This window comes from Nicotiana tomentosiformis, chromosome 10, assembly GCF_000390325.3.
Source record: "Nicotiana tomentosiformis chromosome 10, ASM39032v3, whole genome shotgun sequence".
Taxonomy (NCBI): Eukaryota; Viridiplantae; Streptophyta; class Magnoliopsida; order Solanales; family Solanaceae; genus Nicotiana; species Nicotiana tomentosiformis.
The window spans coordinates 4,929,464-5,001,552 of NC_090821.1; the positions used below are offsets into that span (position 1 = coordinate 4,929,464).

Below are 72,089 nucleotides of genomic sequence, written 5' to 3' on the forward strand. Positions count from 1 at the left end.
AGACTAAGTGTCTCAATTCATTTAAAAACTCACTGGACCCGAACCAATTACCCCAGCAAGTCATACAACAACTGTAAAGCATAAATTGAGCATCAAATAGGGGAACGAGGCTGTAATACTCAAAACGACCGGTCGGGTCGTTACATTCTCCCCCACTTAAACATACGTTTGCCCTTGAATATGCTAAGAGTTGTTTCCAAGCCATCAAATCACTATTCCATATTACCACGCACGTACCTGGGGGTGATCCCATGCCACCCTATTCCATATAGGCCTGACAATACCACATAATTGAAGATCATTACTTTAACTTTAGTCCGTAAAACTTAGAACCCAAATTTCCAACATCCAGAATTCTTTTCAAGACACGAATCTCACATCTACACACTGTATGAGTATGAACAAGTTGTATCAAGCCATAACCATGACCCCAGATATAATCACATAACATACTACACAACTCGCATGCTCGCAGCACCATTCCCGATCACAGTAACTACTCCAAACTAACCCGGTACTAGTATAAAACCCCATATCAAGCCAAACCTCGCTCCAAAACCTTTGTACACTGCTGATAATAAAAGAACCACGCGGAATCTCATAACCCCTTATCAGATCAACAAGTCATGGAGCTCTCTCACCCCAACCAGAACCATAATCACTTTCTAAGCCGACTTTCAATGTCATCCTCCCAAATATACCGTAATCAAACCTGATAGTACCCATTCTAGGTCCAATGACCATATATTATTAAACTCAACTATACCACAGACATGCCATACCAATATAACTCAAGCCATAACTGTGCAATCCATGTACCCAAAAATGGAAAATGTCTCAAAGAAGAGAACTGTATTGCAAGTTCAACAAGCACCACCACAACTGCAATGCTATAAGCTCATCACATATAGTAGAACCAAGACACACTAATCTAATAACGGTAACCATCTCTCATAGAGCTCACATTAACATCAACCGCACGGACAATTGCGCAGGTCCCGTACATGGGCTCAAACCTCACATATATGCACACTCATAGTGCGTAGCTATCACAAATAATTAACGCAACTAGTGCCTCAACTGGGTTTAAATAAAATACTCATCTCAAACAGGCCGCAACCCTGAAACAATATGCTTCTGAGAACTCCTAGTCTCCAAATTCACAAGACACATGAATCGCTGTAACGGGTCCCAACTCCAGCACTCGAATGACTAATACATCTTTCATGCGAAATCAACCCACGAGGAATTCTTCCAAAAATTTTCCGTGCCACATAGCAAAAATTCGAATACCAGCAGACTATCAACCAGGTGAGTACCGCAATACTAATGAAACATCGGTAAGTCAAAACACAATGCGCCTTCTGAAATACGCACCCTTCTCATGCAATACCAAGTAGTAATAGTATCCATCTAGTCATTTGGAACCGCCCATGTTGTCTAAGAATTCATGACCATCCCTTCAAAACTGAACCGTATACTTGCACATGCAAATCCCAGTCTCACTCCACGTGCCGCCTCTATTAGGTCATTCCATGAAAACACAAGAACCTCATTAACACTCTGAGTCACCAGCAAATTACATACTCGGTCAGTTAGCATCCTTCCACTTGATTCCTTCCAAGAGAAAATCACAATACATAACACGTTCCCCACACAGGTAGAAAATATCCGGTTCAAACTATGGTAGAAACCATCAAGAACACTTTGAAATACATTTGCACATAACTAAGCTATCAGAACTGAATTCCTCTAACTCGACCAAGCCACGCAGGTCACCAAACCCAAGAATATTGCCACCAAAACATCTGTAGAGCCTCACCACATCATAATCACCCAAAAGAACCGAGCATACCATTACCATACTGGTCTAGCCTACTACCCAGTTGTCCTATTTTCTTCGAGTTTCTTCTAAATTACCCTCAAGTTGACACTTCTCCTTGTCAGAACACTACGATCCTTACCCAAAGCTCCCTATAAGACACCCTAACATAAAACCACACCGCCCTAAGGCCCATAAGCCGTTGTATTCTTCTTAAGCACCCCATAAATACCACAACCGAGATATCCACTCTGAAAGACCTTATGTGAATTTAAAATTGTTCTTTTACCTTTCTTATACTGAAATATATAATCCATAGTCATACAGAATTACCGCAAGTCCGGCACCATTAAATATAAATCTCAGATTCTATCCATACACAAATCCGAAAAAATTCTTGATTGCTACATATAAATATCGAACCCATTAGAACCTTCTCGGGAGTCACCCACTTTGCTCAAATCTAAATTGCACTGCCTAAATGAGCTGAAAGACACGTGCCCCATTAGCACAGCAACACTCAAAGAGGTAACCATGCCTTAACACCACCGATCATACTCCGTGCACACTACATCATTCACAAATAACAACTCACTCATCCCATGATTTTCATATACTCATAAAATGCAATATAACCCGTATTTAAGAATTTCAGTACTCGTGTCATCCTCGATCTCAACCTCTACAAGTCATAACTAATCCACAAGTATGCCTCAGACCAAAACTAAAATTTAACATATAACCACGAATTGAATTGTCAATAGCAGGCTCCCCCACTTGGCTCAAAGCCATAGATTAAAATACTCGATAACTCACAATACCCACACTTTATTACTACCATAATACCGCAGTCAGTCCAACAAAAATTATTCTTAAGCTCATGCAACACCAACCATAAGATACCTTAGTCATCCGCTAAACTCGCATTTATTTTCTTGACAGTCAAGTCAACTTTCTCAACCAGATTCAAATTCAAATCTCAACACATAACCCGAAGGTAGATAAGAAACTCTCCACTAACATTATAAGGAATACACTGTCACGACCCAAAACTAACCCCTGTCGTGATGGCGTCTATCGTTGAACTAGGAAAGCCGACTCATTTCCAAAACAAACCGCTATTTTCATTTTAAAGATAATTCCAAGGTTATTTAACATAAAACCTCCATTTAAAGAGTTCAAATCAAAGAAAAACATAAAGTGCGGAAAAGAAAAAAAAAGCCCGACATCGGGGTGTCACTAGTCATGAGCATATACTACAATCTGTCTAACAATATCAAGGCTAACTCAGCCCGGAAAATAGCTAAATACAACTACAGGAAGATAAGAGGGAGAAGAGCAGGGGCTGCGATCGCCAAACAGCTACCTTGCTATCTCCAAGAAAATCTGCAACCAGAACACTCAATAACCGCTACCGTGTCCAGCTACACCTGGATCTGCACACAAGGTGCAGGGAGTAAGTAACAACAATAAATAAAGATTGAGCAGTAGTGACGAGCAATAAAGCATATAACATTCATATCAGGAAATCTCAGTGAAATACCACATGCTTTTAAAAAAAATCAGGATTTGAAAAAAACATCTCGTTTAAACCCAGTTCCCGTAAAAAAATCATTTAAAGACATTTTTCTAACAGTTTTTCAAACAAAGGCTCAATGCAAAGGTGAGCAAAAATGATGAAATCATAAACAGCCCCTCGGGCAAAACATCACTCATATACATCCCCTCGGGCAAACCTCACAGTCACTCGTGCCACTCGGGTATACCTCACAATTACTCTTGCCACTCGGGCATACCTCACAATCACTCTTGCCACTCGGGCATACCTCACAATCACTCTTGCCTCCCAGTCACTCAACACTCGGAACTCGGCACTCGCACTCAGTAGGTACCTGCGCTCACTGGGGGTGTGTATAGACTTTGGAGGGGTTCCTTCAGCCCAAGCACTATAATCTGCACGGACAACTCACGTGCGATAATAATAAAGCATGCTGCAGGCGGGCAGCCCCGATCCACACTCATCCTCACAAATCAAGCCCTCAGCCTCACTCAGTCATAAAGTATGTTGCAGGCGGGCAGCCCCGATCCACACTCATCCTCACAAATCAGGCCACTCGGCATTTCAGTAAAATAGGGCATTCGGCCCAAAACATTTATATGCATCAAAATAGAGTCATAAAACTGAGTTATGCCGTAAACAAGTATAAACATGATTGAGTATAGATTTTCAATTGAAAACAGTGAGAGGATGGTAAGAAATAGCCCCTAAGGGTCCAAACAGCATTGGCGCAAGGCGCAAACATGGCATTCAGCCCAATTTACAAAAACATCTTTCTAAAACATATAAGTATCAATGGTTTCAACAAAGTATGCAACTTTACAGTTGCTACGGGGCGGACCAAGTCACAAATCCCCAACAGTGCACGCCCACACTCCCGTCACCTAGCATGTGCGTCACTAAAAATAGTAGAATGATACAAAATTCGGGGTTTCATACCCTCAGGACTAGATTTACAATCGTTACTTACCTCAAATGTGAAACTTTTTACTCTGCTATGCCTTTGCCTCACAAATCGGCCTTCGAATGCCTCGAATCTAGTCACAAATAATTTGTTTGAGTCAATAAAATTCATTGGAATTAATTCCACAAGATAATAATGATTTTTCCATAAAAATCCGAAAATTAGCTCAAAAATTGCCAGTGGGACCCACGTCTCGGAACCCGACAAAAGTTACAAAATCCGAAAGCCCATTCAACCACGAGTCTACCCATTCCAATTTTACCAAAATCCGACCTCAACTCGACCATCAAATCTACAAATCTTATTTCCAAATTTCTAAGTTCCAATCTCCAATTTACACCTCAAAATCATGTAATCTAGTCAGATTATTCGATGATAATTCAATATTATGGAGTAGAAATGATCACAAGGGACTTACCTCAAGTTTTCCTTGAAAATATATCAAAAATTGCCTCTCCTCAAGCTCCAATTTGTCAAAAATGGCAAATGGGACGAAGTCCCTGTTTTTATAATTCTGCCCAGACATCCTCGGTTCTGCCTCGATCTTGGCCTTCGATCGAGGTCCTCGATCTTGGACCTCGGTCCTTTCCCTTGATCCTGGTTCTCGATCCTGGCCCTCGATTATGCCTTCGATCATGGCCCTCGACTCTAGGCTCGATCATGGCTTCGACCGTGGCCCTCGACTCTGGGCTCGATCATGACTTCGATCGTGGCCCTCGACCCTAAGCTCGATCTGGGCTTCGATCGTGGCCCTCGACCCTGAGCTCGATCTGGGCTTCGATCGTGGCCCTCGACCCTGAGCTCGATCTGGGCTCACATCTGGGCTCGATTTCTGGGCAGAAGCAATTTCCAACAGAAGGAAATTGCAGCAGCTGTTCTAGTTCAATATTTGATCCGTTAACCATCCGAAACTCACCCGAGGCCCTCGGGACCTCAACCAAATATATCAACAATTCCTAAAACATCATACGAACTTAGTCGAATCCTCAAATCAACTCAAACAACGCTAAAACCATGAATTACACCCCAATTCAAGCCTAATGAACTTTGAAATTTCTAATTTCTACAAATAACTCCGGAACCTATCAAATCACGTCCGATTGATCTCAAATTTTGCACACAAGTCCTAAATGACGTAACATAGGTATTCCAATTCCAATAACACCAAAAAGAAGTAGGAATGGGTAAAACGGGGTTATAACTCTCGAAACGACCGGCCGGATCGTTACATCTTCCCCCTCTTAAACATCCGTTCGTCCTCGAACGGGTCTAGAAACATACCTGGAGTCTCGAATAGGAGTGGATATCTGCTCCGCATCTCCCGCTCAGTCTCCTAGGTGGCCTCCTCTACAGGCTGACCTCTCCATTGCACCTTCACTGAAGCTATATCCTTTGACCTCAACCTTCGAACCTGCCGATCCAAAATAGCCACCGGCTCCACATCATAACTCATATCACCCTACAACTGAACCGTGCTGAAATCCAAAACATGGGACGGATCTCCAATATACTTTCGGAGCATAGAAACATGAAACACTGGATGCACACTCGACAAGCTGGGTGGCAAGGCAAGCTTATAAGCCACCTCTCCTATCCTCTGAAGCACCTCAAAAGGCCCAATGAACCGGGGGCTCAACTTGCCCCTCTTCCCAAACCTCATAACACCCTTCACAGGTGATACCTTCAGCAAAACCTTCTCCCCAACCATAAAAGACACATCACGGACCTTCCTATCCTCATAGCTCTTCTGCCTAGACTGCGTCGTGCAAAGCCGCTCCTGAATCAATTTCACCTTATCTAATGCATCCTGGACCAAATCTGTACCTAAGAGCCTAGCCTCACCCGGCTCAAACCATCCAACCGGAGATCTACACCTCCTCCTATACAAAGCCTCGTATGGATCCATCTGAATACTTGACTGATAACTGTTGTTATATGCAAACTCCGCGAGTGGCAAAAACTGGTCCCATGAACCCCCAAAGTCAATGACACAAGCACGCAACATGTCCTCCAATATCTGAATAGTGCGCTCGGACTGCCCGTCCGTCTGAGGGTGAAAAGCTGTGCTTAACTCAACCTGAGTACCCAACTCTCACTGCACGACCCTCCAAAACTGCGATGTGAACTGAGTACCCCTATCTGAAATGATGGAAACTGGGACACCATGCAGGCGAACGATCTCTTGGATGTAAATTTCAGCCAATCGCTCTGAAGAGTAAGTAGAACCAAATGGAATGAAGTGCGTGGACTTGGTCAGCCGATCTACAATAACCCAAATAGCATCGAACTTCCTCGAAGTCCGTGGGAGCCCAACTACAAAGTCCACAGTGATTCGCTCCCACTTCCACTCTGGGATCTCTAACCTCTGAAGCAAGCCACCCGGTCTCTGATGCTCATACTTAACCTACTGACAGTTTAGACACCAAGCCACAAACCCAACTATATCCTTCTTCATCTGCCTCCACCAATAGTGCTGCCTCAAATCCTGTTACATCTTCACGGCACCCGGATGGATGGAATACCGCAAGCTATGGGCCTCCTCAAGAATCAGCTCTCGAAGCCCATCTACATTAGGCACACATATTCGGCCCTGCATTCTCAGCACCCCTCATCACCAATAGTCACATCCCTAGCATCACCTCTCTGAACCCTGTCCTGAAGAACGAGCAAGTGAGGGTCATCATACTGACGCTCCCTGATACGGTCATAAAGAGAAGACCTGGAGACCACACAAGCCAATACCCGACTAGGATCCGAAATATCCAATCTGACAAGCTGGCCTGCCAAGACCTCAACATCTAATGCCAAAGGTCTCTCTGCTGCTGAAAGATATGCTAAACTCCCCAAACTCTCTGCCCGGCGACTCAAAGCATCGGCCACCACATTGGCCTTCCCCGGATGGTACAAAATAGTGATATCATAGTCCTTAAAAAGCTCCAACCATCTCCGCTGACGCAAATTAAGATCCTTCTGCTTTAACAGATACTGCAGATTCCGGTAATCAGTATAGATCTCACAATGAACCCCATACAAATAATGACGCCAAATCTTCAAGGCATGAACAATGGTTGCTAACTCAAGATCATGGATAGGATAGTTCTTCTCATGGGTCTTCAATTGGAGCGAGGCATAGGCAATCACCATACTCCTGCATCAAAACACAACCAATGCCTATCCTCGAGGCATCACAATACACGGTGTAAGAACTTGAAGCTGATGGCAAAACTAACACTGGAGCTGTGGTCAAAGCAGTCTTGAGCTTCTGAAAGCTCTCCTCACATTCATCCGACCACCTGAATGGAGAACCCTTTTGGGTCAATTTGGTCAAGGGCGATGCAATAGATGAAAATCCCTCCACAAAACGATGGTAGTAACCCGCCAAACCAAGAAAGCTCCTAATCTCCATGGCTGAGGACGGTCTGGGCCAACTCTGCACCGCCTCTATCTTCTTCGGATCCACCTGAATACCCTCACTGGACACCACGTGCCCCAAGAATGCTACTAAACTCAGCCAAAACTCACATTTAGAGAACTTTGCATAAAGCTTCTCCTCCCTCAATCTCTGCAATACAACCCTCAAATGCTGAGCGTGCTCTTCCTGGCTACGAGAGTACACCAGGATGTCGTCAATGAATACAATGACGAATGAGTCCAAATAGAGCTGGAATACATTGTTTATCAGATGCATGAACGCTGCTGGGGCATTGGTCAGCCCAAAATACATCACCAAGAACTCATAATGGCCATATCGGTTTCTGAAAGTTGTCTTGAGAATATCTTAATCCCGAATCTTCAATTGGTGATAACCGGACCTCAAATCAATCTTGGAGAACACCCTCGCTCCCTGAAGTTGGTTGAATAAATCATCAATACGAGGCAAAGGATACTTGTTCTTGACTGTGACCTTGTTCAACTGCCTGTAATCAATACACATTCTCATGGAACCATCCTTCTATTTCACAAATAAAACCGGTGCACCCCAAGGTGACACACTAGGCCGAATAAACCCCTTATCAAGGAGTTCCTGAAGTTGTTCTTTCAATTCCTTCAACTCCGCTGGTGCCATACGATACGGTGGAATAGAAATGGGCTGAGTGCCCGGCACCAAATCAATACCAAAGTCATTATCCCTGTCAGGCGGCATGCCCGGTAGGTCTGCAGGAAACACATCTGGAAAATCGCGTACCACCGGAACAGAATAAATGATAGGAGTCTCTGCACTAACATCCCTCACAAAAGCCAAATAAGATAGGCAACCCTTCTCAACCATGCACTGAGCCTTCAAATATGAAATCACCCTACTTGGTACATAATCTACAGAATCGCTCCACTCAACCCTCGGAATTCCCGGCATAGCCAACGTCACCGTCTTAGCATGACAATCTAGAACAGCATGACATGGAGATAACCAATCCATACCCAATATCACATCAAAGTCAACCATACGGAGCAACAATAGATCTACTCAGGTCTCCAGACCCCCAATAGTCACCACACATGATCTATATACGCAGTCCACAATAATAGTATCGCCCACAGGAGTAGATACATGTGCATATGAAACTAAGGACTCACGGGGCATATCTAGAAAATAGGCAAAATACGAGGAAACATATGAATACGTGGAACCAGGGTCAAATAATACTAAGGCACCTATGTGGCAAACTGAGACAATACCTGTAATCACAGCATCTGAAGCAATAGCATCTGGTCTGGCAGGGAGAGCATAGAAACGGGCCTGACCACCCCCTGATTTGCCTCCCCCTCTAGGGCGACCCCTAGCTGACTGACCTCCACCCCGAGTTGACTGGGTGAGTGGTGAGGTAGCTGGTGCTGTAGTCGGAGGCTGACTGCTCTGCTGATATAGACCTCCATGACGACGAGGACACTGCCTCTACATATGCCCAAGCTCCCCACACTCAAAACAACTCCCTGGTGCTGGCGGCGGAAACTGAAGGGAACCCCTAGCACCGGGATGACTGGTAGAAGAACCTGGCATGAAAGAGCCCTGAACAGGTGGAGCACGGGACGAACTCTGAACTGGAAGGGCACTAAGTGATGAGTGGCCCTGATGAGAACTGTGAGAACCATGGCCAGATGATGCACCCCGATGAAATGGCCGAGCTGACCGAGCCTGTCTGAAATGACAACCTCTACCTTGCTGGAACTGACCCCTAAAAGGAGCACCGCTAAATCCACCCTGACCACGAGTCCTCTTGGCCTCCCATTCAACCCTCTCCTAACCGTGAACCATCTCAATCTGCCGAGCAATGTCGACAACCTCATCAAAGGTAGCACCCGAAACCCGCTCCCTGGTCATGAACAATTGTAGCTGATAAATGAGGACATCAATAAACCTCATGATCCTCTCTCTGTCCGTGGGAACCAACCAGATAGCATGACGGGCCAAATCGGAGAACCGCATCTCATACTGCATCACAGACATATCACCCTGGCGGAGCCGCTCAAACTATCTATGCAACTCCTCTCTGCGGGATCGAGGCACAAACTTCTCCAAAAAGACCACGGAGAACTGCTGCCAAGTAAGGGGTGCTGCGCCAACAAGCCTACGCCTCTCGTAAGTCTCCCACCATCTGAGTGCAGCCCCAGAAAACTAAAAGGTAGTGAATGATACCCCATAAGTTTCCAAAATACCAGCAGTACGGAGTATCCTCTGACACCTATCCAAAAAGTCATGAGCATCCTCTCTATCTGTGCCACTGAAAGGTGGTGGCTAAAGTATCCCAAACCTCTCCAACCTATGCTGATCATCCTCAAGCATAGTAGGAACCACATAATCCTGAGCAACAGTAATCGGCTGGGCTAGTGGTGCCTCTGGTGTCTGAAGTCCCTGAATAACCTGCTCGGGTGTGCGAGCGACGGGAGTCTGAGTGTCTCCCCAGGCCTGAAAAGTGGTTGCAGCCATCGAAATAGAGACCGCCTGAGCAAGGCCAATACACGCTATCAGAATCTGAGCTAGGGCCTCCTGAAGGCCTGGAATCATAATAGGCACAGGTGGTACCTGAGCTGGTGCATCAACAACTGGAACTTGGTCATGATCTGGGACAACCGGTAGATCTGTAGGTACTGCCCCAACTGTTGTACGGGTTGCACCTCTACCCCTACCACGGCCTCTACCGCGGCCTCGGCCTCTCATGGCCCTGGCTGGTGGTACTGGTAGCTGGCCCTCCTGACCGGTAGCACGAGTCCTCACCATCTGTAAGAGAATGAAACAACATATGTTTAGTTACTAGAATCAACAGATTCGCACGACAAGAATTCAAGAATGTGGAGTTTCCTAAAGGTTCTGCAGCCTCCTGAAGATAAGTACAGACGTCTCCGTACCGATCTGCAAGACTCTACTAAACCCGCTCATAACTCGTGAGACCTATGTAACCTAGGCTCTGATACCAATCTGTCACAACCCAAAACTAACCCCTGTCGTGATGGCGCCTATCGTGGAACTAGGCAAGCTGACTCATTTCCAAAACAAACCGATATTTTCATTTTAAAGATAATTCCAAGGTTATTTAACATAAAACCTCCATTTAAAGAGTTCAAATCAAAGAAAAATATAAGTGCGGAAAAGAAAAAAAAAAGCCCGACATTGGGGTGTCACTAGTCATGAGCATATACTATAATCTGTCTAACAATATCAAGGCTAACTCAGCCCGGAAAATAGCTAAATACAACTAGAGGAAGATAAGAGGGAGAAGAGCAGGGGCTGCGATCGCCAAATAGCTACCTTGCTATCTCCAAGAAAATCTGCAACCAGAACACTCAATAACCGCTACCGTGTCCAGCTACACCTGGATCTGTACACAAGGTGCAGGGAGTAACGTGAGTACGCCAACTCAGTACGTAACAAAAATAAATAAAGACTGAGCAGTAGTGACGAGCAATAAAGCATATAACGTTCATATCAGGAAATCTCAGTAAAATACCACATGCTCTTAAAAAAATCAGGATTTGAATCAAACATCTCGTTTAAACCCAGTTCCAGTAAAAAAATCATTTAAAGACATTTTTCCAACAGTTTTTCAAATAAAGGCTCAATGCAAAGGTGAGCAAAAATGATGAAATCATAAACAGCCCCTCGGGCAAAACATCACTCATATACAGCCCCTCGGGCAAACCTCACAGTCACTCGTGCCACTCGGGCATACCTCACCATCACTCTTGCCACTCGGGCATACCTCACAATTACTCATGCCACTCGGGCATACCTCACAATCACTCTTGCCTCCCAGTCACTCAGCACTTGGTACTCGGCACTCGGCACTCGCACTCAGTAGGTACCTGCGCTCACTGGGGTTGTGTACAGACTCCAGAGGGGCTCCTTCAGCCCAAGCGCTATAATCTGCACGGACAACTCACATGCGATAATAATAAAGTATACTACAGGTGATCAGCCCCGATCCACACTCATCCTCACAAATCAGGCCCTCGGCCTCACTCAGTCATAAAGTATGTTGCAGGCGGGCAGCCCCGATCCACACTCATCCTCACAAATCAGGCCACTCGGGCATTTCAGTAAAATAGGGCATTCGGCCCAAAACATTTATATGCATCAAAATAGAGTCATAAAACTGAGTTATGCGGTAAACAAGTATAAACATGACTGAGTATAGATTTTCAATTGAAAACAGTGAGAGGATGGTAAGAAACAGCCCCTAAGGGTCCAAACAGCATTGGCGCAAGGCGCAAACATGGCATTCAGCCCAATTTACAAAAACATCTTTCTAAAACATATAAGTATCAATGGTTTCAACAAAGTATGCAACTTTACAGTTGCTACGGGGCGAACCAAGTCACAAATCCCCAACAGTGCACGCCCACACTCCCGTCACCTAGCATGTGCGTCACTAAAAATAGTAGAATAATACAAAATTTGGGGTTTCATACCCTCGGGACTAGATTTACAATCGTTACTTACCTCAAAATGTGAAACTTTTTACTCGGCTATGCCTTTGCCTCGCAAATCGGCCTCTGAATGCCTCGAATCTATTCACAAATAATTCGTTTCAGTCAATAAAATTTATTGGAATTAATTCCACAAGATAATAATTATTTTGCCATAAAAATTTGAAAATTAGCTCAAAAATTGCCCGTGGGGCCCATGTCTCAGAACCCGACAAAAGTTATAAAATCCAAAAGCTCATTCAACTACGAGTCTACCCATACCAATTTTACCAAAATCCGACCTCAACTCGACCCTCAAATCTACAAATCTTATTTCCAAATTTCTAAGTTCTAATCTCCGATTTACACCTCAAAATCATGTAATCTAGTCAGATTATTATATGATAATTCAATATTATGGAGTAGAAATGATCACAAGGGACTTACCTCAAGTTTTCCTTGAAAATCAAAAATCGCCTCTCCTCAAGCTCCAATTTGTCAAAAATGGCAAATGGGACAAAGTCCTTATTTTTATAATTCTGCCCAGACATCCTCGGTTCTGCCTCCATCTTGGCCTTCGATCTTGGCCTTCGATCGAGGTCCTCGGTCCTGGTCCTTGGTCCTGCCCCTCGATCCTGGTTCTCGATCCTGGCCCTCGATTATGCCTTCGATCGTGGCCCTCGACTCTGGGCTCAATCATGGCTTCAATCATGGAACTCGACTCTGGGATCGATCATGACTTCGATCGTGGCCCTCGACCCTGAGCTCGATATGGGCTTCGATCATGGCCCTCGACCCTGAGCTCGATCTGGGCTCAAATCTGGGCTCGATTTCTAGGTAGAAAGAATTTCCAATAGAAGGAAATTGCAGCAGCTGTTCTAGTTCAATTTTTGATCTGTTAACCATCCGAAACTCACCCGAGGCCCTCGGGACCTCAACCAAATATACCAACAAGCCCTAAAATATTATACGAACTTAGTCGAATCTTCAAATCACCTCAAACAACGTTAAAACCATGAATTACACCCCAATTCAAGCCTAATGAACTTTGAAATTTCTAATTTCTACAAACAACTCCGGAACCTATTAAATCACGTCCAATTGACCTCAAATTTTGCACACAAGTCCTAAATGACGTAACAGAGGTATTCCAATTTTCAGAATCAGATTCCGACCCCGATATCAAAAAGTCAACCCCTCCCAAGTCAACCTCCCGGTCAAACTTCTCAAAAATAAAACTTTCGGCATTTCAAGCCTAATTCCTCTACGGACTTCCAAATAATATTCTAGACACGCTCCTAAGCCCAAAATCACCATACGGAGCTATTGGAATCATCAAAATTCAAATCTGAGGTCGTTTACACATAGGTCCATATCCGGTCCACTTTTCTAACTCAATTTGTTTTTTCAATTATGAGACTAAGTGTCTCATTTCACTCTGAGTTCCTTCCGGACTCGAACCCACTAACCCAATATAATATAATATAGCTGAATAACACCAAAAAGAAGTAGGAATGGGGAAAATGGGGTTATAACTCTCGAAATGACTGGCCGGGTCGTTACACACACCTACGTAGATTACTCCGCAAGGGAAAACCCACCTACTTAGCCTCAAATTGATATCTTGTTATACCCTTTCGCAGTCACAATTACTATGCAATCACTTAGTCTATCTAAGTCCAAACTCATTAACAAGACATGAGAATTTAATTTGTCCCAAAATTTAACAATGTGAAAGATCCTTCAAAACATTCATACTCGCGATTGTACGTCACATCAAAACGAAAATCAAGAACTCAATGGCCCCTCCTTTACATTTCAAGAAAACACTTCCCGTCACATTCAAATCATCTTAACACATCCTGTAATCACATTATACTCATCACAACGCCATTCCAACACCCATCGAGCCACAAATTCCACTTGTAGGGACATTATAGAACTTATATGTCCAAAAGCACGTGCTCACACAATCAAAATCCCTGTGCTCAAGCCACAGTCATAACCCGGCCTCAAGTCCTCCAGACTAGCCCATCATCAGCACACAGAAATCACATATCGCACTTCATCCATGGAATCACAAGCCGTTGATGCACAACTGATATCGAGCGCTCATGTGCGCATACAAATGCGTGGAAGGAATTCAAAGAGTTATTTTTCAAGCTGAATCAATTTCGCACGATAAGGAAAGAAAGATGAAAAATTATCCTAAATTCCTTGTAGCCTCTCGAAGATAAGTATAGATGTCATCATACCGATCCGAAAGTCTCTACTAGGCACTTACTAATGACTTATAGAACCTATGATTCTAGAGCTCTGATACCACCTAGTCACACCCCAAAATCCAACTAGTCGTGATGGCACCTAACCCAACTCGCTAGGTAAACCAACTAAACTATCCAATTCCAATAATATTTAATAAGACAATTAAGTAAAAGAAATTATCTGAATCTTATACATTTTTCAAGGACTGGTAGTACAAATCATGAGCTTCTAAGATTATAATTTACAAAGATGGTATGAAATAAATACATCATCTATTCGAAATGTATATAAACATATTTTTATGAATCTAAGGCAGCTACAACCGGAACGCATGTACATCTTCAATTCCAACTCTCGTCGATCACAGCAACATCAGCAACCAACATCTACACGCAAGGTGCAGAAGTATAGTATTAGTACAACTGACCCCATGTACTCAATAAGTAACAAACCTAACCTTAGGTTCAAAGTAGTGACGAGTTGGAACAAAGGTCGGGTCCAACACCAATAGCCGACAACAGTCCATAACAACGTAAAGCAAGTAATAAAAGAAGTAACTCAGAGATAGAATGCTCAACTAAATCATGATTTCTAAAAATAGTTCTACCTTTCAAGTATATTAGTGAAAACCCAATTCGTTTACCGAAGTTGCCAAAAATATGAGTAAGTTTGAAAACAGTATTTTTTCCCAAAAATCCTTTCAACAATAGATAAGATATTCCATTTTTCTTTCCAGATAGCAAGTGTAAAATATATATCTAAGCCCATATGTCAACATGTGTGAGAAGTCATGAATGATGTGATATCGTACAGCATGAGTAAAATACATCTCTATGCATGTATGTCATATGTGCATATCAATGCAATGTATCTCAGAGATGAACTCATGTACTCACACTCTTAGAGTACTCAATCTCACTGTCTCACACTTTCCACTCATCATGCCCAATCACTCGATACTGTATATGGCCAATCCGGCCCAGGGAAGATCCATCCCAGAATATATACAACAACTGACCATCAGTCACTCAGTACCGAGTAGGGACAATCGAGCCCGTGGGGAAGATCCATCCCCAGTTATAAATGCTTCGGACAAGATCCATATCCAGTGAAGATCCATCCCTCAATATAAATCAACCGCGCTCACTTGGGGTGTGTGCAGACTCCGAAGGGGCTCCTTCAGCCCAAGCGCTGAAATCTGCACGAACAACTAACGTGATGCACGGACAACTCACGTGCCATAGTATTAGTATCTTAAAATTAGGACTTCGGCCTCACTCAGTCTTTAACCTCTCCAGTCTCTCGGGCTCACAATGACATGAACTAGCCCATAATGATGATATGATGTATCAATAAATAATAACAGAGACTAAGATATGATATGCAATGATGAATATGACTGAGTATGACATTGCAATGTAAGCAAATCACTCAACAAAAGTAATGACCTCAGTGGGTCCCAACAGAATAAGCATGTAGCCTAGACATGGTTTCTAACATGAATCACAGCTCGATAACTCTAGTACGTAGAGATTTCATGATTACAGATAAGTTCAGGTAACTATACAGTACCACAGAAATAACAGAGTCACAGTTCACACGGTGCACGCCCACACGCCTGTCACCTAGCATGTTCGTCACCTCAACACCAAACACATAATATGTATAGTCAGGGTTCATACCCTCAGCTCCAAGATTAGAAGAGTTACTTACCTCGAACAAGACGAGTCCAATATCGAGCAAGCTAAACAGTACTTTAGAAGAAATTCCATTATGCGCATAACAACTTCTAAATGGTTTGAATCTAGTCACAATTAATTTGATTCAATCTACATAAATTATAGGAATTAATTCCATATCAAAATACTAATTTTTTCCCACAAAAATTCGAAATTACACTCAAAAATCGCCAGCGAGGTCCACGTCTCGAACCCGACAAAAGTTACAAAATATGAACTTTCCTTCAACCACGAGTCCAACCATACCAAATTTACCAAATTCCGACAACAACTCGACCTTAAATGATAATCCAATATTATTGACTAACAATGATCACAAGTGACTTACCTCAAGTTTTCCCGTGAATTCTCTCTGAAAATCGCCCCAAAATCGTGTTGGAAATGTTAGAAATGAAGCTAAAATTGCGAACCTTGTTTTTAACATTCTGTCCAGGCTTTTCGCACCTGCGACCCCCTATCTGCACCTGTGGAACTGCTTCTGCAGTGCAATTTCCGCTTTTGCGGAAGCCACTTGGTTTCTCAAATTCCTCACCTGCGCTCCATCTCTCGCACCTGCGGAGCCGCTTCTGCGCTCCATCCCCCGTACCTGCGGAACATGCCTCTCCCTCAAGTCCGCATCTGCGGAGCCTCACTCGTACCTGCAGGCTCGTAGATGCGGTTAATCCCCTCGCACTTGCGCCCTGCCCAGGCCAGCCCAGCACCAGAAAATAGAAATTTGCCAGATTTCTTCTAAGTCCAAATTGGTTCCGTTAACCATCCGAAACTCACCCGAGACCCTCGGGACCTTAACCAAATACACCAAACAATCCTAAAATATCATATGAACTTAGTCAAAACTTCAAATCACATCAAACAACGCTAAAACCATGAATCATACCCCATTTCAAGCTTAATGAAACTAAGAATTTTCAACTTCTACATTCGATGTCGAACCTATCAAATCAAGTTTGATTGACCTGAAATTTTTCACACAAATCATAAACGACATAACGGACCTATTCAAATTTCCATAATCGGATTCCGATCCCGATATCAAAAAGTCAACCCCTCGGTCAAATTTCCAAACTTAAATTTCTATTTTTAGCCATTTCAAGCCTAATTAAATTACGGAATTCCAAATAATTTTTCGGATATGCTCCTAAGTGCAAAATCACCATACGGAGCTATTGGAATCATCAAAAATCTATTTCGGGGTCATTTACACATAAGTTAACATCCGGTCAATCTTTTCAACTTAAGTTTTCATCTTGGAAACTAAGTATCTCAATTCATTTCAAAACCTCACCGAACCCGAACCAATTATCTCGGTAAGTCATACAACAACTGTAAAGCATAAATTGAGCAGTAAATAGGGGAACGGGGCTGTAATACTCAAAATGACCGGTCGGGGCATTACAATTATATTCTTTGAGGTGGTAGAAACTAACCAGTTTCGATGGTGCATTTATCTCGTAGAAATGACACCAGATGACACTCTAAGGCGTTGCTATTTAAGAATTACCCAGTGCATCCTGAAATTTAGCTTTGCATTTTAATTTTTCAGGACAAAAATATTTTAAATTGTCCTGAAGTTACGATTTTTATTTTTAAAGTTCAAAATTAAATAAGTTATGGCTAATATCTAAATAGCATCCCTGAAAATGGCTATCTATGCACTTGCCCCTTTTATCTTTGCTATAAAGATCCAGACACTAACACTAGTATTTCCCAAAGCAGATAGTGTAGATCGACTAGCACATGCAGGGAATGATTGGTCACATACAACACTATTGCACATGTTATTTCAATTTCCAATGATAGAAAAAAAATGCTATAAAGCCGTGTTCGAAAATAATTTCTGCAAAAAATAAAACAAACAGAAGCAGAAACAAAATAAAAACAAAGATAAATAAAAGTTTCGAATCCAACAAAAAATTGTGTTTTCTTAAGGAATTTAATCCCCTCACTGTTGCCCAAGGTTATTGGATTAATCCCTCCCAGGATAGAACGGAATAACTATTCTGTAACACCGGCAATGAAAATTACATAACTTTATCGAACTCAACAAATGGCAGTAAACCACACTTGTGCTTATGTTTTTGCTTTGGAAAAACACTGTAGAAATGCAGAAGAGAGAGGGGAGAGTATGCAAATTTTTGGTGCTCAAAATTGAGGCAAAACCTCTGAATTTATAGTCAAACGGGCTGGGTTGAATAGGTGCGAAGGTACCTGTTCATATGAGGTACCATTTCGACATAAATCTGGTTTCGAATTTTAAACTCAAAATGACCGTTGGGAACCGCAAATTTTAAATTAAAATTCCGCGAAAAATATTAGAAAAGAAATTGTATAACGGAAAACGGGAAATAAATGTGGTCCACAAAACTCTTTAAGAGCTAGAAGATGTGCTTCTATATATAAGCAAAAAGATTTTCTTTCCTTTTTTCGATGAGGGACAAAGTGCATTAGTAAAGGAAACAACTTCAAACTTTTCGTTTTCCTCCAAATCTTTTCCCTCCATTTACCATTCACACCTCTTATCTAATTAGACAAAACCCAATAATCCCCCACATGAATGGGGAACAACTATATAAAAATATACATGCATCAAAAATTGTATGATTTATAAGCAATGATTAATCGCATCTGGATAAGTAGGTTTACCTTTGAACTTTCCATAGTGAACTTAAGTCGGATATACTCGGTCAATCGGTAGATTTAATATCTTTGAACCGTCGAACTTTGGTGTATACCTAGATAGACATAAGTCACACAATCAACCCTTTAACCGCCTTTGGTTCTCATTGTTGTGTTTGTTTCAGCCATGAACACTGCCTGGTTCATAAGTGCGTAGAGAACTGGCCTTACAGAATTCTCCTTGAAGCAGCTTATACTTCACACTTATATAGGTGATTCCTAAACGTGTTATCCCATAGATACACTATTTGATATACTCTGTATCAAACTTAGAAACCATTAAAAAGCCTTAATGCTTTATCCTTGGTACTGAACATTGTCTCATCACGAGAATAGACCAAAATTTTATTTGACAATGTTAAACTAACACTAATGACTTTGTTTGATCTCCTTGAACCTAGATCTTGGGATCTTTATTCTTCTAGGTAGAGTTACTGCCACAGTGACTTGTCCTCGGCCATAGTCCCATTCCCTTCGATGATTTATCAACCGCCTCTCTATTTAGGCCTTTTATAAGTGGATCTGACATATTATCTTTTGACTTTACGTAGTCAATTGTGATAATTCCACTAGAGAGTAGTTGTATAACGATATTATATCTTCGTCGTATGTGACAAGATTTTCCGTTATACATAACGCTTCCAGCCCTTCCTATTGTCGCTTGACTATCGTAATGTATGCATATAGGAGCCACTGGTTTGGGCCAAAATGGAATATCTTCCAAGAAATTCCGGAGTCATTCATCTTCTTCTCCAGCCTTATCTAAAGCTATAAACTCAGACTCCATTGTAGAGCGAGCGATGCATGTGTGTTTGGTTGATTTCCAAGACACTGCTCCTCCACCAATAGTAAACATGTATCTACTTGTGGACTTTGTTTCTGATGACCCTGTGATCCAATTTGCATCACTATATCCTTCAATTACCGCATGATATTTATTGTAGTGCAAAACATAATCTTGGGTATGTTTTAGATACCCCAAAACTCGTTTCATTGTCATCCAATGAGTTTGGTCGGGATTACTTGTGTAACGACTCAGTTTACTTACTGCACAAGCTATATCAGGTCGTGTACAATTCATGATATACATTAAACTTTTCAACACTCGAGCATAATCCAGTTGAGATTTGCTCTGACCTAGATTCTTTGTAAGAGCAACATTTACATCAATCGGGGTCTTTGCGACTTTGAAATCTAAGTACTTGAATTTTTCAAGTACCATTTTAGCGTAATGAGAATGAGACAATGCCAGTCCTTGAGGAGTCCTATGGATTTTAATTCCTAGAATTAAATCAGCAACTCCTAAGTCTTTCATATTAAACTTGCTAGCAAGCATACGCTTAGTAGCATTTATATCTGCAATGTCTTTGCTCATTATTAACATATCATCAACATATAAACATACAATGGCTATATGATTTGGAGTGTTTTTAATGTAAACACATTTATCTCACTCATTAATCTTAAATCCATTTGCCAACATTATTTTGTCAAACTTTGCATGCCATTGTTTGAGTGCTTGTTTCAATCTGTAAAGAGACTTAACAAGTTGGCACACCTTCTTTTCTTTTTCTGGAACTACGAACCCTTTAGGTTGTTCCATATAAATTTCTTCCTCCAAATATCCATTTAAGAAGGTTGTCTTCATATTATCTGATGGATTTCAAGACCATACATGGCGGCTAACGCTATTAACACCCTAATAGATGTAATCCTGGTTACCGGTGAGTATGTATCAAAGTAATCAAGACCTTCTCATTATCTAAACCCTTTGACAACTAATCTTGCCTTATATTTGTCAATAGTACCAACAGCTTTCATTTTCCTTTTGAAAATCCACTTAGAACCCAAAGGTTTATTTCCTGGAGAAAGATCAACCAATTTCCAAGTATGATTACTTAATATGGATTCTATCTCACTATTGACTGCCTCTTTCCAAAACTGTACTTCCGAATAAGACATTGCTTCTTTAAACGTTTGAGGCTCATTTTCTAACAAAAATGTCAGAAAGTCTGGTCCAAAGGAAGTAGTTGTCCTTTGACGTTTACTATGTCTTGGATTTTCCTCATTAAACGTACTTTCCTTTGCTTCTTCTCGAGGTCGCTTAGAGTTTTCACTAGATGACTCGTATTCATTTTTATACGGATAAATATTCTCAAAGAATTCAGCATTATCGGATTAGATTACCGTATTAATATGAATGTCAGGATTTTTTGATTTATGGACCAGAAAATGATATGCCTTACTATTTTTTGCATATCCTATGAAAACACAATCAGCCATTTTCGGTCCAATCTTTACCCTTTTAGGTTTAGGAACTTATACTTTAACCAAATACCCCCACACTTTAAGATATTTTAAGTTGGGTTTCCTACTTTTTCATTTTTCATATGGAATGGATTGCGTTTTACTATAGGGAACTCGATTGAGTATTTGATTAGGTGTAAGAATAGCTCCCCTCCCCCCCCCCTACACACACACACACAAGTTCTGGGGTAAACACGAACTTATCAACAAGGCATTCATCATCTCTTTTAACGTTCTATTCTTTCTTTCCGCAATTCCATTAGATTGCAGCGAGTAAGGGACAGTTGTTTGGTGAATAATGCCGTATTCCAAACATATTTCTTCAAAAGGAGATTCATAATCTCCACCCCTATCACTTCTTATCATTTTGATCTTTTTATTTAGTTGCGTTTCAACTTCATTTTTGTATTGCTTGAATGCTTCAATTGCTTCATCTTTACTATTAAGTAAGTAAGTATAGCAATATCTAGTATTGTCGTCAATAAAAGTTATGAAATACTTTTTTCCACCGCGAGATGGTATTGACTTCATCTCGCAAATATCTGTGTGAATTAAGTCTAAAGGATTAGAATTCCTTTACCGACTTATAAGGATGTTTGACATACTTAGATTTCACACATATTTGACATTTCAAATTATCGCATTCAAATTTAGGCAATATTCCAAGTTAACCATTTTTCGTATAGTTTTGAAATTGAGGTGACCTAAACGTGAATGCCATAAATTATTTGACTCAAGTAAGTAAGAAGAAGCTTGAACTCTATTGATATCAATAGCTATTACATTCAACTTAAAAAGGCCCTCGGTTAGGTAACCTTTTCCTACATACACATCATTCTTACTTATTATAACTTTTTCAGAAATAAACACATACTTAAATCCATTCTTGATAAGAAGTCCAGTAGAGACCAAATTCTTGCAAATTTCAGGAACATGGAGAACATTGTTTAGAGTCACAACTTTACCCGAAGTCATCTTCAAAGATATATTTCCAACTCCTTCAATTTTTGTTGTTGCGGGGTTTCCCATAAAGATAGTCTCATCGGGCTCTGCGGGAACATAAGAGACAAATAATTCTTTATTAGCACAAACATGGCGAGTGGCTCCAAAATCAATCCACCACTCCTTGGGATTTCCTACCAATCTGTATTCAGATAGCATGGCACATAAGTCCTCAATTTCATCATTCTTTTTAACTATGTTTGCTTGACTCTTCTTCTTGTCCTTCTTCGGTGCACGACAATCCACAACCTTATGTCTAATATTTCCACAGTTGTGGCAATTACCTTTGAACTTCTTCTTGCTGGGGTAATTCTTTGGACCAGACAACTTCTTTCTCTTTCTGTTGCTTGTAGATGTTTCCTCAACAATATTTGCTCCCATTATTGTTGAGTTACCACGGGACTTCTTCTCAGCAACCTTGTTGTCCTCTTCAATCCGTAGACGAACAATAAGGTCTTCAAGCGTCATTGCCTTGTGCTTATGTTTCAAGTAATTCTTAAAGTCCTTCCACAGTGGAGGCAGCTTTTCAATAAATGTCGCAACTTGAAACGCTTTATTTATGACCATACTTTCAACCATAAATTTATAATTAGTAAAAAAATTAATATCTTGAATAAAAATATTGACTCGATTTATACCTTCAGCAAGAAGGTCATGAACAATCACTTGTAGTTCTTGGACTTGCGTTATGTCAGATTTACCGTCAACCATTTTGAAATCCAGAAATTTGGCGACCACAAACTTCTTAAGTCCAACATCTTCAGTCTTGTACTTCTTTTCAAGAGCATTCCACAACTCTCGTGATATTTTCATGACGTTATAAACATTGTACAAGTTGTCTTCCAAGCAACTTAAAATATAATTTTTGCATAAGAAGTCAGAATGCTTTCATATCTCCGTGACCACAAATCGCTCATTTTCAGGAGTTTCTTCTCCCAGAACTGGAACATCTTCGCTGATAAAGCGCTGTAAAATAAGTGAGGTCAGGTAGAAGAATATTTTCTGCTGCCAACGCTGAAAGTCCACGCCGAAAAACTTTCCGGGCTTTTCTGCCGGTGCCATCGCCGGTGCAGGAGTTGTGCGACTTGAAGACGCAGTAGCCATTGCAGCAGTAGTCCCAATAGAACCATTCTGTTGTTCTGTACTTGTTGTCATTTTTCTGTAAAAAATATTGACATAACCAGAATTAGTAAGTCATTTGTAAAAGAATTGTTTATGAATTCATAACCTTTTTATGATATTCTTAATTATATTGAAACAAATGTTTACGAATGAAAAAGATGCAGAAAAAAAAAGGGATGTGAAGGCTAGTATGCAGAAGCTGGTCTTATATTATCATTACAAAATAAATTGGCCAAATACATATACAACCCCTTAAACTTGGTACCAATTTTTACCTAAATACTCTAACTAAGATTTATTCCATTTAGACACTTAAACTCCAACACGTATGTGTCTATTAAACACATAGCGATGATGTGGCATATTATGTGATTTATACTTCTCTTGGGCGCGTGAAATGCTAAAAGAATCATATTTTTTGCTCCACCCGCTTCAGGCATCATCAACCGAAAATTTCACAACCCAAAAAAATCACCATCCACTATCATCTCCATAAAGACAGCACCAAAATAACACCTTCATCTATTTCATTCCTTCATGTCTTTGGTTAGAGAGGTCCTGCTAAACTCATTAAAGACTTGTCAAATCCAATCATGAACGATTTGAAGGTAGTAGGGTGGTTGTTCGATTGTGATTACAGTGGAGTTGGGTGCCAAAAGTGGTGGTCGATGGCGACACACACACACACACACATTATATATATATATATATATATATATATATATATATATATATATATATATATCAACAAAAAACAAGGAAAATAAAAGTACAGCTGAAAACGTCCACCTCTTCTTTCTTTCATTTGGGAAGAACAAAGAACACATCAACTTCGGATAAATTCAAACAAAATTTAACTCACAAATAAAATTGACCTTTACAAATTTTAAAGCTTTCTTCTTCTTTATGGGTATCTAAAAATTGTGAGTAGGGACTACAGTGGGGAGACAACAACAGTGTAAGGGGGGAGGGGGAGGCTTTATAGAATTAGACGAAGTGGGGATTTGCAAACGCTATCTAAATTACTATTTGAGGTGGGGGTGAGTTTTATGGAAGAAGAAAGTTAAAAGTTAGGCTTGCTGAAAAACTTTATTTTTGGGATTAGCCAAAGTTAAAAGCCACATGGCGCTTTTTTAGTTGTTCTTTTTGACATGCCAGGCCTGTGAAGTTCACGTTGATAGTTTTTGTAGTGGTTAGTCATGAGGGGTCTGATTATAAAATTGGCCTTTACAAATTTTAAAGCTTTCTTCTTCTTTATGGGTATTTGAAAATTGTGAGTAGGGGCTACGGTGGGGAGACAACAACAGTGTAAGGGAGGAGGGGGGAGACGTTATAGAATAAGACAGAGTGGGGATTCGCAAAAGCTATCTAAACTACTATTTGAGGTGGGGTGAGTTGTATGGAAGAAGAAAGTTAAAAGTTAGGCTTGCAAATTAAAAGCCACATGGCGCTTTTTTAGTCGTTCTTTTTGACATGTCAGGCATGTGAAGTTCACGAGTGATAGTTTTTGTAGTGGTTTGTAGCATGGAACAAACCTTAGTTAGAGTGTTTAGGTGGAAATTGGTGGTTTGTAGCATGGAACAAACCTTAGTTAGAGTGTTTAGGTGGAAATTGGTGCCCAGTGTAAGGGGCTATGTATGTATTTATAAGAGGAATAAAGGGCGCAGAAAAATGCAAAGGCAAAACAATTGTCAGAAGTGGGATTTGAACCCACGCCCTCTCACGAGGACCAGAACTTGAGTCTGGCGCCTTAGACCACTCGGCCATCCTGACTTGGTGTTCCTTTGACGCAAATACATATAATCATAGTTACTTATTTATGAACATTTATTTACACCACTTCAGAGAAGCCTAGAACATTGTTTTAGACAATACTCATCTCACAAAAACTTCATTTTCTTTACATGATATCCAAGTCAAACTTGTCCGTTTTGGATTTTGAGTTTAATCTAAATTTAGTTTTCTTTACATAGTATTAGAGTCGAACTCATATCTATCATTGTGTTTCACGATGTTCAGCCCTTGTGTTATGTTATTATTCACGCTCTTGTTGTCCGGATCTGAATGTGTTAAAGGGTGTTAGAGACTAGTTGAATGAATGAATGCCCTGCTGCCTTATATGATTTTGGACCTCACTTCACTAGTAAGCTATTAGAATTGAATCAAACCGAATATGCTAAGTGTACAAAGTATCTTGCATTCGTGTAGGTTTCGGAAGGACGACACTCCAAAGAATTCAGGTTTGGGGAAGGACCACACTCCAAGAAATTCAACGTAGCCAGCATACTTTGACGCAAGCATCAATGGTTGATTCCAAGACTGATTCTCACATTATAGTTGTAAAACAAACATTCGCTCTAGGTTTGGCATAAACTACGAGGGTCAACATCACCCAACTTTGACATGATGACTTAAGTTCGGGGCAATATCCCCATTGACACACACATTTAGGAGCACTAATAGAGGCCGATTAAGAAATAACTGGTCGTAAACTGAAAAGAACAGAGGGAACGTTGAATTTAACTCAACTTTACAAATATCATGACAAAAAATTCTAATGTTATCTTTGAACCAAATGACAGTCACAAAAATGAACATGCACGCTTTGAATGAATGGAGAAATTACTGACATCTTAGGGTGTTTTGTTGTGAATGGAGAACTAATGAATGAATGCATTGAATGAACTTACTAGTTATGAAACTATCATAGAGGCTAATATAAATATAATGAGAACCAGACATTTCCAACTACTTCGACTCGTGCTTCGCAGGTGCACTGCTGTTAAGCTGCTGTGGCTTTGTCTGCGCATGCTGTTGATGTTGCGATGATGCTTTTTCTTGTTGTTGTTGCTGCTGATGTTGCAACTGATGCATGCTTAGTTGAGTAGCCTGCTGTCGCTGCAAGTGGAACATCTGGGGATTGAGAGAAAGCTGCTGAAACTTTGCAGCATCTCCATTTAGTTCAGCAGTAGCAATCTTCAAGCGTTGAACTTCAGCAGTTAATGCTTCATTTAGAGCTGCCATATTCAAGAAAACATACCATAAGGTTTGATACTTATTCAAAAATTAATAAAAAAGCAAAAAGAGGTTTTGATACTTGACTTCAAGACTGCAAAACCTCACAGGCTTTAAAATTTTGGAGATTTGCATTTTTACTATTAGCATTGTCATAAACAGAGTATCATAATCAATCCAGAAACAATGCTAATTGCAAGCAAATATCAATCAGTCATTTTCGAAGGAAGAGACCATTTTGGCTGCAGCGAAACTATGTCACATAAATTAAATACTTGAGTACGAACTCATGTATTTTGAGAAGAAATATGAAAGAAATGTATCGCAAAAGAAACATGCATACCATCACGGAGATGAGCCTGCTGCTCCATAGCTTGCAGACGGAATTTTAGCTCATTGTTTTGGCTTGTGAGTCCAGAAGAATCTCTCTGAATGCAATTAGAAGACATGTCAAAGATATGAGAACAGGAAGACAAGAAGCTTTGAACTAAACGATACCAAAATTTGAGATGATTACCTGCAGTAGAGTGAGTTGAGCAGACAATGTGGTTGCTTCAGTCTGTAAGGTTTGTACCTTGTGTTCCAACTCCGCAATATACCTCATCTTTCGCTCTTTCGAACGAGCAGCAGACTGACGGTTGGCCAAAATCCTAAAACAATAAATATAAAATATATGGTAAGTCAGCAGCATGGAAAAAAGGAAATCAAAATCCATGCATCACTTTGAAGGGAACACTACCTTTTGGCACGTTTCGGATCAGCTAAGGCTATCTCAGCAAGTTTCTCATTCGCCATAATTTTCTTCAATTCAGCTCCATTGAATTCGCCATTCCCAAACTCCAAACTGAAACTATCCGAATTCGCATCAAGTGAATTTGTGGGGGAGAGTTGGCCATGGTGGGGTCCAGGGGATGGAGGCAACTTCGGCGACTCATCACCAAAGTTTAACTTCCCCATAAAACTATCCATCGAAACACTCCTGTAGTGTCTGACGGTCGGAGCAATATCTCCCCCAGCACTCCTTTTGATCCCCTCCCTCTTCTCAGTTGAAGAAGACATCCCTAGTGTATGCATACTGCTGCCGCTGTCATTCACACTGCTTGTTGCTTCGTTGTCACTGCTGTCACATCCATTAGTCTTTGTACCGCTTGCTCTACTATCTAAATCTTCACGGTTCTCATTACCCTGCTTCTCATCTATACCTGAGGAGTTCAATGACTCAATATTGTCCAAATTCATATATGCGGAAAACAGGTCATCCACGACTTCTCCTTCAAATTTTCTTTCACCCATTCCCTCAGCATTTTTATCATTGCTTTTATCCCAATAAGCTTCACGTTTAACCAACTGTGCAGGACTCCTTGATGGAACAAGCTGCAGTGAGGACTGCATAATAGTAGAAAAGCCAAATGGGATATCACTGTTAGACCTTCTATGAGCCTTACGAGGAGGAAGACTCTCTCCTGCCCTTGATGAATTACACCTAGAGAAAGGTGAGGGCGGCAATGAGGAATGTGAATTTCCATCCCGATCCTCCATTGACATATCAGCTGCGACAGGGTCAGAGATGAACGTCGAGAGGGATTCCTTATACGGTGAAGGGCTCAGGGGTGGCAATGAATCAAGTGAGAAAAACGATGGTTGTGATAAAGAACGCGAATGTGAGGACCCTTGAGTAGTAAAACTCTGCATACCGTGTTGCTGACTTGTTGGCCTGCTAACTGGGATATGAGAATATGGCGAAATAGGGGGCATTTGTGGATGAGAAGGCGACACACCAACCCTTTTGGTACTATTTTCAACACCGAAATTAGGAGAAAACTGCCGCATTTGACCATGAAACTGGGAAGTAGACAACTGAGGTATGTCAAGTTGGTTCGTCAAAATATATTGGGGTTTCTGTAGGGAAGAAGATGATGTCCCAAATGATGACTGAAGTCTCCGCATCATCTCAGTATTAGCTTCATCACTCTCACCCCCCATTTGCTCCAAATTTTCAACTATTATCAAACAGTGATCTTATTATACCCTCCACTTTTACAAAAAAGATACCTAAGTTTGCAGCTCTTGGCACCTGAATTTGAAAGCTAAAATCTCAAGTCAAGCTAATCAATAACACAAAACCCCACCAAGAAATGACCAATTTTAATCATCAAACAAACAAACAATTACTGAAACTAAATTACAGTGTAAGCTCCAAAACAAGGAATAATCACGAAATGGATAGTCAGTAGAAAAAAGTTGCAATCTTTGACCATCAAACTCAAAAATGACACAAAACCCAAAAAGGGTATCAAACAAAAACTAAGAAATAACCTAGTTTAATCTTCAAATAAACAATCAATAATCCAAGAAATAAAACATTAAGTAGTATAAAAGCTGCAACCTTTGGACCATGGGCGGATCTACATATTTGAACTCACGATTTTCAAATCAAACTAAAATTAAAAGGTCTTTAAATTACACAAATTTATACTAAATCCGAGCTTAAGAGTACCTGAAACTGAGCAATGACTGAAGGGTCTGAATATAAAATGGCAAAGGAGGAAATTTCTTCTCTCTATTTTTCTTCTTATCTTTTTCTGTGTGTTATTGCTGTCTTTTTGTTTGGTATATAATCTCTATAGCTATGAATGGTTACAACTACTACTGTGGTTTGCACGGATTTCATGAATATTACTACTACTACTGTCTACTGCTACTGCTTTCTTTCTTTCTTCCTTTCTTCTAATTAGTAGTACTCAAGACGCGTGAATTTAATATGAATTTCAATTTCATTTAGGTGGAATGTGCATTTAGGCCGCATTTCAATTTCATTCCGACTGCATTTATCCATCTTTTTTCCCTCTATCACCGCAGATTATGTAGCAATGAATCTCTCCTCCCTCTAATATATTATATATCCCTCGGTTTTATTTAAAACTAACGTTTGGACATATATTTGGTTGAATTTTTTTTAAAAAAAATTAAAGTTGTGTTGAATAATAACTTTTTGAAGTTGAAGTTGTGTCTAGACATGAAATTTATTTGAAAAAAAAAAAGTTAAAATTTTGTGAGTAGAAGAAAAATTTTTCCCCAAAAACTGCCTTAAACTATTTTTTGAGAACTTGAAACAAAAATAAAAAATTATTCAGAAAGTGATCATATTCTATAAAAAATAATTTTTTTATTTTTTTTTGAAAAATAATAATCAAAATCTATGGTCAAATCGGATCTTACAATGTACACACTAAATAAAATTTAATTTTAACTTACTTTTAAATTAATGATAATATGAATATATTTTAAAGTAATGACTGAAAAAATTAGCTTAATATATAAAATATCATATCCATATTTAAAATGTACAGCTCCGTAATGTGAGAATTATAATAAAATTGACTTATTTTATATTAACTGTGTAAGCAAAATAATAAAGGCGGTGTTATAAATTTAAATAATTAGACAAATTTAATTTTCGAGAGTTGAGGTGCAATTTGCCTTGATCAGCTCTCTTGTATGTATTTATTTAACAACATAGTTTTGAAAATTGAGTGATTATAGAGTGATTGCTAAATATTTTTTTAGAACAAAGTTTAGATCATTGCTCACATATAACAATATCAAGTTTTATGCACTAACAACTTAATATTTAGATAATAGATCAACTAAAGACAATTATAATAACAGTTATATTAATAGTATGGAAAAAACTTTACATTAGTCAGTCTATATAGAAAAGTTAATTAATAGAAATGTTTCAGTATACTAACTACAAAAATAGTTTCGAATGTAATCCTTTCTCTATCTATATTTCTATACACTAATAATGCATGAAATTTTGTAAACATTTATTAAAAAATGTTATCTGAAAAATAAAACTGATAATTTATTATAGTATGTTAAATTGCGTTATTATGCAAAAAGTATTACAAATAAATTAAATCTGTTATTAAATAAAATTACAGTGAACATTTGACCTGCCAGAAATTTAATAAATAGGAGAAGTATTACTCCTATTATTATGAAACTGTATTTATGGAATACCGGAAATTGAGTGATTGACTTGAAATTTGGGGAGTGAGGGGGTCCCATTTTGTTGGACACACGTGTTTGAATGTTATGCTTCTGAATTGGATAATACAGCTTTAGCTTTCCAATTGTCAATTGCAAAGCATCAATGGCCCACATATCTGGCAACTAACTGGGGCCTGCCCAAATGAGAGAGGAGAAGAACCTTTCTTGTCAACATTTATACCTTTGGCATCCAAATTAATTATCATAAATATTTATCTGTTCAATCGCTTAAATTAAAAATAATCAATGAATATATATAATAAATATAATTCAAATAATATATAATTTATTCTTTTTGAAATTATAAATACTATTTAAAAATAATAAATTCAATTGACTATTTATATAGGATTTCAATTAATTTTCTCTTCGCCGTTTTCTATGGGAAGAGGATATTTGAAAAAAAGATTTTTTACGCTTAGTATTTGAACAAAATTCATTTTTTTTTATAATTAATGTTTATGCCAATGAATATATAATAAGGGAGAACATAAGCTTTTATTATGTTTACATTGATACAATAAATATATGACATATATCTCTATAGGTAACACATTCTTGAATTATTTTTACCACCATTCACCAATCATGATTAAATAATATTATAGTTTAATATAAACACCAGTATGAATAACTTTGTTTTTTCGAAGAAAGGAGAGAGTAAATGTTGATGAGATTTGAACTATATATGTACACGATCAGTGTGGACTGTGGAGTGAATTAAGTTGCAAAATAGAATGCAACTAGTTCTCTACCATTTAATCAGCGTAATAAGCTATTTCTTCTTCTTTCCTTTCCTTATGTTTTATTTTTTATTTACTTAGTTAACGATGAGGAAGAAAAGGTTCAACTAAAGAGTATAGGAATTTATGGCGACTTGGCTGTCACATTAAGGAATAAGGACATCAAGAACTTAATATTTTGACAAATAAAATATATTATACTCTTTGACATAATAGTTCTTTATCCCACGGGCTTATTTATAATCCATTTATTAGGGTATAGACTAATTAAACCATCCAAGTAAGAAAGCAACCCCACCAGTTTGACCAGGCTAAAGCAAGGAAAAAGTTGATAAGAGTAATAATTACGTTTTGGCTCAATGGAAATTTGGAGCATTTGCATAATGAGTCTAATGCTGCTTATTTCTTCTCTAGGATAACCACATGTTGCATATTTTTCAAACTTGGACAATGCGATTTTTGCTTCTTTTCTTGTTTGGTGTCCAAGGGGTTAGCCATGGGGTTGTATTTAATTATTTTCCAAAACTTCAACCTTTTAGGTGTATGAAACCAAAAATTATGTTTCTTGAATGCATGGGACTTGCTGTCGTGTCTCATATCGTGCCTTGTTTGACTAAGATTTCCCTTTCAATATTGCACACAAGAGTAATTTAAGTTTTATGCACTCAAATAACGTAAAAAACTTATACAACAACAATAACCCAGTAAAATTTCACTAATGGGGTCTGGAAAGGGTAGTGTGTACGCAGACCTTATCCCTACCCCGAAGGAGTAGAGATGCTATTTCCGAAAGACCCTCGGCTCAAAAAAAATAAAAAGACAAAAGGGCAAAAGGGAGACAATATTAGTATCACAACAACAATCATAGGATAAATAGGAATACCATGAAATCCAGAAGAAAGATGCAAAGCAAAGGGAGACAATATTAGTAAATATTAGTATCACAAAAAAAAATTAGATTTTTTTATAAAGTAATTATACGTAAATTTTTAATGATATATGTTAACTGTTAATTTGATAAAAATAATATTAAATATTTTAATTTATAGTGTAAAAAATATTTACACAATTAATGAATATAACTTAAATCCCCTACGTATATAAACGTGAAAATGTTCAAAGTTGGTTATATCTGGCTTGACTTTTCTCGCAAATTAATGTTGTAAATGTTATATATAAATCATATATAAGTATTATTTAATAATAATATTTAAATTTTTTTAAAAATACTATCTTAAATTTGAATTCAATTGTTGCCTTCTGTGAAACAAACTGGTGTATTTTTTCATGAGTAACTAACTCTTTGTTAACTGCTTGTTTAAATTTAAATGAAGCACCCATTGGCAAAAGTCATAAACCTTGTCTATATAAAGGGCATTCTACAAAAGTCTTGAAAGAACTTCGAAGAAATCTTCCATAAGATATCTTTATGCCTAATTACTTTCTTCCAAATCCTTCATTCTTTTGGGTTGAGTTCTTGTGGTAGGGAAATCAAAGAGTGCGACTTTGATTTCTAGAGTAGACATTGTATGTAAAGGATGTGTCCACGCATGCAGTGCCTTAGCTCACGTGTGTTTTAACCTAACTGTAGTTAGGTCACCTTGTAACTGTAGTTAGCATATTAGTATGTTAATTGTACAGATATCCATGAATTGGCACTAGTTAGTTGTTTAGAGTAAAAGTTAGTTATATAGAGTTGTATAGTGTATTTCTGAAACAATTGAAGATGAAGATTTCATTCTCTGCTTTCTCTTCTTGAAATGCTTCTTCTCTTCTCCAAATCTGATAATTGTTCCAGCTCAATTATGATATTTAACATGGTATCAGAGCAATGGATCGAGTAATTCTAGGGTATTTTCCAGCAATTGAAGAAAACTCGAGAGAATTCACTTAGTTTTATTTTCTAGAACCCTAATTTTGTGCAATTGCAATTTTTTTGTACTTCGATTTGACGTAATTCATGGCGATTTATGATGAATCAAGCAGTATTGTGAACAGCGGAGCTACTACGATTGGAGGATCCATAATTTCCGATCATAATCACCCGTTATATCTACATCCTTCCGATGGACATGGATCCATGTATGTAGGACTTGTGCTAACTGGAATGGAGAACTACACTCTCTGGAGTCGTGCGATGAAGGTTGCTTTGTTAGGAAAAAATAAATTATGTCTAGTTGATGGATTGACTTAAAAGGAGGACTTTGGATCTGTGTTAGCACATCACTGGGATCGATGCAATGCGATTGTGATCTCGTGGTTGATGAGTAATATTAGTAAGGATTTGATAACTGGAGTATATTTCTCGTCTAATGCTAGTACAATGTGGGATGCGTTCAAGGAATGCCTTGATAAAGTCAATAGATCGAGGCTATACTATATACACAAGGAGATTTTCACAATGACTCAAGGAATTTCTTATGTTTCTACATACTTTACCAAGCTCAGAGATCTATGTGCAGAGTATGATTCCATCTTGCCTCCACCTCCAGTTGCAGAGTATGTTGAACAGTTGGAATACCAACGTCTATTACAATTTCTCATGGGATTAATGTCATGCCCCGAAATCGAGAAGCGCGACCGGCGCTCAACCGAGTGAACCCGGCCGATCAAGCCTATTAGATTTTCTTCTACCCAAACTCATCCATGAATAAAGAGGAGATGTACTCCATTAATCAAATATTTAAAATATTTTATTAACAAATCCCGTTTCATATCCATTAGCAACTTCATTCATAATTTCCCAAGTATTACAAGTTTATAGATATAATAAAAATGTGTTTGCCAAATACCAACATTTCTAGTTCAATTCTCCACATTAAACACCACCTACAACCTGTCTACGGAGCCTCTAAGTACAACGGAAGAGAAATATAAAAAAGCCGGTAACAAGGCCCCGGCTATACCTCAACCACAAAGTACATGAGAAACAAAAGATACATGGCCCCAAAATGGAGTGGGGCTCACCAAGCTAGCTGAAGAGAGTGTACTGTTATCACTGATCAATGCCGCCTGTTGTAGAACCACCTGCATCCATTAAAGATGCAGTACCCCCGGCAAAAGGGACGTTAGTACCGTCGAATAGCACTAGTATGTATAGCTAAAAGTCCTCTTTCAAAATAAAATATACATATAAGAAAAGGCAACACATAGAAACAACAAGTCACAATCAACAATATCCAAATGTCCAGTTAAAATATAATAATTTTCAAAATACGAACTTCATATACAATTTTTGGTTGGGAGATTATTAGCACCAATGTTCACAATACCAATGCCACCGTACTTTTAGCACGGAGTTCGATCACGACCCGATCGGCTAGGCTATCTCATTAGAGAATCAACCACAATTACTATCAATATCAATACCACCGTAATTTTAGCACGGAGTCCGATCATGACCCGATCAGCTAGGTTATCTCATTAGAGAATCAACCACAATTATTATTAATACCAATACCACCATAATTTTAGCACGGAGTCCGATCACGACCCGATCGGATAGGCTGTCTTATTTGAAGACATCAACCAAAATCTCAATTTCAATTACAATTTCCAGCACAACCACCACCATGTGTGTGACATGGTGTTCGATCACGACCCGATCGGCTAGGTTGTCTTATTCGAGACATCAACCCTTTTATATCAATCAATCTTATCCCAATTAAGAGAAATAATTTTATCACATCAATCTTATCCCAAATAAGGGGAATAATTCACAAAAATAACATAGGTGCAAATGTATTTACCTCATCATCTTCCACATTGTATAAATCTCCACTAGTATTTTCAACCAATAATAACAACAATATTTCCTTGGCTCTTTTGACCATTCACAAGATTCTTTATTCAAGGCACGGTGGCCATATTTGTTATTCCACACTTTTATTTCTTTCCTCTCATGTATCATCATCATAAATATCAACATACATATAATATTCCGGAAATCAGAACTTTAAGTTCATTAGAAATGAACAATTTAAGCACCATAGATTTCTTTCCGAGAAGTGGAGTAAAATGATTGTCAATTGATGCGCAAGTTAAAATCATCAATAAATAACACACTATTTATTCTTGACACATTTTCTCCCACAAAAGGCAATACACAATTTTCACTCACGAATATGTAAGAACGCAAAACACATTGAAAATACTCACAAATCATAACGTCTCTTAAAACAACCACATATGAGCATGACTTGAGTTTATAGGCTTTTAGGCAATTCTATTTTCGAAGTCAATTCGGAATAGTTGAATCAAGGCTCATTTCATAACCTTTCTCACATCATTTCATTTCATTGGCTCCATTGGCCACAAGTATAACTTTCACTTATATCAATCATCGCATTTCATACTTCTTTCACATCTTTATAGGTTATCAACGGTAAGATATTTCCAATCAAGGCTTTAGGTACACATATGAGCAATTAAGAGTTTTAAGCATATTGAGTTTTCTCACACAATTTGGAATCATAACCTTCATTTGAAATACAACTCAAAGACATAACATTTTAATACACGTATCATTCTTGAACACATTCCCAAAGGATAACATAATGTGTTAGGAATATTCTGAACACATTTTGAATACTTAATTCTCGACACTTTGCTTATTCAGGACAATCAAATTTATTGGAAATAACTCGGAACATAGAATAAGGAACTTGAGACAACCATACTTGAAACTTATGAGAATATCATTGAATTCAATTCTAAGAAAGTAGTTTAGCCAACATACCTTGATGGAACTTTTTAGTGCTACTAAAACCACCTACTACTCTTACAACTTCAATCTACATCAACATAATTCAATTGGACCAATATTAGGAGCAAATTCCATAATTTAGGCCATTTAGCCATTTTATCAAACACCTAGTAGGCATGAATCTTTACATCTCTTACCCATAGAATTAGTTCATCCAACTACTACCATTTATCAATAATTTATCCCATCATCATTCTTAAACAATTCATAACTTCTAACATCACATACATGACCATCCATCCACACCCAATCAACAAAATCCCACCAAATAATCACATTTCAATCTCTATAATGGATATGTATTTAAATTGGGAACTTATGGATTCCAATCACCATACAATAAGTTCCAATGCTTAACTCATACTCATATTCCCATAATATATCCATACATGTAAGTCTAAGGGTGTAGGATTGCCTTTTGAAAGAAATCTTACAAAACCCTCCCTTGAGTTCTTGAAGAACTTTCTTGAAGATCTATGTATGTTATGGAGGATTGAGTTAGTTTTAGAGTGGAATTGATGGAATGAAACATAAATTTAGTAGGGATTACTCACCTTGAAGATGGGGGGAGTTGGAGGTCTTGAGAGAATGGAGGAAAACCCCAAAGTTCGGCCAAGAGAAATGGGGTAAAATGAACCCCGAAATAAGTATATAGCATTTCGGGAGCCACAAGTGGCGTGGGGCACTGCCTTTGGCGCTGATTCCAGTAGCTGAAAAATTCCATCACCAGGGATAGGGCCCCGTGCTGCCCTGGGCACTGGTGACGGGAAATAGTTTTTTTCGACACGGGAATGGGCATAACTCTCTCATACAATGTCCAAATTCGACGTTTCTTTTTGCTATGGCTCCATAATTTCAATACGGATCTAATGCTTCAATAAAAACTAAATTAGGAGCTCATTTGATTATTGTGATACCACATATACCCGAAGAAGCGACGTCGAAACATCCTAAAAATATCCAAATTAAATTCCGGTCATACGCCCGAGTCCAAAATTACCACCCGGTTCTAACAAAATTATCAAAATTCCGATTCGAGGTCGAATACAAAAGAAAACTCAAACTTGATCATAAATCCCATGGGTCTCCTTTAATACTAGAATACGTTATTCCCGAATACCGTTGTCGTACTTTAAAATCTTAAATCATTAGAAAATTTTAACGGGACCTTATAAATTCATTTGCCAAATTTTACAGATTTTATACTTAAGTACTTCAAAATTTTCTGGGGTGTTACAATTAAGTGATAATTTTGAATAAGCTAGAATCCAAATCCTCTTAATGCCTACCTTGCCGTCTATCAACAAAGCCTATGCCATGTTAGTTCGAGTTGAAAGCAGGCGCATGATCACTGGTAGCAATTATGGAAATGCAGGAAACATTGAGCCTACTGCTCTGTTTACTGCACAATCAGGAAACAAAAGAAGGAATTATAGTTTGGAATGTGGATTTTGTCACCTAAAAAGGCATACTAGAAAAGACTATTATAAAACAGGACACCTAAAGGAGAATTGCTACAAGATTGTGGGTTATCCTCCAGATTTCAAGCCAAAGGGGAAATTGAATACAGTTTTGCTAGAAAGATCAGGGCAGCAGTCTCAGACCCCACAAATGCCTAACCAACAGACAAGTAATGCAGTAGTTCCAGCCCAGTTCTTCACACAAGATCACTACAATCAATTTATACAACTGTTAAACATGAACTCTATTGGAGATACCATTGCTTACATGGCAGTAGGAAGAACATGACAGGTTCAATTACCTACTAGAGATTCAACCACAATTTCACATCTGGGGAAATGTCAACTCACAAGAGGTGATACTCTTAAAGATGTTCTTTGTGTCCCAGCTTTCATGTTCAATCTTTTGTCAGTGTCTAAGATGGCAAATGACTTGAAATGTTGTGTCACATTATTTCTACAATATTGTATATTTCAGGACCTATTATCTGGAAAGGTGAAGGAGATTGGTAAAGAGGAGGATGGATTATATGTATTGTCTTCATAAGTTTGAAGGAAAGTAAATTGAGCCTTTGCAGCAACTAGTGGAGCAGGTGCAGACTTATGGAATAAACGAATAAGACATGTCCTAATGCAGGTTCTTAGGAAAATTCCTAGCCTACTGAATAATACCAGTTTCTTTTGTAATAATAAGTTGAATAAGTGTGAGATATGTTCACTAGCAAGGCAAACTAGAATACTATTTACGCTTAGTAAGAGCATAAGCTTATCTAGTTTTGACTTGGTACACATGGATGTTTGGGATCCTTATAAAGTTACTACTCATAATGGAATGAGATTTTTTCTTACCTTGGTGGATGATTGCACTAGATGGACTTGGGTATTTCTTATGAGACTAAAGTCTGATGTGGTCTTCTTACTCAAAAAGTTTATTGCTTTGGTCAAGACACAGTATGGCAAGCCAATTAAGGTGTTTAGATCAGATAATATAAGAGAGTTTTTTAATCATTCTTGCAAGGATTTATTTCAATTGTATGTCATTGTACATCAAAGTTCTTACCCTTACACCCCCAGTAAAATGGAGTAGTTGAAAGAAGACATAGGCATATACTTAAGACTGCCAGAGCTATCAGATTATAGGGACACTTGCATGTTAGGTACTAGGGCCATTGCATTGACACAACTATTTACATCATCAATAGGATTTCCTCCTCAATTCTTGCAGGCAAATCCCCTTATGAAATGTTACATGGCAAAAAATCTTCTATTCCACACCTGAGAGTGATAGGATGATTGTGCTTTGCAAAAAACTTAATCAAGCATTATAAGTTTGAGCCAAGGGCTGTGAGGTCTGTTCTATTGGGGTATGGAGCACACCAGAAGGGTTACATGCTATTAGACTTGGAGCACAGAGTTTTCTTCATTGTCAGAGATGTAGTCTTTTATGAGAATGTGTTTCCTTTCCAATCACTGGACCTTAGTTCAACAGATTTTTTTCTCGACTCTAGTCCTGTTCCTAGGTGAGATTTTATCACAGATTCAGCTCCAATTGCAATACAGGTTCCACATAAGGAACCTTGTACACAATCAACACCATGCTCTTCTACTTTACCCGAGACTTCCCACTCCACAGATACTGCACCTACTACAATTCCCGATAGTGCTTTTATGCCTGCTAATTCCACTCTTAATGATGTTCCATCATTTAGCTGTGGTCCATACACCCATGGTCAGGAGATTAGAAATTCAAGGAGAGTGTCTAAACCTCCCATATGGATGTAGGATTATGCTTAGCCTACCAAGGGGAAGTCTGTTGGCTGCTGTAAATATCCTCTTTATGAGGTACTCACCTATGATCACATTGCACCTAAATATCAAAGTTATCTGTCACAATTTTCTATTGAAGTAGAACTAGTGACTTACCAAGAGGCAGTTAAAGATAAGAGGTGGGTAGAAGCTATGCAGTCAGAAATCAAGACCTCGGAAGACAACACACGGGCTCTTGTTCTTCTACCTAAGGGAAAGAAGACTATTAGATGTAAATGGGTCTATAAGATCAAATACAAGGCTTCTAGTGAAGTTGAAAAGTTCAAAGCTAGACTTGTGGCAAAAAGGGTATAATTAGAAAGAAGGTTCAGACTATCAAGAGACATTATCACCTATGGTGAAAATGGTGATTGTCCGGAGTGTGCTTTCCATAGCAACTTCAAGGCATTGGACCATCCATCAAATGGATGTGTACAATGCATTTTTGCAAGGTGATCTCTTTGAGGAGGTATATATGACAGTTCCACATGGGTTCAATGATTCCACTAATAAGTTCTTAGTGTGCAAACTGCTTAAGTCACTCTATGGATTTAAGCAGGCTTCTAGACAGTAGAACATCAAATTAACCACAGCATTGTAGGATTTCAATTTTACATAGAGCCACCTAGACTATTTCTTGTTCATCAAGCGAGTGGCAGGAAAGTTGGTAGTGGTTTTAGTCTATGTTGATGACCTGTTGATCACATGTGATGATATGATGCTTATACAACAGACCAAGGAAGATTTGCAGTCCAGTTTTAAAATCAAAGACCTTGGCGAGCTTAAATTTTTCTTGGTCATTGAGTTTACTAGGAGTGACAAGGGGATCTTGATGCACCAACACAAGTATGCCTTGGAGTTGATCTCTGATATGGGGTTAGCGGGTTCCAAACCTGTTCACGCTCCTATGGAAAAGAACCTCAAATTAACTACCACTGAATTTGATGATCATATAGCTTCTACTGGTGATTCTGTACTCTCTAATCCTGGCCCATATCAGAGACTGATGGGGAAATTGCTCTACTTAACTATTACTCATCCTGACATTTCATTTGCAGTGTAGTGTTTGAGTCAATTCATGCGTAAACCCGAGGCTGCTCTAAGGGTCGTGAGATATGTTAAGTCTAGTCCTGGTCTGGGTGTTTTATTACGTGCTACCTGCTCAGATTCTCTCTCAGCTTTTTGTGATGCTGATTGGGTTGCTTGCCCCAATACACGCAGGTCTATCAGAGGCTGTTTTGGCAAGTTTGGCAGCTCTTTGATTTCTTGGAAGTCCAAGAAGCAGTCAACCATCTCTCGCAGCTCACCAGAATCTGAGTATAGGAGTTTGGCCTCTACAGTAGCTGAGGTGATTTGGATTCTTGGTTTGTTCAAGGAGTTGGGTGTCCCTCGTTCTTCTTCTGTTCCCATCTACTGTGATAGCAAATCAACTATTCAAATTATTGCGAACTCAGTGTTTCATGAACGCATGAAACATATTGATATTGACTGTCATTTTATTCGAGAAAAGGTTCAACAGGGACTGATTAGTACCATCTATGTACCTACTGCAGAACAGGAAGCTGACTTGCTAACCAAGGGATTTGGGCGATCTCAACATGACTATTTGGTGTCCAAGCTAGGACTGAAGAACATCTTTAGTAGTCCTAGCTTGGGGGGGGGAGGTATAAAGGATGTGTCCACGCATGCAGTGCCTTAGCTCACGTGTGTTTTTACTTAACTGTAGTTAGTTCACTTTGTAACTGTAGTTAGATATTAGTTTGTTAATTGTACAGCTGTCCATGAGTTGGCACTAGTTAGTTGGTTAGAGTAAAAGTTAGTTATATAGAGTTGTACAGAGTATTTCCGATACAATTGAAGATGAAGATTTCATAATCTGCTTTCTCTTTTCGAAATGCTTTTTCTCTTCTCCAAATCTGATAATTGTTCCAGCTCAATCGTGAGAATTTAACATTGTATCCTGGGGATAGATTTTCCTTTAACCATTTGTATCGTGTGGGGGAAATTATTATCCTAAAGATAGTTTCCTGGAAATGTCTTGTCTACTCGTTTCAGATTTCTTATCAGATTATTTTGCTTGAGTTTATTCTATTGATTTATTTTCAATATATTTCTGTAACAGTAAAAGACCTCAGCTAGATTGTTAATTGTAGAGTAATAACATATTCTACGATTTTCTAAAACCAATTACTAGATGTTTTTTAGTTTGTCTTGTCGATATATAGTAAATGGTATTTGATCCGTTCATGAAAAAATATACAGCATTGTAATATATGCAATCCTTTTTATAGAAAAGAAGAGGGAAAACAATATACGTTTTATCAGTATAGCATGCTGATATCTGACCAAGAAAAAAGAGACAGCATATTCAAATGAAAGTAGCTACTAGCAACCATTTACATTACAAGGTTACCATGCTGCATGCAATATTTGATTTAATGAATAGACAAAAGCTAAGCTTAAGTATTAACCAATATATTTGAAGAAATATGGCTCCAGTATAAAAACTTCCTTATCAGTTAGGAAGCTTAGCCAAAAGAGTATACCTGCAATTTCTATATGGTCCTTTACTACAAGGTTTAGGCAAGAGCGGATTGCTAATTAGAATACTTCTATAACCCGTTAAATTGCACAGATAAATATAAAAATACTTTACACTTTCAATTTATAACTTACTAGAAAAAATAGAAAAAAATAATTTTTTTTTAAAAATACTTTTTTGAAAAGTACTTTTAATATGCTTAGAAATACTTTTTTAATAGCATGACCAAACACTAATTGCTGCTCCAAAGTACTTTTCAAATTGATTATCCAAACACAAACTACTTCTCACCAAAATTACTTTTTTGAAAAGCACTTCTGAAAAAATCACTTTTCAAAATAAATTAATTTTAAAAGCACGGTCAAACAGGCAAATGTACTACTGGTAGTACTAAGGATTCGTTTGGTACGTTGGCTAAATTATCCCGAGATTATAATCTTGGGATTAGAATTCTTAGATTAATTTATCTCATCCGGGAGGTGGGATAATATAATCTCAAGTTTGATGGGATAAGGTGGATATCCTGTATTAAGACTGAGATTGAATTCATACCGTTAACCGAACATGATATAAATTTAATCCCACGTCTTATCCCACCTTATCACGCGGCACATCACGATTGGCTGGTGCCACAAGTGTAAGCAAATCTATCAGAAGGCATCTACTACTACTTAATTTCTACCCACCTATGCGGCCATGGGGTGTTTTTGGCAATTGTGGTAGTTGATAATATATTCCGAAAGAGATATGTCACAACATTAATTGTCTTGGCACTCCAATTAAGTACACGTGCAAACAGGTATTGGCATATATATGGTATACTTGTCAAAGTTGATCTGTTTATCCACTCAAGATTCTGAGCACCTCATTCAACTTTTGATCCATCACTTGTGTAAGATGCTTATTCGAATCTTCACTCACTTTTGTTGGAGATTTTGCTGATTTTGTTGCAATGGCCTTGTTTACTTTTGTTTCCATTACGTGGCGTGACTACGGCAGTTTCAGATACATAAAATAGCTGATGTCTGCTGTCAAGTGTACCAGTAGTGAAGAACTATAGTGCAAGAAATTTTGCACTACTATATTGGATTACTTAAACCAACTATAAAAGTAATGTTATCAACATCCTAATAAACAAAGTAAACAATTTATCACAGCAGAATAAACTATATTGGGCAAAATTCACGAATAGTCACTTTTGAACTAGTAATTAAAAAATAGTTATTGTTATGAAATTCCAATTCCACACGAGAAACTCAAGGATATTGACATGAAGTTTCACCTGTGAAATTTGAAACTCGATGACAGTCGCCAATTGGTGAAATCGTCTTGGTAGCAACTACCAAACCAATAGAACAAGGGTTAGTGTGTTGCCACCAGAGTCATAAATACTCGAAGTAAGCTCTTCTTTCTTTCCCTTACCTAAGGCAGAAGGAGAAAGCAACTCGTCAGGGAGTGGATGACCAAGCACAACATAGTCGGTGATTTGGTATAAGATCGATGATCTCGATGAGATTGATATTGCAATCTTTCTTCTTAGAACCATCTTCCTATCAAGGTTAAGGAGTCAACTGAGCATCTTGACGGCGGGATTGAATACCCAGATTGAATCAGGGTGCTATTTATACTAAAAAAATTTTATATTAGAATATATGATTTTTAATTAACTAGTTCTCGAACACGTGCGTTGCACGTTTATTCCATGTTAATTAGTATAAATTAACAAAAAGCTAATAAGTTTTGGAATCTTCAATCATGTTTGTGCAATATTAACAATTATTATGTATACTGGATCTCTCAACCTTTTGAGGGGGAAAGGAACTCCATCTAGAGAATAGAAATGAACTGCTTAGTATTTTTTTTCTTTTTCTTTTTGGTGTAAAGAATGCCTTGTAAATCATAGTGACTCCATACTTGACATCATAAAATCCATGTAAGTTTTTGTTATCATAGAATCCCTGTAAGTTTTTGTTTTAGGGGGATTCTTATCTTTTAATTTTTTTTGGAGTATGTATGTTCTCACTTCTAACTGCACAATCTTTGTGATGTTCTATTTATAAAATTGTAAGCATCATAAAAAAAGAAGTAGATACTACTATAAACATTTACCATTAATGTATCACGTTATATAATTTTTTATACAGTCAACAATTCAATTTTTATTTTTACACTAATTCTTCTGTTTGCAAAGTGTCCCACTTATTAGTTACTATTACAAATCACCACCAATCAAAGTAGCAGCATAACACAAAAGGCAACCAATCATTTTACAACAAAAATATAATAACAAAATCAAATAAAGATGCCAAAGATTGCAGCAATCTAACTTCCAGCTTTTGGACCACTACAAAATATATCAACATGGAACATGAATCAGACACAATAAATAATGAGAAGAAAATCAAGAAGAATTCAAAAATTAAACATGTGATATGTTGCAGAGTGAAGTCCGGCAAAGCCAATGGATTTTTTGAGGAAAAGAAAATTTTTGACAGAACCAAGAGAAACGAATATAATGATTAGACAATTTGATGTGCATTTTTATAGAGTAAAATAAAGAATTTATGCAAAAATATTACACTACTATTACCCTAGAAGATGAAAGAAACAAAACTGAAATATGAAAACTATATGACTCCCCATCAATAATAATCACAATAAATAAATAGAGTGGTTAATATATCATTTAAGATGGCAAGAACCAATGTTTCCACGTAATTCTATATTTATTGTATTTTCATGTTCATATGCATTGTATATGAAAAGATGTTTAGCAGATTAAAAAATTTATTAAATATACATTTACATTTTTGTACAAAAGTGTTATAGAAATAATGTTTGTCTGAAGGTATAATGGGCTTCATCTTTTGATGGGTATTTTGGTAATTCAAGTTTCTACTTTGAAACTTCCTATTTATAATATAGTATGAGCCTTATTGGTTTAGACCGCTAGTGACCAGCTTCAACTTGCAAACGTTTGCCAATATGGACCAATTTCAGCATGAAGAATTAACCTAAATAGCCTTCCATCTAACCGTTTAAACTAAAAATTATTAAAGATGTATAATATTTATATCATATATGCATAAGTTATAATCATGTATAATCAGTGTATAGTTTATATATACAGATAAAAAAAATATACAGTGAACCAACCGGCTATTTGTGCAAAGAGAGTATCGACCTTTTTAATGTGGGATTTTACATAAATAGCCGGTAAGCCCAAACCCATAATAGCACGTGAATATCACCGAGTTATCAATTATTTGCTTCAACAACCAATCAGGGAGAGAGAACGAGGGAGGAGAAACTACAAACAGATCTATTCAACTCCAAAACTCTCTGTATAATTTACAATTCTCAGATCCAAATCCTAACGATAATGTCGACCTTTTCCGGAGATGAAACTGCTCCTTTCTTCGGCTTCCTTGGCGCCGCCGCCGCCCTCGTCTTCTCCTGTAAGTTCCTCCAACCCTACCCCAGATCTGCAGATGAATTATATATAAAGTTAATTATTTTATTTTTTAAAAAAAATATATGTTATTATTCTTATAAAATACAGTTGTAGTCTGCATACACTAACTTAATTCCTATTTTCATGAACTATATATAGTTGATTTTTTTAATATATATATGTGTTTTACTAATTCTGCACCACAGATTAAGCTTCGAGCAAATTTTATGCTTTATGCTTATTTGCAAGCTTATGGAATACTAAGTATGCTTATTTAGTAGTAATTTGAGATTTGTTCTTGAGTTACATATATAGTTGGTTTTTTTCTTGGAAATTTAAATTTATGCTTAATCTGTACCGCTGACCGTTGTCACCACCAAAGACAATGTGATTTTGCATCTGTAAGCTTTCAAACGTTGGATCCGCCTTTCCAACAGATACGAGTATGTTGTTCGCTTATTTAAAATGGATTTCGAATCTAATGTTTTTGTGAATGATTTGTAGGTATGGGGGCAGCTTACGGAACAGCGAAGAGTGGTGTTGGAGTGGCGTCAATGGGAGTGATGAGACCTGAATTGGTGATGAAATCTATTGTGCCAGTGGTTATGGCTGGTGTGTTAGGTATTTATGGGTTGATTATTGCTGTGATCATCAGTACTGGGATTAACCCCAAAACCAAGTCGTATTACCTATTTGATGGCTATGCTCATCTCTCGTCCGGTCTTGCTTGTGGTCTTGCTGGCCTTTCTGCGGGAATGGCTATTGGTATTGTTGGTGATGCTGGTGTTAGGTATTGATTCCTTGAATTTTTTTTCTTTGTTTTTGTTTTCCTTTTCTTTCTTTGCTTGCTAATGCCTGTTGAATCCAAATTCCATAGTTAGGACTTTTAAATGTGAAAGATCATATTTGAATAACTCCTGGACATTGAGTTTTAGTACTATGTTGTTAGAACAAATCTAGAGTTGGTATTAGTGCTGTTCATCTTTTGGTTTAATGGCAAGGATAAGTTTTAGCTCTCGAGCCTTTAGAAAAAGGGGGGAAAAAGCAATTTTAGCAGTAGAACTAGAGTTTCAATGCGAGTAGCTCTAGTAGAATTTAGAATGTTGCATTTTTATATTGATGACTTGGTTTGTGTGTTTTCACTAGCTTTTAGGTTTGTTAAAATTGCTGCTAACATCTGCAGGAATTTTTTTTGGAAGATAGTAAAAATAAGAAGCTCAAATAGAGAACATAGTTGCTTAGTAGTTAAGTCAAATTTAATTGTTCAACTAATGTAGAGCAGAAGGCTCTTAACCTTGTGTCATGGGTTCGATCCCCATGTTGGGAACGCCAATGTAATGACTAAATATATTTACGACCTTACTTGAACAATTTCTGTTCTATAGGCTCTAAGGAGAAAGAAATAAAGTCTGGTGGATGAATCATTGGCATGAGAACAGAGCAAGAAATTTTCTGAATAAATTGGTTAATATATCTTCAAATGCAACTAAACTAAAGTTCTATTTGTTTTAATTCACTATCTTAATTGCCAGTTCCCCTTCCACATATCTCAACAGTTAAATTGATGCTAAACTAAAATCCATATGATAATGGTGAATACTCACAATATTTTACCCTTTCGTGTTAGAGAACCCTACTTTTTATATATTGGAATGGGACGGTCTAAAATGGAATAACATGGTTATTGAGGAGTTGTACGGAGGACTGTCTCAAGTTTGGGATTGAGGTGAATTTGTTGTTCGCATCTTGGATTGTCATTTTCAATTAAACTTACTTGTGTTTGCCAATGTGTTTCTACATATGTAATTTTTATTTTAAAATAAACTTACAGATTCTATGTCCGAATTCACAATTAAAGTTAACTCATTTGACTCTCGAAATCTGCAAACCGCCACATATATCGGGACGGAGGGAGTTAAAAAAAGAAAAAAATAGTGATGCTGGGACTTTGTTAGGGGTGTGTCATATGATTCTGTTTGACAACGGCTGCCTCGTTGTGTCCTTTTTTTCTTCCAGTTTCAAGCTGCTGGTAAAATTTTACCCATCATTATTCCATTGTCTCCAGAGAATCTATACCAAAATGACCTTTTCCAGTCTGTCCTAGATAACTGGTAGTATGCTTTAAGATAGCTTATTGTTTGATCAGCTTGCAACGTTCCTGAAATAGAAAATATCTAACGTAAAACTAAAGACACAGACTAAACATGCTGAAGTCTTGTAGAAGAATTGCCTCTTAAGAAAGTGGGAAGCGGATTAAAAAAACAAAACAAAAACATAGTATTTTGCTTTTCAAGATCGGTGGACAGTTAGAGCCCACTGATTTCCTTCAAATCTTACAACTTTATGGTTCGAGGTGAGCTGCGAGCAAACTGTTCCAAACAGAGTTGCATATTCTGCAGTTAATAAAGTCGAAATATGGTAGTATATTACACAACGGAATGGGCGGCTTCCATGGATAGTTTCTGCCTTACAATTCCTTCTCTCATATCTTTTAGCCACTTGTCAACTCTTTTGCTTAGCATTCACAACACAAGTCTTTAGAAACAACCTCTTGCAGATAAAGGCTGTGTATAATGGACCCTATTGGGTCCGGCCTTTCCATGGGCCACGCACATAGCGAGAGCTTTGGCACCGAGCTGTCTTTATTATTGTTTACAATATGCATTGACTTCTATTACATATAAACAAAACATACATTGGCTTCTAGAAATCACCGGATAAACTTTTTAGCCAAAGGCTCAATTTAATGACTGTTGCAGGCTAATTGTTACATATTCAGCTTGGGACTGTTCTGTGCTCTTCGTTTTGTTTGGAATGTCGTATTTGTTTTTCTGTTGTCATGCTGATTGTTATTTTAAAGATGATTTTCTTTCTGTACTGAACAACTACTATTTTCTAGGGCTAATGCACAACAACCTAAGCTTTTCGTTGGGATGATCCTCATTCTCATTTTTGCTGAAGCTTTGGCTCTTTATGGGCTTATTGTTGGCATTATCTTGTCTTCCCGAGCTGGGCAGTCTAGAGCTGAGTAAAGTTAACTCCATTCTTATCGCGCTGTATGTGAGACTTCAGAAGGCCAAGGCAGTCAAAAAGTATCTATTACGTGTATTGTTATTCATGGTAACACAGCTGCCACTTTATTCAGTGGTGCAATGTTCTGTCTGTAGAAATAGGAATTCAATTTTTCTACTCAATAATAGCTTAAAGAGCTGTGCAATTTGGTCAGTATTTATCGTCTATTTTGCAGTGAACGGTCTGAACCATTTTTGTTTATGAGATTCGTGCATGTATCATTTCATCTTAATTTATTATGTTTACTGTGCAACATCTATGAGTTTGAGCTTGAATATTTCTTTGATCAACAAGTTATATTTGGTTGTACTACTTGAAGATGCAGATACTTGGTGCTCATCTATTTAGTTGATAATCTGGATTTTCTCGTATAATTTTGGGCAGCACAAATTCATCTTAGGTAGTTAGTCTTATCTAGTCTGACTACTAGTAAAACTATTATTTCCGATCTGATAATAGTTCACTTTCTTTGTTTCTAAATATATTATTCGTCAGTTGGTCTCTTACGTTAGAGGACCTATATTTGACCAGTAATTCAGTTTAGTATATTTTTCAATAGTTAATATTATTTTGGGAGCAATCCAAAAAAAAAGAAAAGAAGATAAAGTTGAGACAGATTACCAAAACCAAACAACCAATTTGACTATACTAGGAGTTCAATGGGTCTGGTTAGGTTAATGTTTGGGTCAATATGAGTTTGTCAGAACTATAATTAAGTAGTAGTAAGTGTTATATATCGATCCTCCTACCCCACAAAATATAATTACCAATCTATTTAATCCCTAGTACGTCCACAAATCGATTGGTTTATGTTTTCAACTTATTAGAGTAGCCTATTTTAACCTAGTATATTTGATGGGTTGATTTGGGTTGAGTTCAGCTTGATCTTTAACTAAAAGTTGGGGTTCAACCCAATAGAACTTGAACGGGCTATGTAATTGTGGATCAATAACAATGAATCTATTCTTTGAGATTTTTTCTTTCCTATACACTATTTGAAATTTTATTATCAAAAATATCCATGTTTAATTAATTATCCAAGCTAAACAAGTTTTATCTACAAAATATATACATTTCACCTTAAAAGGCTCCCAATCCATTATTAGTGCCTTCAATCAAGGGATATAGTTATACCCTTTTCCTTTTTTTTTTCCCTCCTTTCTCTTTCTTCTCTCCAGAATATTGGTACAGGATCCCCTCCAGTAAAGATTGCTCCAGTATCCTTCAATAGGGTTCTCATCCTTTGACACGTGTCCTGCTCCCTAATTGATGGGCGAGATTTATTTAATTAAAATTAATTTAACCATGGTTACGTCTCTCTTCTTGAAACAGAGACAACAAATCACCGTTGGCTACTTTGACAAAACGCCTTTGTGGCATCTTCCTTCGCCTATTACTTCCATTTTTCAACACAAATACCTCATCAAATATTTTCTGTGTAAGGTAATTTTGATATTGGAAATCCTTACCAACAGTAAGGCAAAATGAAAAAAATCATCTTCTTTATACTTAAATTTTAAAACGAGTAAAGTGGAAATAACAGTGGTTATAATAGACTTAAAAGTATTTTCATCAAACTTTACTACTGTATATTTTTTTTAACAGTTAAATACAACTACAATATCATACAACTTAAATAAAATTTTATACAAAATTTTATACAATATGACTTTTGTATATTTTGTATCTGATTTATATATAGTAAAAATAAATTTCATACAACTAATTATATATTATACAACTTATCTACAACTTTCACATATTATTTCTACCCAGTTATATACAACTACAATATCATACCACTTAACTACAATTTTTATACAAACTTTATACAATATGTCTTTTGTATATTTTGTATCTGATTTATACTAGTAAAAACGAATTTTATACAACTAATTATATATTATACAACTTATCTGCAACTTTCATATATTATTTCTACCCAGTTTTATACAACTACAATATCATACAACTGAAATATAATTTTTATACAATATTGTTCAACTTTCATACAGTATTTAAATAAAAATATATATATAAACAAAAGAATACAATTTTTCTACAATTTTACTACAACTTTACTACAATTCCGTAAGTATAATGTATGTCATGTCTTCTTCTTCTTCTTCTTCTTCTTCTTCTTCTTAGAGTTTCAATCTGAAATTCAGCCAAAATCAAGTCTATTCTTCACCAAAACATCCTCAAAATTGAGATATAAACTCCAAACAATATTCCCAATTTTTTGCAACAACACTCAATCCAAATAAATAGTGATTTTTGAAAACTCAAATTCGAATTCAAAACTTCAAAGCTTTTTAATGGTTGTCAATGGTGAACACCAATTGTGCAACACCTTCATCTCTACATTACTGAAATTTCAATAAGTATGGAATTGCTGCTCTCTTTCCCTTTGCTCTACATTACTGGAATTAGGGTTTGAGAAATAGAGAGAGACGCAGAGAGAGACGGAAAGAGAGAGAGAGAGAGAGAGAGCAGGAGGGAGAGAGAATAAGGATGAGAAATAATTGATTCCTAATGTAAAGAGATACTCATTTAATTCCTAAAATGTATATAATTGGTAAATTTGTATATAGGATGTAATTAAATTGAAACTTGAGTAGGGAGGGTAATAAAATTTCAAATAGTGTATAAGAATTTAAAAATTCCATTCTTCTTTTAATGGATGGAAAATGGGTCAAGTGCACAGATAGCCATTCTTAGGGATGCTATTTAGAGATTAGCTAGTATTTATTTTGTCCTGAAATTTTAAACTAAAAAATCTTAACTTCAGGACAACTCATGATAGTTTTATCCTAAAAATTTGAATTGTAAAACTGAAAGTTAAGACTCACTAGCTAATTTCTAAAGAGCAGCCCTTTAGAATGACTACCTAATGTCATTTCTACATGGCGGGGGGAGTGGGGAGAAGGTAGGAGAATTGAGCATATGCGAGTGCAAATTCTCCCTTTGTGAGTTTTAAACTTTCTTGTTCGTATTTCCTTTTTTGATTCTCGACATCTTAAAAGAGAAATGCCAAAATATATATAAATTAAAATATAGTAATTAATGTCATTGTTGATTAAAATATTGTACTCCTCCCGTTTCAAAAAGAAGTGAATCTATTTGCTTGAGTTAAGAGTTTAAAAAAGTATGAAAGACTTTTGAAATTTGTGGTGTAAAATAATTCATAGATATTTGTGTGTTGTAAATCATCTCACTAAAAGTAAAATGAGAAGTTTAAAGTTATTTTATTTTCAAATTTAGAAAATGATAATTTTTTTAAAAATAAACTAAACAAAATAGGTTCATTTTGTTTAAACGAAGGAAATATTGTTTTAAAAATATTTTTTTTACATAATCATCATCATTGCTCTCTATGCTCTGTTGATGATTTTGCTCTCTCTTTTCTTTCTTCTTTTTTCAAAAAATCTTCTCTTGATTATGTTATCCACTAGAATATAGAAACATTGCTTTGTTTTTTCTCGAAGTTAGCACCTTATCCCAGTTTTAAATTACTCATAATAATCGGTCCAATTATTGCTGCAGTTATGAGGTTGCTTTCTATGACCTTTTCTTTATAGTTTTTCATAATTATGATAACAAATATTCCCTGAAATTAATTACTTTTCCTTTTTTCTGTTTAGCTATTCGTTACTAGAAACTTATATGTTCGGTTAGATCGATTTACGCCAAGTAGGTTCACTTAAAAAATTAATAATTCTTATTAAAAAATTCATTTCTAGAAATCAAACCTTAGACCTTTGAAAAAATTTCAATCATATTATCACACTCTTCTATGATATTTTTCTCTCTCGAAGATCTTGTCACCCTACATCATGCAGCTTTATTATAAATGGAAGCAAATACTTTTTTTTATTTTTTAAAATGGTAGTCCATAGTTGATACTATATCATCTGTCTTAATTTTGTGGATAAGGTATACTAATTAAAGATATAGCCTCGTGTTTTCATTTCCTTTTAGCCCTTTTTAGTTTATAATATCTTCAATTAGAATTATACACATAGTCGGGACCTACTATGAGTTCTTCGGACGAAATAGTTTTTACTTAAATAATGTATTTGTATTAAATTTTTTATTAAATATGTATAAATATTAAACTTAGAACCCAATTATAAACACTTAAAGTCATAGTTTTAAAATACATAACCGATAAAGTTAAAATTCTAGATCTGCCTCTACACCGGAGATCCTATTTGTCACAATATTGGACCAAGCTCAATCTGTTTTTAATTTATACTTTTATTTCCCTTTTCCGTGTACTTTCTACGTAACTAAATTAGGTTTAGGGTACAGATCGAGATTAGTTTGTATAATAGTGCTAATGGAGTTGATATCAGCAGCTCCTGTTTAATAATTATATATGTTTCCTGGAATTCTGGTTCATTGGTTTGTGACATAATTAAAAGAGAGATGGATTAGTCAAGTCTTTCCAATCATTTGGCTCCATATGCAACTATTTTTTCTTTCACTTTTTTCCAAAAGTAAAATTTGTTTTGTCTTCTCCACATATTTGTTGAAAAAAAGGACCTCCACAAATTTATTCCATGACCTAATATGTTTTGGTTTTGTACCTTTTCCTTTTCAATTACTAACGGGTTTGAAATACGAATGAAATAGAACTCAGTGTTTTAAAAAGCGTGGGTGTAAGACGGGGTGTTTTACATATACCTTAGTGGGGCGTAAATTCCGAGGCGCGGGGCGTAAGCCCCATTGGTATTTAATTTTTAATATTTTATAAAATAATATAATGACAATTAATATTTATAAACAAGTAAAATTACATAAAAATTAAAGAAAATTATATATATGTGTGTTCCATCCCAACAAAAAACTAATCAAAATAATCTATTATACGTTTTACAAGCACAAGTAATTTGAGTCTATAAGAATAAAGTTTTCTATATAGAGGAACAAAAATGATGATTAACCTGCAATTTGAATTTTGAATTTGCTACTATGAAGAAAAATGTAGTTCTCTTTGTATTTGTAAAAAAATTTAAATATTCGTTGCTTTTGAGAGATATTAGCAGACTAGCGGATAAGATAAAAAATTAGGAAACCCATGAATTAGGTCTTAAATCAATAAAAAAAGTCTTTACTTTTAAATTTAATACTTTTGAATTCCTTTATAAACCATTTTGAGTAATTACCAAACTGACTTTTGAGAATTTGGATATTATATGAAGGATTAATTCAAGAAATTTTGTTTTAATTTGAAAAAGTCTCTAGGGCTTATTCCTTACTAAAAAAACGCGCTCCGAACGTCCGGACGTACGTCCCAAATTGCGGGGCGTACGCCTCTTGAGACATTCATCCCACACCATCGCCCCGGGACGTTTTTGGTACGCCTCGCCCCGGGACGAACTCCGAGGCTCGCCCCAAAAACGCCTTTTAAAAAAGAGAATAGAAGAGGTTTTAATTAAGGAAAACTATGCAATAGCTTTGATTAGAGCGATGCCCAAAATAACACAACCAAATACTCATTTGATCATGGTAGATTTACGCCACGAAATAAATCGAGGAACTAAGAACGTACACGTGCCAAATATTTCATTGCGGACAAATTTCGACGTTATATAAATGTTACCGACACAAGGATCACGTGAAGAGGTAGAGATCAAACATCACGTTATATATTTCTTCTGAATGTCGTGTTTCATGTGAATATAAAATCTTTTTTTTATTTTTTATCTTTCTAGTGATTGGATAGCGTATAGAATTTTGAGAAAATAAATACTAGCAACTTAATTTAAGATAATTTAACTCTAGTACTCCATTTTCCTAATTTATGTGACATTTTTTTTTAAATTTGTTCCGAAAAGAATGTTGTTGGGACCAAACACACTCACGCAAGTATGTGTGGTCGTCAAGTAATAAAGTAGTGAATAAAGTATCGTTCCCACGAAGACTTATGATTAACTTTTGACTAATTCAAACTCGAATAGCTTATCGATTCAAAATATTTCTAACAAAATATATAATTTTCTAAACTACTACCTAAAGGCTATCAAGTAATGAATTACTAAGAATCAAACACAACACTTAAATAGTTTTGAATAACAATCAATAGGATATAATATTTCAGGGTCACGGGTTATCTAACAATCATGTTGCATTCTTAGTTTAAAATAACTAATTGATTTATCTGGATTGTTGATTCACAGGGTTGATATTACTCGTAAGAATCTGTCGAGTCCTTACTCGCCTATTCAAGCTAACTTAATACCTATATGTCTATGAAATTAAGTTTAACAAGAACGCATTTACAATTCCTGTATTGCAACCGAGTAAGACAATTAGGTATATGTCTATCCTAATTGCGAATCCGTTCCCCGATGCCCGGTTTTAAGAACTTACTCTATTTAATTCTATATGCAATCTAGAGTTCCCACTTTCGAGTTCAACTCTAGATTCGTAGATAGTATTTCACTGTTAGCTACTCAGCAAAATAATTAAAAACAGAATTAAATAAACAACCCAATATGGTAAAATCAACTTCATCAAATTAAACTTCAAACATCAATATTCATGTATACCCATGACCCTAGAACAATAGGGGTTCTTAGCCACTCATGTTCATACAATAATCAAAAATTGTATTTTCAAACATAAATTCAATGAATACTAGGAAAGGGATGGAAGAATTGATCAAATCCTTGCTTTTCAGTGTTTTGTGCCTCTCTTCTCCTTTAAATCACGTTTTCTTCCTTCAAAAATAGGTTTAGGTTGGCTTTTATATGAGTTGGGGGCGTCTAGGGGTCGAAATAACCGAATCCTAGTCAAAAAGGAGAATTCCCGTTGTGAGCGTCCAGGCCAGCGTGGGGCGCTGGACCTGGCGCTCAAACTTCTTTGCTTCTGTAAAGTGCGCCACAGCGAGCGCCCCACGCTGGCTGTGGCGCTCAACTTCTTTTTCTGCAATTTTGTCCCGATTTCGCTCCAATTCGCGCCCTTTCATCCCAAATTGCATCCGAATAATTCCTACACATAGAAATACCAAAATTTAGTACAAATAATCATATTAAACATCTCAAATTGTCGAGACATGAGCAAAATGTGAGGCGATATATACCAAAATATGCATTCATTAAGCCGATTATCAAATGTCGCCTTTTTATATTTAGAAATAATTTAACTTCAAAATTTTTGTTTTACCCTTAATGAGATGATTTATGGCCATACAAATGTCTAAGTATTATTTGACCACAAATTTCAAAGTCTTCATTTTTTTAAAATGTTGTGACAAATCAAATAATGCACATAAATTGGGACTATTTACCCTCAAAATCGGATAACTATTAGATTTGTACGTGATTTTAAGGATACGTGATCTAACTTGATACAAAATGATAAATCAGATTGAAATTGAAATAAGTAATAGGAAAATAAATGCAAACCACACAGGTTGAACAGTCTTAGCCTTAAAAGGTTAGTCGCCCTCGAGCCAAAAGTGCTTTATCGATATCAGAACAGAATGATAAGAGAATAATAAGAACTAAAAATAATAATATATTGCTTTGGAATGCGAGTTACGGTATGTTTCATAAGTAATCAAACCCCCTTTATATAGTAGGGGAGTCCTACTTTAGGTATAATTCTATAAAAGGTAAAAATTTCCTGGTTTGCTGATTTGCTGGTTCCTTATTGATACGTGCCGAGATTTTCGCTGTGATATCCGACCGGTTATGGATATTTCGGCCTTCCGTTATTTCGATCTTCTGTTGGTTATCCCAACAATGTCTCTCTAAGCAGGCTAAGGTCGACATCAGACTCACCGCTAGTCGAAGGCAGGCGTACCGACCTCGGGTCCTAGATCGGTGGGACTCGAGGTCGATCTTCATTTCTTAATTGCCACGTTCCAAACCTAACCTACCAAATCGTAGGCGAGCTCGATTTCGACTGTATACAGATAGTCCCCTCGTTCTTTGTAGAGTAGATGACGAGAAACAATATGAACTTCCGATCCTGACTTCGATATTTTGTGACAGAAACGATAAAACAGTCGAAACGTCTCGTCAGTCAAGTCTTAATGGCATTAAATGCTCGTCAGTTCATTCAAATACCCCCTCATTAGTTCATTCAAACTTTTACTTTCAAATGTTCTGACCTCGTACCTTTAGAAATTTCAACACTTCCAAGCATTAAATTTCTGACTATTCTGAAATCCTTTTATAAGAACTTCAGCTCTATTTTTATCCCAAACCATCAAGCTTAATCTTTGAACTCCCTCTCTTTTCTTCATTTATAAAAGAAATGGCGAAGACTTCAAAATCTGTTCCCCAAAAAGAAACTCCCTCTGCCTCGCGACCGGCTGTAGAGGAAAACGTTTCGTCTGTTGCTACCGAGGAACCGGCACCGGAATCGCATCTGAAAGTGTTCATCCCTGGGGGGTGCCTGACCGGTGCTGATTTCAAGACCGAGAAGCCCTCCTCAGTACCGGGTCGGTGTGAGCCGGTCTTGAGATATATTTGCTCGATCACCGAGGACGTCTTTTCCGAGGTCAAGAAAGATTGCAACTGGGCTAATAAGCACGTATTGTTCCTAAATCCTGAGGAAGCAATCACTACCCACGTGGAGGGATTTTTAAGTGTTTACACTTATCGCTTCATGTTGGGTCCCTTGGACCCGTCATTATTGCCTTCTATAAGAGGTACGAGGTGACCTTTGGTCAAATTAACCCTTATTTTTGGAGGATAGTAATTCTCCTCCGTTTTTTTGTAAGCAAGATCGAGGGTTATCCCTTCACCCTCGACCATCTCATGCGCTTATATAGTCCCCGGCTTTATCGAGGGGGACTAATCAAGCTTGCTCGTCGGACCAGTAAGGCCCCGTTCTCGAGCATCGATGAAGATCGGGATCGAGGCTGGTTAGGCCGTTTTGTTCGAGTGAAGACCTCAGATTTGATCCCAGCTGAGCATATGCCATTTCCTGAGAAGTGGAACATGACACGTAAGTATAATCTTAGCTTTCAAGATTTTGTTGATCGCTATTCCTTTTCCTCATTTTTCATCGATGTTTTGTGGTGGTGCAGCTATTGCTCGGATGTCAGATGCAGTTCCTCGACTTAAGGAATGGGTCGAGGGCATTACTGCACAAAGGCCCTATTCCGAGCATTCATGGCGCGAGCTTTCGAATGGCTGATGGGAGGCCCGTTCCCATGGTGAGATGTTTCTTAAGTGGCATTTGATTTCCCTTCTGCGCTGTTGAGTTCTTACTCATTTTATTTCTTTTGAGAGGTTTATCAGAAGATGTCGCAATGAGGCCTCCATCCGGTGATGACGATACCCTTACCGAACCATCTGCTCCGAGGCAGGATAAAGAGAAGAAATGATAAAGGGCTCCGAGTTCTCCGAGCTCTGAGAAGAATAAGCCAAGGAAAAGATTGGCGCATAAACCCAAGGAAAAGACCAGTGCTCGAGTACTGTCTCCGGACTCACTCTATCAATTGAGGGATATGTCTGAGGGGTAAGGAGAAGCCTTTGATCTGGTGGCCAGTGTGCCACCACAGCTCGAAGGGCAAGGGGCCTCCGAACTAGAGAGAGGCGAGGCCGATCTTCATCAAGTCGGTGAGGCCGAGGAAGAGGCACGAACTGAAGCTTCCCGGGATGCGGGCAAAGGCCCGTAGGAAGCACTTGGCCCGATAGAGATTGACGAGTTTCCCTCATTCACAGAGTCGATGTTCAACGAGGCTCGAGGTGCAAAAGAACGCCCCATAGAGGAGGCCCATAAAGCGAACGACCCCTTCCGCGGTTTTTTCGACGGCGTGGATTTGGCGGCCACGGAGGACGCCACCAGATTTGGCGATTTAGAGATACCAAGGAAGAGCTTACCCTCTGAAGCAAGCGTGCCTTCCTCGAGCCCGAAATTAGTCGATTGATTCCCTGTCCCAAGTGCTAATCCCTATCGGAAGAGATCCATTGTTATCTCCCTTTCGGAGGATGCTTGAGTCCTCTCCACCCCCGTAGGGGTGATCAGTTATCTTCGGTGTTTCGTGACCGAGGATGATCAAGCCAAGATAAATGAGGTAGATGCACCCTGTCTTTTCAACGAAGCACAACAAGCGCTGAACCAGGTAACTTCATGCTTTCCTAAGTGATTTTTTGATTTACACTTAGATTATTTCGTAGATAACTTAGTGTTTTTCTTCGTGCTCGTAGGCCTCGGTGCTTCATCATGACACATTTTTAAGGTACCGGGACGAGCTGAAATAACTCGAAGCTAAAGTTCGTGAGCTCACTGAGAAGAGAGACGCTTTTAAACTTCTTAGCGAGTAGTTCGAATGGGAGGTTAAGAACCTCCGTGTCGAGCTGGAAGTTGCTCGGAAGGAACATACTGATTTGGTCGAGCATGTAAAAGTTTTTGAGGTTAGTGACGATGAATTTGATTTGGTGACTGATGGTCAAAATTTGCAGGTCTAGCAAAAACTCGATCGGATTGACCAGCTTCGAGCTGAAATGGATATAGTCAAAGCTGAGACCGATGAATGGAGAGGCCGAATGGATTGTCTGGCCTTGGAAAAAGAGGCTGCTCAGGCACAACTAACTTTGGCTGAAATCCAGCTTAGAGCAGAAAAGGAGAGGGCCGAGGTTCAGACCAAAAAGATTGAGGAGCTCCAATCCCGGTTAGGCTCGGCTGTCTCAGATCGAGAAAGTCTGGCCAAGGAGCTTTAACAGCCAAGTGAGAGGTCGTTGTGGTCAAAGCCAAAGCTGATGGAATGGTGGCCAAGTACAAGGCCGATGCCGAGGCAGCTCAGGACCTTGTAAAAAATATAGTTGAGCATATTAAGTGGCAATCCCGAAGGGAGGCTCTCGAGGAAATCCACACTCGGGGTTTTGATTTATCGGTTGAGATTGAGAGTGCCAAGGTGCTCGAAGCTGAGGGCAGGAAGCTGGCCTATCCTGAGGAAGAAAATTTTGAGGAGTCTGAAGATTCAGGCGAGTCCGAGGGTGTCGAAGACCCCGAAGGTGATGATGCACCCCCCAACGAAGACTAGGCCACTTAGACCCTTTTTAGATGTTTTTGCTTTTTGCTTTTTGTATTACCTTTTTGCTGAGGCCGTTTGGCCTTTGTAAAAATTTGTATCGGGGTTGTTTGGCCCTTGTAAAAAGATTTTTTGATATGTATATAAGGCTTTTTCCCTTCAACAGCTTTTGAATTTTCCTTTGCTTTAGTACTTATCTTTGCAAAGATCGAAATGCCTTAGCATGAAATAGTTAGGTTACGTTCAGAGGTTCGAACAAACCATGCCTTCAACATTATTTCATTTTAAGGCATCGTGGGAGTTCGTATTACCGGAATTGTTTTCCCAAAGTAGTTTATATTATAGTTTGCCGAGGGTAGCCTTTAAAACCAATTATGAAACTTTAAAGGCCTTATTTTTTGTTACGAGTCTCGGACGTCTCCGAGCCATTTTAGTATGGCCGTAGCCTTTTAGTTCGGGTGCTGCCCAATGGGTTTGTCACCTCGAGTTATCCGGATTTGCCTTAGATAAAGATCCCCGAACGGGGTTAGTCGTAGCATTTTGGAGTTCGGGTAATGCCAAATAAGCTTCGTGCCCTCGGGTTTTGATATCCCAGAATGGTCGTAGCCTTTTAATTCGGGCAATGCCAAATAGGCTTTGTGCCCTCAGGTTTTGATATCCCGGAATGGCCGTAGATTTTTAATTCGGGCAATGCCAAATAGGCTTTGTGCCCCCGGGCTCCGATAATTCGAGTCGCCCGAGTTTGTTTTTGGACGGCGGCCTCTAATTGGGAGTGATCGTTTGAACCCGGATAAAGGCGGCCCTTGGGCTCGATACCTTTAGGGGAACGAATGTAAGAAATTCCTTAAAATAAAAAAGAGAAATTCTTAAAGGACAAGATATTTATCCGCAAGGTAGAAACTTTTATTCTTGTGCGTGATAGTTATACATGTGTACAAGTTTTATGCCAGGGATCGAGTAGTCTATGCGGGCACAGTTCATGTGACCGTTTGAACCTTACAATAAATCCTATCGATCAAGCCGAGACCATTGAATCATAAAGTTTCCTTCCTTGCTAAAGTTATTATCTGAGGGTAATGCCCCCAGTGTTCGGGGTTGATCGAAGAGAGGCCTCAAATGTTGTTGTGATCTTTGTCACCGGTTTGAAGCCAACCTTCAATTCTATGTTAGCACGATTTACTTGTTGCCTCGTTAAAAACCTTGCTGGAAAACCCATTTGGGACAAAGAGTGTAACGCGTGCTTTCAGACCTAAAAATTGTATCGTTCTTTGATGATTGCCTGCAAGTGTTAGTTCAGAATAGATATATAAAAGGAAATAAATGGGGTCGTACCTTAGCAATTAGTATCGCTTCAAGTGAGCTATGTTCCAGTTGTTCGGTAGTTGCTCACCGTTCATCATTCCGAGTTTGTACGATCCTTTACCAGTGATCTCAATAATCTGATAAGGGCCTTCCCAGTTCGGACCCAACTTCCCTTCGTTCGGGTTTCGGGCATTTAGTGTAACCTTCCTTAGTACCAAGTCCCCGACATTGAAGTGTTGAATGTTGACCTGTCGATTGTAATATCTTTCGATCTGCTGCTTTTGGGCGGCCAACCGGACAAGGGCTGCTTCACGCCTTTCATCCAGTAGATTTAGGCTCTCGTTCATAGCCTCATCGTTTGATTCCTTGGTTACATATCGAAACCTGAGACTTGGTTCTCCGACTTCAAGCAGTATTAGAGATTCGACGCCATGGACCAGTGAGAATGGAGTGGCCCCGGTACTGGACTTCGAGGTCGTTCGGTATACCCATAAGACTTTGGGTAGGATTTCCTTCCATCTTCCTTTGGCGTCAGTTAACCTCTTTATGAGGTTTTGGAGTATGGTTTTGTTTTTCGATTCTGCTTGTCCGTTCCCACTAAGGTGGTAGGGTGTTGATAAGATCCTTTTGATCTTATGATCCTCGAGAAATTTGCTTACCTTGCTGCCTATGAATTGTTTCTCGTTGTCGCATACGATCTGAGACGGCATTCCGAATTGGCATATGATATGATCCCAAATGAAGTTGATGACTTCTTTCTCCCTGACCTTTTCGTATGCATGGATTTTCACCTACTTAGAAAAATAATCAGTCATAAATAATAAAAATTAAGCCTTACTGGGAGCCCATGGAAGGGGGCCAACAATATCCACTCCCCACTTCATGAACGACCATGGTGACAAAACCGAATGCAGCAGCTCCCCGGGCTGATGAATCATCGAATCATGTCTTTGACATTCATCACATTTTCATACGAACTCCTTCGCATCTTTTTACATATCGATCTAGTAATAACCGGCTCTGATTATTTTTCGAATCAACGATTCGGCGCCCGAATGATTTTCGCAAGTACCTTCGTGAATTTCCCACAAAACGTACTTAGTATCTCCTGGCCCTAGACATATTGTGAGTGGGCCATCGAATGCTCTTCTGAACAGGGTTCCGTCTTCGGACAGGCTAAACTGGGCTACCTTTATACGCAGGGCCCTTGATTCTTTTGGGTCCGAGGGCAGTTTCCCGGTCCTAAGATATTCTATATATTTATTTCTCCAGTTCCAAGTTAGGCTCGTCGTGTTGATCTCGGCATGGCCTTCTTCCACCACCGATTTCATAAGTTGTATGACTGCCCCCGAATTGAACTCATCGTCTTCGACCAATGACCCTAAGTTAGCGAGGGCATCAGCCTCACTGTTTTGATCCCGAGGTATGTGTTGCAAAGTACATTATTTGAATCCATGTAATGTTACATGCAACTTGTCCAAGTATCTTAACATTTGCTATTCTCTGACCTCGAATGTTCCATTAACTTGGTTTACTAAAAGCAGGGAGTCACACTTGGCTTCGATCACTTCTGCCCCCAAGTTTTTGGCTAGTTCAAGGCCTGTAATCATGGCCTCATATTCGGCCTCTTTGTTAGTCAATTTCACAGTCTTAATACATTGTCTAACTATGTTGCATGTTGGTTGATTCAATATGATGCCAAGTCCAGACCCTTTTGCGTTTGAGGCGTCATTCGTAAAGAGGGTTCAGATTTCCGAGGAGGTCCCTGAGTTAATTAATAACTCTCTTTCGACCTCGGGTATTAGGGCCGGCGTAAAGTCAGCCACTAAGTCTGCCAAGATTTGAGACTTAAAGGCGGTCCGGGGTCGGTATTCAATATCGTACCTACTTATTTCCATGCCCCATTTGGCCAACCGTCCCGAGAGCTCGGGCTTATGCATAATTTTCCTAAATGGGTAAGTAGTTACGACACATATGGGGTAATACTGGAAGTACAGTTTTAGCTTCCTAGAGGCGCTTAGCAAAGCGAGCGTTAGTTTTTCTAGGTGATGGTACCTAGTTTCGGCCTCACCTAGGGTCCTGCTAACATAGTAAATTGAAAATTGCGTACCTTGCTCTTCCCGGACTAGGACTCCACTTATCGCTATCTCTGAAACTGCCAAGTACAAGTATAGTTGTTTGTCTGCCTTCGGTGTGTGAAGCAGCGGTGGGCTCGATAAGTACCGTTTGAGTTCCTCCAAAGCTCGTTGACATTCTGGGGTCCATGAGATGTTATTCTTCTTCTTCTTCAATAGTGTGAAGAATCTGTGGCTTTTATCGGACGACCTCAAAATGAATCATCTCAGGGCAACTATGTGTCCAGTTAGTTTTTGCACGGCCTTCACATTGTCCACGACCGTGATATCTTCGATGGATTTGATTTTATAGGGGTTGATCTTGATTCCTCGGTTGGATACCATGAATCCGAGGAATTTACCTGACCCAACTTCAAACATACATTTTTCAGGGTTCAGCTTCATATTGTATTGCTTCAATATGCTGAAGATTTCCTGCAAATATTTTGAATAATCATCTGCTCTTAGGGACTTAACCAACATGTCGTCAATATAAACTTTCATCAATTTTCCTATTTGTTCCTCGAATATCCGGTTTACTAGGCGTTGATAAGTGGCACCGGTATTTTTTTAATTCGAATGGCATCACGTTATTACAGTACGCGTCGTACTTTGTGATGAAGGAGGTTTTTTCCTGATCACCCGGGTCCATCCGTATTTGGTTGTACCCGGAATAGGCATCGAGAAAACTGATGATCTCGTGGCTGGACATGGCATCGATCATGCGATCGATGTTGGGCAGAGGAAAATAGTCCTTGGGACACGCCTTGTTCAAATCCTTATAGTCTACACACTTTCTTACTTTGTTCCCTTTTTTAGGGACTACAACTACGTTTGCTAACCAATCCGGGTATTTAGCTTCCTGAATGGACCCTATTTTAAGCAGTTTAGATACCTCGTCCTTGATGAAAACATGTTTGACCTCGGACTGGGGCCTCCTCTTCTATTTGACAGGATGGAATTTCGGGTCCAGGCTTAGCTTGTGAGTGGTTATCTCCGATAGCATCCCTGTCATATCAAGATAGGACCAAGCGAAATAATTTTCATTAGTTATAAGAAATTGAATGAGTTTTTTCCTGAGCTCGGAGCTTAACCCCGTTCCCAGGTATACCTTTTAATCGGGCAAGTGTTCTCTTAATATGACTTGTTCCAGCTCCCCGACTGTTGATTTAGTGGCTTCAGAATCATCGGGGGTTATAAAAGATCTGGGAACCTCGTAATCATCATCCTCGCCTTCCCCTCGTTTGTCCGAATCTACCGAGGTTGGTGTCAGTGATTGCTATTTGGCCCCATTTTTTACCATCTGGTTCGGATCCTTCAAAGTTGAGATTGTAGATGAAAGTATCACCTCCTCAACCGCAAACATTTCCTTGGTAGTCGATTGTTCACCATAGATTGTTTTGACTCCACTAGGTGTTGGGAATTTCAGTGCCTGGTGCAGAGTCGAGGGCATTGCCCTCATGTTGTGGATCCACGGCCTTCCAAATAAAGCGTTGTACCTCATGTCTCCTTCGATCACATAAAATTTAGTTTCCTGTATGGTCCTGGCGATGTTTACTGGTAACGTTATCTCGTCCTTAGTGGTTTCACATGCCATGTTGAACCCGTTTAGAACTCGAACTGTAGGCGTGATTTGGTCTTGTAGACCGAGTTGCTCCACGACCCTCGATCGGATGATATTGGCGGAGCTACCTCGGTCAACTAACACACGTTTAACTCAGGATTTATTTATGAGTACAGATACTACCAGTGCATCATTGTGAGGCTGCACGATTCCTTCCGCGTCCTCGTCGTTAAAAGACAAGGTTCCTTCCTGTATGTAATCTCGAGTCCGTTTCTCCCTTGTGATGGATACTTTGGTGTGTTTCAACATCGGCCCCTGAGGAACATCGACCCCACTGATAATCATGTTAATGACATGTTGAGGTTCTTCTTGCTCGTCCCGCTTGTTAGAATCCCTATTCCTAAAATGATTATTTGCTCAGTCGCTCAGGAATTCTCGAAGATGCCCGTTGTTGAATAATCAGGCTACTTCCTCTCTCAATTGTCGGCAATCCTCCGTTCTGTGGCCGTGAGTGCCGTGATATTTACCTATCTGGTTAGGATCCCTCTGGGAGGGATCAGATTGTAACGGTCGAGGTCCTTTGGTGTCCTTGATGCGTCCGATAGCTGATACAATGACGGCAGCATCGATATTAAAGTTGTATTCCGATAACCTCGGTGCTTCTTTAGCCCTTATGGGCCTATCAAAGCTGGTTTTGCTCATGAGTCCCCGGTTGATATAACCTCTATCGCTTCTCCTTTCGTTTCTCATAGAGTTTCGCCCGGACCTGCTGCTTCTTCGGTCTCCATTATACGGCTGATACTGATCCCTGTTTGGTCTCGGTTCATGATCAATGTCTCTCTTGACTCTGTCGATCTTTCTGACGGGATAAATAGACCCCGAAGGGGCCCCGAGTTGATCATTTTCCACTCTCATGTTCGATTGATACTGGTTATGCACGTCGGCCCAAGTAACGGCCGAATATTCTACCAGGTTTTGTTTCAACTGCTGTGAAGCCATCGAGCTTCGTATATTGAGTCCGTGAGTGAAAGCTTGAACAGCCCAATCATCAGCAACCGGTAGTAGGTCCATCATTTCCATCTGAAATCGGGATACGAACTCTCTGAGCATCTCGTTTTCTTTCTGTTTTACATTGAAAAGGTCCGACTTCCTGGTTTCGACCATGATGGCACCAGCGTGTGCTTTCACGAAAGAATCTGCAAGCATAGCAAATGAGTCAATAGAATTAGGAGGTAAGGTTTGATACCATATCATAGCTCCCTTTGACAGGGTCTCTCCAAATCTTTTCAGCAGACTAAACTCTATCTCATCGTCCTCCAAGTCGTTCCCTTTGATGGCACATGCATAATAGGTTACATGCTCATTTGGGTCGGTCATTCCGTTATACTTAGGTATCTTGGGCATACAAAATTTCTTAGGGAGCGACTTCGGAGTCGCGCTCGGAGGAAAAGATTTTTGCACGAGCTTCTTGGAATCCAGGCCTTCCAATATCGGTGGTGCTCCTGGGATCTGGTCTACCCTAGAATTGTAGGTTTTCACCTTTTTGTCATTAGCTTTGATTTTCTTCTCCCCTGATTCTATCTGTTTTGTCAATTCTTCGATCATCTTTATGATCTCGAGGTTAGCTCCCGATTCATGTTCATTCGACCTTTCTGCGATTATTTCATCCCTGCGGGTGACTTCTCGGGGTAGATCGGGTTCAACTCTGCTTGGTGCACGACTTTGGTTCTGTAACTAAGCTATCATCGTCTGTTGAGCCTGCAACATTTCGAAGATCTCCCTCAAACTGATCCCGTCCCCTCCAATATTTTGTGTATTTTGAGTTGTCGATCGGGCTCCACCACTGACGCTATTCTCAGGGTCAGTTGGCAAGTTTGCATCGATAGCCACATGAGAATTAGCGTCAATTGGGTCTACGACCGGAATTTCGATGGGATCAGCGGGCAATACCTCGTTATCAGGTGCTACGTTGTTATTTTTACCGTGGTAACCAGACTCATTGTCAACATGTAGGGGTGCTGATTGAGAGTTCGTCATTTTGTGTTTTAACCTGAAATCAGAGACACTTCAAAGTGCAAGTGTAAAGTATTGTGTGTTATGGAGATTTGTATCAAATAATCACTATTATCCTTAGCCCCACGGTGGACGCTAAACTGTTTACCCTCAAAATCAGATAACAAGTAGATTTGTACGTGGTTTTAAGGATACATGATTTAGCTTGATACAAAATAATAAATCAGATTGAAATTGAAATAAACAATGGGAAAGTAAATGCAAACCACGCAGGTTGAACAGTCTTAGCCTTAGAAGGTTAGCCGCCCTCGAGCCAAAAGTGCTTTTATCGATATCAAAAAAGAATGACAAGAGAATAATAAGAACTAAAAATAACAATATATTGCTTTGGAATGCGAGTTACAGTGTGTTTCACAAGTAATCAGACCCTCTTTATATAGTACGAGAGTCGTACTTTAGGTACAATTCTATAAAAGGTAAAAATCTCTTGGTTTGCTGATTTGTCGGTTCCTTATTGATATGTGCCGAGATTCCCGCCGTGATATCCGATCGATTACGGATATTTCGGTCTTCCGTTATTTCGGTCTTCTGTTGGTTATCCCCACAATGTCTCTCCAAGCTCGTTCGAAGCTAAGGTCGACATCGGACTCACCGCTAGTCGAAGGCAGGCGTACCGATTTCGGGTCCTAGATCGGTGGGACTCGAGGTCGATCTTCATTCCTTAATTGCCACGTTCCAAATCTAACCTACCAAGTCGTAGGCGAGCACGATTTCGACCGTATAGAGGGACGAAAGAAATATTACATATGGACATAGAGACAGACGATATATTATCACAATTTAACAATTTCACTTTAATATTATTTATAAGTTACCGTAGAGATAGATGATACATTCTCGCAATTTCCCTAGCGATAGTACCAAAAGACATAATTATGCCTCTCGAAAGAAAATGGATTGTTTAAAAAATATATTTATAATAAGTGTTTGACCAAAAGTTATAGATCTTGGTTCAACTAATTAAGTTATATAAATGAGGGTTAATCTTAGTTAACAATAATATTCCAAAGATGAAGTTCTAAGAAATGTAATAAATATTAGGTAGATATATTTTAATAGCGGCGACAGCATACAACCAATATTTAAGAAGTCAAAAGAAAATAATGTAGCATTAAATATTAATGAATATCAATAAATGATATTTAATTAAATAGAATGAATGAGTTACCCAAGGAAGGAATCAGTGAATGTTCTTTCTGACAATGATGCGTGATGGATAATCTTTTGAATATCTAAGTTATTCTCGGATCCGGTGAAAAAGTGTAGACAAGAATCTTAGCGAAAAGATTGTGTTTGTATATTTGCAATAAGATCTGATTCTCTCCTTTAAAGTCAAATTGTATTTTACAAATGAATATCACATGTCCAATATCATTGTGTCTCTTTTTATTTATAGGGAACATGTTCCTAAAAGCCCTAATAGTACAAGTGCAGAGAATATCCACTAGAATATTCTTTTTAATGTCATATCTTGAAACTAGCAGTTATAACTCTGTCAAGAGTACTCGGCCTCAACCTTGATCCTTGATGACTCCTCGGCCTCAGCCCTTGCTGACTCTTCGATCACAGATTCTGCCGCTTCTTAGATCATTTCGACAAACGATGGCCTAGGAACGTTTCCCCAATATTATTTTGACTTAAATATTCTAAAGATAGATTTTGGCCCATACAATAAGAACAAACAAGTTAATTTTATTGTATAACCAAGTACTATTATCTAGGAATATGATAAAAAAATAAGAAAATTATCAACAAAAGGACATCCTAATTTGGTATTATCAGAAAATACTTGATAATAAGTGTATTATCAAGATAACTATAATTAATTCTTTACCCAGCATTTATGTTAAACTTGTTTAACGTTATGCTGTCAGTGGCAGAGCCACTTATATGGGGTGGCAAATGACACTAATTTGCAGAAAAAATATACTGTGTAGGTAGGTATAAAAAAATATATGTATATATACTATGTATTAATTCTTCTTAATTTTTTGATATGTTTACTTTTATATATTTTGATATCTCTTAACGAAAATTTTGGCTCCGCCACTATATGCAGTGTTAAACAAATTTTATAGAAGTGATAGAATAACATAAAATGAGTTCTGCAATACAATCTGTTGTGTTGTTCGCACAGTAATCTAGTAATTTTTGGTGTCATAATTATTTACATATCTAGCGTAGTCTGACCGGTTCGAATAAGTTATCACCTTCTTTTTTCGATTATAATTAACTTGTATATAATGTAAATATGTAAAAATTATTACACATTCTAGTGGACAACAATCCAAAACGCCAATAGTAGTGGACCTTCTACTTGGTGGCGAGGTTACTAAGTGGTCTTTTGGTACGTGGGATAAGAGATAATAATTTTGGGATTAGATGAAAGATTATTTTATCTCGCGCTTGATTGAAAATTTTAATTCGGAATTAGCAAGTTTGAGATTAATTAATCCCACAATTGGGTATTATTCTATTTCCCCATTGAGTGTGTGATAATAATTCTAGAATTAATTTATCCCAGGATAAACACTAAAATGACAAAGATGCCCTTCTCCAAGGCCCTTCTCACAAAGTTTTTTAAACAATTCAAGGATAAATTTTTTTAAAAAAAGTCCATTCCAACTTATCTAGTATATACATAAACACATATTTATATTATACCCCGTATATCCCATTTTAATCGAACGAACCAATCATCCTCCAATTAAAATATATTCACTAAATAATTCCGTCATTATTTAATTCTCGTATTATAATCCCATCATTATAATTTCGGGATAACTTGTTTCCTACCAAACGACATCTCAGATTAACTTGATCCCTTACCAAATAATTTTTCGGATACGCTCCTAAGTCCAAAATCACCATACGGAGCTATTGGAATCATCATAATTAAATTCCGAGGTCGTTTACACATAAGTCGACATCCAGTCACTATTTTAACTTAAGCTTTAAACCTTGGAACTAAATGTTTCAATTCATTCCAAAACCTCACCAGACCCGAACCAATTGCCCGGGCAAGTCACACAATAACTGTAAAGCCCAATTTGAGAAGTAAATGGGGAAACGGGGTTGTAATACTCAAAACTACCGATCGGGTCGTTACATTCTCCCCCACTTAAATATACGTTCGTCCTCGAACGTGCCAAGAGTTATTTCCAAGCCATCAAACCACTGTTCCATTTTACCACACACGTACCCGGGGGTGAACCTGCGTCACCCTATTCCATACAGGTTCGATAGCACAGCATAACTGAAATTCCTCAATTCAACTAGCCCACAAGCCTTCGAATCAAATTTCCGACATCCAAAATTTCTTATAAGATCAGAAGTTCGCATCTACATACCGTATAAGTCTGAACAAGTTGTACCAAAAGCCGTACCCATAACTCAAATACTCAAATTCAAATACTGCATAGCTCGAATGCTCGAAGCAATGATTTCAAATCACAGTATCGATTCAAATCAGCCCAGTGCTGGTAATAAACATCATATCAGACAAAACCTCGTTCTAAACCCTTCGTACACTACCGATGATGAAAGAAACATACCAAATTCATAACCATTCATTAGACCAACAGGTCATGGAGCTCCCGTTCCTTCTACAAGAACTACAGCCAATTTCAAAGCCGACTTCCGATATTATCCTCCCAATTATACCACAATCAAATCTGATAGCATCCATGCTAGGCCCAATGACCTCGTCTCATCCAACACGACCACTCTAATAACATGACACATCAATACAATCTAAAACCACAATCTGTGCAATCCGTGCACCAAATAGCAACATTCCAAATGTACCCAATCATAACAATGACCCAAACAGGAGAACCGTTCTGCAAGCTCGACGAGTACTACCCAGACGCAATGCTAAGAACCCATCACACACCGCAGAACCATAACACACGAATCTTACACGAGGGATCATATTTCCACATAACTCTGTTGCAATACGCGACCCTATCCAAATACTGGTCTATATGAAATACCTCAAGCCACCCTGTTAAAATCAATAACCATGCACAATTCGACATAAAGTACCCAAAGTGCATTACCATAACCACGAAGAAGCAAACGACACCATGCCACATAAAACCCGAAAGAACATAACCAATACGTCATCAACCAAGCAATATCCAATACTATTCTCACTCAAATTCCGCTATAAGGCCACAATAGAACCGTACCATATGTGTATATAACCACGAATCACAACTCCTTGTAGCATAGAAGAGTAACTCAGAGATCATTTCAGAACACGAATAAGCTTCACATCGACCGAAGGGCACATCCTTCAACAATAGCAGTATGGAGCCAATCAATTCGGCTCGATGTAGAATACACATCCTAATTGGGCCTACCAATGGGCCCCCAAATCAACTATGGTCAGCCACCAATAGATAAACAACCTCCGAAAGTCCACAATGATGGAATCATAATACATTCTATCATCTGGCTAGCTCTGGCCACAACTTCATAGTCCACAACCATGAAACAATCTGCTCCTGAGAACTCCCAATCCCCAATTCCATAGAACACATGAATCACCATATTTGATTCCACCTCTACCGCCCAAATGTCTAACACCTCTCTCATACACAATCATCCCACGAGAAATACTTAAAATTCTTCAGTGCCACCTCGCAAAAATTTGAATATCAACAGTCGATCAACCAGGAGAGTGCCGCAATACCAACGAAGTACCCATAAATCAAAACACACTGCCCCTTCTGAAATGTACACTCTCATCAAGCTATACCAGATAGTAATATCATTTACCTAGTCATCGGAAACCGTTCATGCTGCCTAAGAATTTATGTCCTTCCATTCAAAACTGAACTGTGACCTTGTACATGTAAATCCTTTTCCCGCACAACACACCACATCTATTATGCCATCGTGTGACAAGTATAAGAATTCCATTATCAACTCTGAGTCACCAGCAAATTACATACCTTATTAGTCAGAAACCTCTTTCTTGCTTCTTTCTAGGAGGAAATCATAACACACAACACGTTCCGTACATCGGTAGAAAATATACGATTCAAAGCATGGCAGAACCCATCCTGAACACTTTGAAATCCATTCACACATAACCCAGCTATCTGAACTGAATTCCTCTAACTCCACCAAGCCACACAGATTGCCCAATTCGAGAGTATTTCCACGAAATACCTGTAGATACTAGCCACATCATAAGTACCCAAAGAACCGATCATACCCATTACTGTGCTAACCCAACCTACTACCAAGTTGTCCTATTTCTCCAAGTTCTTTCTAAATTGCCTTCAAATTGCTACTTCTCCTTGCTAAAACACCATGATCTTTAACCACAAATCACCCCACAAACCTAGCATAGAACCACAATGCCCTACGGCCCATAAGCAACTATATTCTTCTTAAGACCCTTCAAAAATACCACAACCATAACACTCACTCTGAGAATACCTTATGTGAATTTGAAATTGTTCTTCTTACCTTCCTTACACAAAAATGTAGAATTCATACACAAGTCCGGAAACATTCTCAATTGCTATATATAATTCTCAAACCCATTGGAATTTTCTCGGGAGTCACCCAATTTGCTCACATCTAATTGCACCGCCCAAATGGGTCAAAAGACATGTGCCCCATTATCACAACAACACTCAAAGAAATAACTCTACTATAATACCCCCAATCAAATTCATACTCCGTGCGCACTACGTCATTCACCAATAATAACTCACTCATCCTACGAATTTCATATACTAATACGTGC

At 38.3% G+C, this 72,089-nt stretch overlaps 4 protein-coding genes and 1 non-coding gene across 6 annotated transcripts; 1 reads left to right on the forward strand and 4 right to left on the reverse strand.

The window, feature by feature from the left end:
* Positions 1–19,662: 19,662 nt before the first annotated feature.
* Positions 19,663–20,301, reverse strand: LOC138899680 (secreted RxLR effector protein 161-like). The gene has a single exon (XM_070186361.1). It carries the CDS (start codon positions 20,299–20,301, stop codon positions 19,663–19,665), a length of 639 nt encoding a protein of 212 aa, XP_070042462.1.
* Positions 20,302–25,046: 4,745 nt separating this feature from the next.
* Positions 25,047–25,130, reverse strand: TRNAL-CAA (transfer RNA leucine (anticodon CAA)). Its single transcript has one exon. It is a non-coding gene; the product is annotated as a tRNA-Leu (tRNA).
* Positions 25,131–25,850: 720 nt separating this feature from the next.
* Positions 25,851–29,050, reverse strand: LOC104116603 (bZIP transcription factor 29-like). 2 transcript variants are annotated; one of them, XM_009627493.4, is made up of 5 exons: positions 28,870–29,050; positions 27,112–28,446; positions 26,890–27,022; positions 26,716–26,800; positions 25,851–26,374 (listed from the first exon to the last, which is right to left on the reverse strand). In XM_009627493.4, exons 2-5 carry the CDS (start codon positions 28,353–28,355, stop codon positions 26,106–26,108), a joined length of 1,731 nt encoding a protein of 576 aa, XP_009625788.1. In that variant the 5' UTR covers positions 28,356–28,446; positions 28,870–29,050; the 3' UTR covers positions 25,851–26,105. The 2 variants fall into 2 exon arrangements, with proteins under 2 accessions (XP_009625788.1, XP_009625795.1); XM_009627500.4 differs by having other exon boundaries at positions 27,112–28,459; positions 28,870–29,009.
* A 15,929-nt stretch (positions 29,051–44,979) lies between these two features.
* On the forward strand, positions 44,980–48,523 carry LOC104116628 (V-type proton ATPase subunit c1). The gene is made up of 3 exons (XM_009627527.4): positions 44,980–45,202; positions 45,703–45,988; positions 48,098–48,523. The coding sequence occupies exons 1-3, from the start codon at positions 45,127–45,129 to the stop codon at positions 48,228–48,230; spliced, it is 495 nt and encodes a 164-aa protein (XP_009625822.1). The 5' UTR covers positions 44,980–45,126; the 3' UTR covers positions 48,231–48,523.
* Positions 48,524–64,708: 16,185 nt separating this feature from the next.
* On the reverse strand, positions 64,709–65,854 carry LOC138899681 (uncharacterized). The gene has a single exon (XM_070186362.1). It carries the CDS (start codon positions 65,852–65,854, stop codon positions 64,709–64,711), a length of 1,146 nt encoding a protein of 381 aa, XP_070042463.1.
* Positions 65,855–72,089: the final 6,235 nt, after the last annotated feature.

Coding starts and splice junctions, on each gene's coding strand:
- LOC104116603 (XM_009627493.4), bottom strand. CDS start 28,355: ATGGGGGGTGAGAGTGATGAAGCTAATACTGAGATGATGCGGAGACTT. Junction 27,023..27,111: donor GATCCGAAACGTGCCAAAAG/GTAGTGTTCCCT, acceptor TTATTGTTTTAG/GATTTTGGCCAACCGTCAGT. Junction 26,375..26,715: donor GCAGGCTCATCTCCGTGATG/GTATGCATGTTT, acceptor TGAATATGGCAG/CTCTAAATGAAGCATTAACT.
- LOC104116628 (XM_009627527.4), top strand. CDS start 45,127: ATGTCGACCTTTTCCGGAGATGAAACTGCTCCTTTCTTCGGCTTCCTT. Junction 45,203..45,702: donor CGCCGCCCTCGTCTTCTCCT/GTAAGTTCCTCC, acceptor AATGATTTGTAG/GTATGGGGGCAGCTTACGGA. Junction 45,989..48,097: donor GTTGGTGATGCTGGTGTTAG/GTATTGATTCCT, acceptor ACTATTTTCTAG/GGCTAATGCACAACAACCTA.
- LOC138899681 (XM_070186362.1), bottom strand. CDS start 65,854: ATGATCGAAGAATTGACAAAACAGATAGAATCAGGGGAGAAGAAAATC.
- LOC138899680 (XM_070186361.1), bottom strand. CDS start 20,301: ATGAGCAAAGACATTGCAGATATAAATGCTACTAAGCGTATGCTTGCT.